Here is a 72,089-nt window from a genome sequence, read left to right on the forward strand (position 1 = left end):
TGATTGATTATTAATGTTGAGCTATCATTACATCCTTGAAATAAACTCCACTTGGTCATGGTATTTAATTATCCTATATATTTTGCTGAATTCTATTTACTAATTTGTTTTGTTTTGTTTTGGTACCGGTGACTAAACTCAGGACCTTGCGCTTGAGAGGCAGGCAGCAGCACCACTGAGCTAAATCCCTGGCCCTATTTACTAATATTTTTAAAGGATCTTTGTATCTCTATTAGTGGAGAATATTGGTCTGCAAGTTTCTATTTGTGTATAGGTGTACCTTTACTGTACTTTATTGCACTGCTCACATTGCATTTTTTAAAAATTGAATCTTTGTGGGAACCCTATGTTACAGTCTTTGAATGCCATTTTTCCTACAGATCTGGTGATTGTTAGAGATTTTAGCAATAATGTAATTTTTTTTCAATACTGGGGATTAAACCCAGGGCCTTTGTATGCTTTATACCCAGTCATTTTTTCTTTTTTTATTTTGAGACCAGGTCTTGCTAAGTTGCCCAAGCTGGAATTGAACTTGCAATCCTCCTTCCTCAGCCTCCCAGAATGCTGGGATTATAGGTGTGCATCATCTTGCCCAGCAATAATATGTTTTAAAGTAAATACATTAATTTTTTCAGACATAATGCTGTTGCTCACTTAATAGGAAACAGTATAATATAAATGTAATTTTCATATGTACTGAGAAACCAAAAAAAATGTGTAACTCATTTTATTCTGATATATTCACTTTATTTCAGAGGTTTGAAACCAAACATGCTATATCCCTGAGATATGCCTATATGGTCTTTTTTCTAGCTGTAGTTTCAGACTAATAAAGTCATTATAAAATGAGTTTGAAAGTCTTCTACAGAATTAGTGAATTAGTATTAATTTTACTTTAAACTTTTGGAGGAATTCTCTAGTGAGACCATCTGGGGTCTAGATAATTTTTTCAGTTTTCTTTTATTTGTTTTTATTGTGGTAAGATACCTGTAACATAAGACTTATTAGGTAACATTTAGCTTCAATAAAATTAATTTTTGCTTCAAAAGAAACTATCAAGAAAGTAAAAATGTAATCCATAGGACTGCTTCAGTAAAATGGGAGAAAATATTTGCAACTCATATAAGTAATGTGCCTATTATCCAGAATATTATGCAAAGAACTCTTATTACTCAATGAAAAGACAAACAACTCAAATGAAAATGAGCCAAGGATTCAGACATTTCTCCAAACAATGTATACCAATGGCCAATAAGAACATGAAAAGATATTTAACATCATTAGTTATTAGAGAATGAAAATCAAAAACATTATGAAAAATATTTCACACTCACCTGTATATTTCTCCTACTTTTGTTGGTTTTAGGATTGTCTTAGCTCTTCTGGATATCTTGCATTTTAATATTTTAATGCCAGCTTGTTGATTACTGTAAAGAAGTCAGGTGATAATTTAATATGTATTCTATTGAATTTGTTTATCAATTTTAGAATTATTGCCATTTTAACAATATTGTCTTAAAATATAGGAACATATATATATATATATATATATATATATATATATATATATATATATATATATATTTGTACCAGGGATTGAACTCACAACCTTGCACTTAAGAGGTAGGCACAGCACCACTGAGCTAAGTCCCCGGCCCTATGGGAACATTTCTTTAGATTTTCTTTAATTTCTTTCAACAATGTTTTGAGATTTTCAGTATATAAGTCTTGCTTTTATTGTTACCATTATTGCTAGGTATTTTATTCTTTTTGACAATTTTGTAAATGAAAATATTTTCTTAACTTCACTTTTGGATTGTTCACTAGAGTATATAGAAGTATAGCTGAATTTTCAAATACTGATATTATTTGCTACAACTTTGCTAAACTTGTTTTTTTAAAATAGTTTTTTAATGGATTCCTTAGGGTTTTCTTATCATCTGCAAATAGAGGTAGTTTTTATGTCTTCTTTTCCAAGATTTTTGACTTTTATATTGTTTTATTTCTCAATTGCCTGGAAAGAATGTCCATTAGAATGTTGAATAGAAGTAGCAAGGACAAACATACCTTTCTTGTTCCTAGTTTTAGGGTAGAGCTTTCAACATTTTACATTTAAGTATGGGTGTTTTGTGTTGATTTCAGATAACTTTGATTAGGTTGAGGAAGCTCCCTTCATTCTTAGTGTTTTGAGAATTGTACAAGCACTTCAGATAACAGTTTGACATTATTTGATGAAGTTGATAAAGTTGAACTTGATCATACCTAATCACCCAGCAACTTCATTCTTAGTTATACTATGGAGGAAGCTCTAGCATCTGTGTACTAGAAGTGCACAGACTGTTTGTATTAGGATTATTCATAATAGCAGTTGGGCTAGAAAGAACTCAAATACAGTACCAAGGTGGAACAGATAAATAAACTGTGACATATTCATTCACCAGAATTCTATATAATAGCTATCCTCAAAGTCTAGCATGTATAAGTATTACCTTGAATACCTGTTAAAACACAGTTTGCTTATTAAACTACTAAACAGACACTAAAAAGTATATTGAAATGGAAACTTTTCATAATGCAAGTTATGTTAGTCAACTCCTTATTACTGTAACAAATGCATGAGATAAATCAACTTAAGAAGAGTAGAGATTTGACCCACAGGTATAGAAGTTTCAATCTATGGTCAGTTGACCAGTTGATTTTGGGCCTGTTGCAGCGTAGTACATCATATTGGGAGCATGTGGTAGAGGAGGCTTATTCACCTTATGGTAGGGGGCACAGAGATGAGAGAGAGAGAGAGAGAGAGAGAGAGAGAGAGAGAGAGAGAGAGAGAGAGAGAGAGAGAGAGAGATTAGGGTACCAATATCTCCTTCAAGGTTATATCCCCATTGATGCAACTTCCTGCAACTAGGCTCCACTTCCAAAGGTTCCACCATTTCCCAATAGCACTATAGGCTGAAGCCTTTAACATATGGAGCTTTGGGGGAACATTTCAGATCCAAACACTAACATTCTGTAAACTGTGTATCTTTTTTTGAAACAAGTTTTCAATATGTAGTACAGGTTGACCTTAAATTCACCATGTAGCCTGGGCTGGCTTTGAACTCATAGTGATGCCCCTACCTCAGCCGCCCGAGTGTTGGGATTACAGGTGTGTGCCACTATGCCCAGTTCTATCTATGCTTTATTTACTTGGGTATGTGTATTATATGATATGCTTAACATTTTAAAAATTGTTATATTATCTTTGGCAGTTACAAGAAACCAGTGTACTAATATTTAGGCCCAGGATAGGCTGTGCTTCAAGAGCAGCAGTATATTATGTTGGAAAGATTATGATCTTTAGACTCAAATAAATCTGAATTCAAATTTCAGCTCTATATTTACCAACTGTGTGATCATGGGTAATTACTTAGGTCTATGTGAGTCTCAAGGTACTCATCACAATACTACCTTGTATATTTGCTGTACCCGAGGCCTGTTTCTCAATAACTGCTGGTAAAAAGAAAACAAAAAGCAAGCAAAAATCTAGGGAAGAATGAGAAACATCAGTGAGAAAAGTGCCAGAGAAGATAAACATGTGATGTTAGGGAGAAAGTTTATGGATTTAATAGGCAATCATTCATGACTTCTGAAGGTATAGTTTCAGAAGGCAGAAAAATGAGCAACAGTGCAAATGTTTACAGAAGCAAAAACATGATAATATGATGGAAGCAAAGTGTTCATTCCTTGGAGTTGTTGAGTGGTGAAATCTAAGAGAAAAATAGGAAAATTTCTGAGAGTATGTTAGATGCTGCCAAAATCTGGAAAATCCACACATCTCTGAAGGTATATGGGAGTTGAACCCTATATATATTCAATGTGACTATAGGAAAGTTGGTTAATATGGTTTGCTGAGTGTCCTCAAAAGGTCCATGTGTAAAGACTTTGTTCCCAGCCCAAGACACTATTGATCGATGGTAGGATCTTTAGAATATGGGATTTAGTGGGAGTTTTAGGGTCATTGGGGATCTGCCTTTAGATGGGATTGTGGGACCCTCATCTCTTCTTCCCTCTCTCTCTTGTGTCCTGGCCACGAAGTGAACTGGTTTTCTCTGTCATGTGCTCCCTCCATGATGTACTGCCTTGTCACAGGCCCCAAAGCAGCAGGGTCAGGAAACTATGAAACTAAACCTTCAAAATTGTGAGCAAAACAAACCTTTCTTCTCATTAAGTTGATTATCTCAGGTATTTAGTTATAGTAACAGAAAGGTGACCAACACAATGGTAATGCAATAGTTAAAATTGGTAACCTTAGTTCATTCTTTGTATTGATGTCATTTATATTGGCAGCCTTTTAAATGCTAGTGATTATTTCCCTAACTTTCCATTTTTAAGTCATCTCACACATGAATAACTATAATTATTTGCAGAATATGGACCCAATGAATATAGTGTTTATGTAGAGGCTAACTGACATTGTAGAGAAAAGAGTTCTGTTCTGTGGGCCTAGGCTGCACTTTTGATCTTAACTAATTGTTTTTATGTTTTTTTGTTTTTGTTGTTGTTGTTCTTTTATTGGTACATTTTAGGTATACAATTCATTTACATTTATCATTGAGTGTTTGTATCTGTACATGATATATCTTGGTTCTTATTTTTTCCCCCATTACCTGTGCACCCTTTACCCCCTCAGCCCTTCCCTATTTACATAGATTTCATTTCCAATTTTTTTCTTTTTTCATAGTTTTTCCTTTCCCTCTTTTCCTTTCCACTTCCCCTCCCTTCACTCCTTCGTCTTTGGACCGTTTTTTCCTATTTCAAATTATCAATTATTCATTTTAAGCATTTTAACCCTTGTTTACACTATCAGTTTCTCACACTAGAGAAACTATTTGGTATTAACAGGTATGTCTTATTTATTTCACTTAAGAGCATGGCCTTGATATGTATCCATTTAGCTATAAATGACTCTAGTTTTTCATTCTTTATGGCTGAGTAGTACTCCATTTTATAAAAAAAACTCACATTTTCTTTATCCAGTTTCCAGTTGATGGGCACTTGGGCTGCTTCCAAGCTTTAGCTATTACAAACTATGCTGCTATGAACATGGGTGCACCTATATCACTGTGGTATGATTCTTTTAATTCTTTTGGGAAGATACCCAGCAGCAGAATAGCTGGGTCAAATGGGACCTCTAGTCCTAGTTCTTTGAGGCATCTCCATACTGACTTCCACAGTGGTTGCACCAGCCTGCACTCCCACCAGCAATGGAGAAGGGTTCCTTTCTCCCCACAACCCTGCCAGCATTTGTTATTTGTTGATTTCTTGATAGCAGCCATTATTGCTGGGGTGAGGTGGAATCTCAGGGTTGTTTTCAACTGCATCTCTCGAATGACCAGTGATATTGAACATTTTTTCATATATTTGTTTGCTGCTTTTACTTCTTTGTCTGAGAAATGTCTGTTCATTTCAGATGCCCATTTTTGAATTGGGTCTTTGAATTTGGGGGGTCTGATTTGTTTCAGTTCTTTATATATTCTAGATAGTGGTCCTTTGTCTGAGGTACAGCTGCTAAAATTTTTTTCCCATATTGTAGGTTGTCTGTTAGCTCTGTTGGTGGTTTCTTTTGCAGTGCAGAAGCTTTTTAATAAGATAAAATCCCAGTTGTTGATTTTTTCTGCTAGGTCCCATGCTGCTGAGGTTTTGTTCATGAAGTCTTTTCCTATGCCAATGTCTTCAAGAGTTCCACCTAACTTATCTTGCAGCAAGTTTAGTGTTTCTGTCTTAATATTTATATCTTTAATCCACTTCAATCTTAGTTTAGTGCATGGTGATAGGTATGGGTCTAGTTTTAATCTTTGGCAGGTTGAAATCCAGTTTTTCCAACACCATTTATTAAATAGGCTATCTTTCCTCCAATGATGGTGGTTGGCTCCTTTGTCAAAGAAGAGGTGGCTGAGCATGTCTGGAGTTGTTTCTGCATCTTCTAATGTATTCCACTGATCATCAGGTCTGTTCCTTTGCCAGTACCATGCTGATTTTATCACAGCAGCTTTGTAGAATAGTTTCAAGTTGCGGATTGTGATACCCCCAGCCATGTCTCTGTTGCCTAGAATTGCTTTAGCTATTCTAGGTCTCTTCTGGTTCCAAATGAATTTTTGGATTGTTTTCTCTAGTTCTGTGAAGTATATTGTTGGAATTTCAATCGGCATTGCATTGAATCTATATAGTAGTTTTGGAAGTATGGCTATTTTCAGTCTATTGGTTCTTCCTACCCAGGAGCAAGGGATGAATTTCCATTTTCTTGTATCCTCTTTGATCTCTTTTTTCAGAGTGCTGTAGTTTTCAGTGTAGAGGTCTTTTGCTTCCTTTGTTAGATTGATTCCTAGATATTTCATTTTTTGGGGTGCTATTGTAAAAGGAATTGTTTCCCTAATTTCTCTCCCAGTGAGTCTGTTATTTGTGTACAAGAAGGCTATTGTTTTTTGAGTGTTGACCTTGTATCCACCTACTCTACTGAATCTGTCAATTAAATCTAGAAGTCTTCTTGCAGAGCTTTTTGGGTCTTCTATGTAAAGTATCATATCATCAGCAAATAAAGACAGTTTAAGTTCTTTTCCTATCTTTATTCCTTTTATTTCTTTCCCTTTTCTAATTACTGTGGCTAATGTTTCCAGCACTATATTGAACAGGAGTGATGATAGTGGGCATCCTCATCTTGTTCCTGATTTTAGCATGAAAGTTTTCAGTTTTTGACCATTTAGTATGATGTTGGCTGTTGGTTTTTCATAGATAGCCTTAATCAGGTTAAGATAAAGACCTTGTATTCCAATTTTCTGTAGTGTTTTTATCATGAATGGGTGGTGGATTTTGTCAAGTGCTTTTTCTGCATCTATTGAGATAATCATATGGTTTTTGTCCTTGACTCTGTTAATATAGTGTATTACATTTATTGATTTATGAATGTTGAACCATCATTGCATCCCTGGGATAAATCCACCTTGTTCAGGGTGTATGACCTTCTTGATGACCCTATGTATTTTGTTTGCCAGTATCTTATTGATGATTTTTGGGTCTATGTTCATTAGAGAGATTGGCCAGTAGTTCTCTTTTTTGGTTGGGTCTTTCCCTGGTTTTGGAATTAAAGTAACACTTGCTTCCAGGAATGAATTTGGAAGCCTTGCTTCCCTTTCAATTTCCTTGATGAGTTTAAAGAGTAATGGCATTAGTTCTTCTTTAAATGTCTTGTAAAATTCAGCATTGAAGCCATCCAAACCTGGGCTTTTCTTTGTTAGTAAATATTTTGTTACATTTTCAATTTCACTCATTGTAATTGGGGTTTTTAGAATTTTTATATCTTCTTCATTTAACTTTGGCAATTTATATGTATCTAGGAATCTGTCCATTTCTTCTGTGTTTTCCATTTTATTGGAGTAGAGTTTCTCAAAATAGGTATTGATGATCCTCTGGATTTCTGTTGGATCTTTTGTGTGTGTGTGTGTGTGTGTGTGTGTGTGTGTGTGTTTGGTACTGGGGATCAAACTCGGGTCCCTACACTTGCACAGCAGGTGGCGAAACCACTGAGCTAAATCCCTGGCCCAAAATGTTGATTAAGTACTTATATTTACTCAATGTTTACTTAATCTTTTTTTTTTTTTGTACTGAGGATTGCACTCAGGACCTTATGCTTGTGAGGCAGGTGTAGGCGCCACTGAGCCAAATCTCCAGCTCTGTTGGATCTGTTGTGACTTCACCTTTTTCATTCTTAATTGCATGGATTTGCACCTTTTATTTCCTTTTTTTGATAAGGTTGGCAAATTTATCGATTTTATTTATTCTTTCAAAAAACCAACTCTTTGATTCATTGATTTTTTGCATTGTTCTCTTAGTCTCCATTGCATTGATTTCTGCCCTGATCTGTATAATTTTCTCTCTTGTACGAGCTTTAGATTTATTATGCTCTTCTTTTTCTAGGAGCTTGAGGTTTTGCATTAGGTTATTTATCTGAGTTTTCTCTGTGTTCCTAATATGGGCATTCACTGCTATGAATTTCCCAGTTAGAACTGCTTTCATTGTGTCCCATAGATTCCTGTATGTTGTACTGGCATTTTCATTTACTTGTAGGAACTGTTTAATTTCTTCTTTAATTACTTCTGTGACTCTTTGGTTGTTCAAGAGGGTGTTATTCAGTTTCCATGTGTTTGTGGGGGTTTTGTGGTTTCTTATGTTATTGATCTCCAATTTTATTGCACTATGGTCTGATAATATATAGGAGGTAACTTCTATTCTTTTACATTTACTTAGACATGCCCTATGAGCTAACATATGGTCTATTCTGGAGAATGACCCGTGTGCAGCCGAAAAGAAAGTGTATTCTGATTTTGTGGGGTGGAACACTCTGTAAACAGCTATTAAGTCCATTTGTTCAATAGCTTGGTTCAGTTCTAGAATTTTGATGTTAACTTTTTGTCTAGATGATCTGTCTATTTGTGATAGTGGGCTATTGATGTCCCCCACTACAATTGTGTTAATGTTTATTTTGTTTTTCATGTCTATTAACATTTGTTTTGTATAGTTGGTGGCATTCGTATTTGGTGCATATGTATTTAGGATTGTCATCTCTTCCTCTTGGATTGTTCCCTTCACAAGGAGGTAGTGACTAACTTTGTCTCTCTTAATTATTTTTGATTTGAAATCTACTTTGTCTGAAAATAAGATTGCTACCCCTGCTTTCTTCTGGGTTCTTGTGGCCTGGAGAACTGTTTTCCATCCTTTTACTTTCAGTCTATGAGTTTCTTTTTGAGTTAGGTGTGTTTCTTGTATACAGCATATTGTTGCGTTTTCCTTTTTAATCCATTCTGCCAGTCTATTTCTTTTGATTGGTGAATCGAGGCCATTAACATTGAGGGTTATAATTAATAGATATTGATTTATCCTTGTCATGATGTTTTACTTTTGTTGGCTCCCTTATTTCTTATTTTTGCCCCTTTCCCTTTAGTGTCTTACCTTGCCTGGTGGCTTCCCTCTGTTGGGCCTCATGAAGTTGTGACCTTCATTGCTTTTTTCTAGGATATTGTTTAGAACTGCTTGTAATGCTGGTTTGGTGTTCATGAAATTTCTCAGGTGTTCTTTGTCGTGGAAGTATCTAATTTCCCCATCAATTTTGAAAGATAATTTTGCAGGATCCAACAGTCTAGGTTGGAAGTTATTTTCTTTTAGGGCTTGAAATACTTCACTCCAGGCTCTGCTTGATTTGAGGGTTTGTGTTGAGAAGTCTGCTGTGATTCTGATTGGCTTTCCTTTGTCGGTGATTTGTTTCTTTTCTCTAACTGCTAGTAGGATTTTGTTTTTCTGTTGTGTTTCTGGGATCTTGACTATTATATGTCTAGAAGTTGATTTTTTTTTATCATGGCTAGTTGGAATTCTATATGCCTCACTTATCTGTATGTCCAATTCTCTACCTCTGTCTGGGAAATTTTCCACTATTACTTCTGTGAACAGTTTTTTTTACATCAGTTGTGCTTTCTCCTGTTTTTTCATGGACTCCTATCAGTCTTATGTTATTCTTCTTTGCATCGTCTAGCAGTTGTTGGATTGATTTCTCATGGTCCTTTACTATTTTTAAGAAATCTCTATTTTCATGGTCTCTAGCCACAATCCTATCTTCTATATCTGATATTCTATCTTCAGATTCCCTTAATCTGCTGTGGATACTTTCAATGGAGTTTTTGATCTCCTGAATATCTGTTTGAATCTGTTTCATGGCTTCCATTTCTTTCTTATGCTGGGTATTCATGACTTCCATCATGTTTCTGAGCTCATCTATTTTTTATCTGTTTCTGTTCTAGATCCTCTAATCATGTCTTTCACTCTGCTCACCATCTCTGTAGATATCTGGGAGATTATTTCTGCTTTGAATTTTTCTAGAGCCTCATTCGTCTGTTTTATTACTTCCTGTGCTATCAGTTCAGGGTATCCAGGTGGTTGGTTATGGGACTTTTCCATCTCATTTCCCCCAGGATTTACCCTTGGTGGGGTTAAAGTCTGAGTTTGTGCCTTGCTTAAATGTCTTCTCATTTTTTGTTTTTGCTACTGTCCTTGGTTTAACTCCTGGGTTGATAGTTTGAAATTGCTTATTGTAGGTATGTTTGTTGCTTGTAATTAGAACCTTTATGGAATGATTGCTTCTCAGTGGTGTCTTCCAGATATAGCTGGTCTTTAAGTTTTGAGTCTCTAATGACTCTAAGTCTATCTCATTTTCCTTAAACTAGGAAGGTTCATTGACTAGATAAATAACAACACCTTAGCCCAAGTGATACAGTCAGCAACACCATTGCATCAAGTACATCTTTGAAAATGACATTTTGTGGTAGTTATTAATCTATCACCTTTAGCTGTGTGAATTAAATCAAGATTGAGGACCAACCCAACATATAGTGAATGAACTCTTCAATATAACAACTTTGCCATTTGGGATGGGGAGTTAGAGGGGGTTGGGGAGGGAGGGACCGATGGGAAGAAGGATAGGGGAAGGTTAGCAGTGTGGCTAGAGGACACAGGTGAGAAGGAAAAAGAGAATAATAGGAAAATAAAGAAGAACTCCAAATGAGGACCAAAACAGGGACAAAAAGGGAAGATGAACAATGTGGGAGAGCACAAGAGTGAGTGTAAGAGAGAGAGAAAGGAAAGAGAAAAAAAAGAAGAAAAGAAAAAAAACGAGAGAAAAACAAATATTTGCAAAGAGAAGAGGAAAAAATTCAAGATAAGAGGAGCAAAAGATAAGAAAAGAGAAAAAAACCAAAATAATTAAACTAATTTTGGGAATAAAAAATAACCATGAAGATGAAGGGGCTCTTTCAGGGTATGTCTCTGCTGTCACAACAGACAACATGGGTAGCAGTGTGCAGATATAAGTCAATGAGTCTCAGCAAGCTAGTGGCAGACACATGAGATTCAGGCAGATTTCTGACTGCAAGTCCCAAGTTGAGCTCCCTGTCCCCCTGTAGGGTTGAACTCTGCAGAGTTGTATTACAGGTTCCAGCTGCCCTTCCCCTGAAGATAGTCCCGGTCCTGATGGGAGGTGAAGATGACTCCAACTTACCCAGTACAGTGGTCTGGTGGTCCAGCGTCCTCTGCTTCTTTGTAGTATGGAACCAGGTGGCTGTACAGAGAAGAGGCCAGAGGAGTGTGGGGGGGTGTCCAGTGGATTGCTGCCGGGGTGCGGGCTGATTCGGTGTGTTCTGCGTGACTCACGACCTTGGTATGGGGTCCACCAACCTGCCTGTCTGCGGCAGGCTGATTTGGTGTGTTTAACTACTTGTTTAAGTGTACTCTGTAAGACAAAAGTGGAGCCAGGTAAGAAAACACTGATGACTTAGGGTCAGCTGGCAATGATTTGGGAACATCATTCTGAGAATATTATTAATGGTAGACATGACAGGCGAATCCTACTATTTCATTTAACTGTTGCTTTCAAAGACACTTATTTATTAAAATATCAAAAGAAATAATCCTAACTGAATATTGAGGTTTCACTTACCAACAATATGGCCCAAGAATTACACAATTTAAGTACTGATCTTGCCATTAAATGTTTGTCATGCCATAGAAATGTTTACATGTCCTTTTCCTCATATTATTTTATTTAGATGGAATAAATATGGGAAAATATCCTCAGGGGTAGACCAGCTGTTATGTGATTTTTTTATAATTTTGATTTCCTTTGATACAGAGTCAGCATGCAGTGGTTGAATAAAGCACACAATTATTTGAAAATTGTCTTTTAAATCCCACAGTTATAATATAATTGTGACTTCTTTGTTTGAAATAGGAACATTTAAATCCAGCTGGGCTTTTCTTAAAGATGAGTATCCTCTTGAAAGGCAGAACGACTAATGAAGAACTTCTTGAAGGTATCATCTCTCTGTGTGAAGTGGTATTTGAAACATCACCACCAATTTGTTGAAGATAAGATCTTTTGTAGTACACTAACAGCAAGTATAATTTGGTGGTGGCTGAGAAAGAAACTGATCACATAGGAAAGAGATTATCAACCAGAAAGAAAGAAAAGAAGGAATAGCAACAAATTTAAAAGGTGGTTAAAGACAAGGAGCTGAATAAAAGCAATCAGTTTTCTTTAGTCCAGAAGAGAATTACAGCTGCCCAACCCTTCTGAATTTATTTACCACCACAAAGAAAGATTATCTGGTTGTTTTTTTTTTTTGAGGGAGTCAAGCTATTTTATTGACTGGCTTGGAGGTGGAGGGTGAGAAAGGCTGAGGAGAACATTGGTATCTATGTCCCCAGACTTGCAGTTGCTGAAAGAGAAGAATTATTTATTGATGAAGAAAGCCTTTCTAATGTTGTGGTTTTTATAATTACATGAATAAGCATTGCTCTTTGTTTTTTATAATTCTCTGGGGACTAAAATGTGCATAGCACAAAATAAACATACTGGTAATATAAGCTGTGTATAATTTGGCTAGTCACTCACTTAACTTTCTTATATTTCAGTTTCATCATCTTTATTTTTTTTGCTTAAATTCTTTTATTGGTACATTTTAGGTATACAATATGTTTACATTTATCATTGGGTGCTTGTACGTGTACATGATGTATCTTGGTTCTTATATTTTCCCCATTACCTGTGCGTCCTTCACCCCTCCACACTTCACTATTTACATAGACTTCATTTCCATTTTTTTTCTTTTCTCATATTTTTCCTTTCCACTCTTTCCTTTCTCCATCTCCTGCCACCACCCCTACCCCTTTGGACCTTTTCCTATTTCAAAGTACCAATTATTAGTTATTAATCGTTTTAACCTATATGTACACTCTCAGTTTCTCACACTAGAGAAACTATTCGGTATTTACACATGTGTGTCCTATTTATTTAACTTAAGAGTATGGTCTCAATTTGCATCCATTTACCTATAAATGACTCTAGTTTCTCGTTCTTCATGGCTGAGTAGTACTCCATTTTATAAAAAAATCACATCTTCTTTATCCAGTTTCAGCTTGATGGGCACTTGGACTGTTTCCAAGCTTTAGCTATTACAAACTGTGCCACTGTAAACATGGGTGCATATATATCTCTGTGGTATGATTCTTTCAGTTCTTTTGGGATGATACCCAGCAGGGGAATAGCTGGGTCAAATGGGACCTCCAGCCCTAGTCTTTTGAGGTATCACCACACTGATTTCCATAGTAGTTGCACCAGTCTGCACTCCCACCAACAGTGGAGAAGGGTTCCTTTCTCCACACCCCCACCAGCATTTGTTATTGGTTGATTTCTTGATAACAGCCATTCTTTGTGGGGTGAGGTGGAATCTCAGTGTTGTTTTCATCTGCATCTCTCGATGGCCAGTGATGTTGAACATTTTTTCATATGTTTATTTCCTGCTTTTACTTCTTTGTCTGAGAAATATCTGTTCATTTCAGATGCCCATTTTTGAATTGGGTCTTTGAATTTGGGGGATCTGGTTTTTTTCAATTCTTTATATACTCTAGATAGTAGCCCTTTGTCTGAGTTACAGCTGCTAAAAATTTTTTCCCACATTGTAGGTTGTCTGTTAGCTCTGTTGGTGGTTGCTCTTGCAGTGCAGAAGCTTTTTAATAAGATGAAATTCTAGTTGTTGATTCTTTGTGTTAGGCCTGTGCTATTGAGGCTTTTTTCATAAAGTCTTTTCCTATGCCAATGTCATTGAGAGTTCTACCTAACTTATCTTCCAGCAAGTTTAGTGTTTCTGTCTTAATATTTAGATCTTTAATCCACTTAGATCTTACTTTAGTGCATGGTGATAGATATGGGTCTAGTTTTAATCTCTGGTAGGTTGAAATTCAGTTTTTCTAACACCATTTATTAAATAGGCTATCTTTCCACCAATGAGGGTGGTTGGCTCCTTTGTCAAAGATGAGGTGGCCGAGCATGCCTGAAGTTGTTTCTGCATCTTCTAATCTCTTCCACTGATCCGCGGGTCCACTTCTTTGCCCATACCATGCTGTTTTTATCACAGTAGCTTTGTAGTATAGCTTCAAGTTGGATATTGTGATACCCCCAGCCATGTCTCTGTTGCCTAGAATTGCTTTTGCTATTCTAGGTCTATTCTGGTTCCAAATGAATTTTTGGATTATTTTTTTTTTAGCTCTGTGAAGTATATTGTTGGAATTTCAATTGGCATTCCATTAAATCTATATAGTAGTTTTGGAAGTATGGCCATTTTCACTATATTGGTTCATCTTATCCAGGAAGAATGGAAGTCTTTCCATTTTCGCATGTCCTCCTCAATCTCCTTTTTGAGGGTGTTGTAGTTTTCAGTGTAGAGGTCTTTTACTTCCTTTTACTTCCTAGATTGATTCCTAGATATTTCATTTTTTTGGATGCTATTGTAAAAGGAATTGTTTCCCTAATTTCTCTCTTAGTGAGTCTGCTATTTATGTATGAGAAGGCTATTGTTTTTTGAGTGTTGACCTTATATCCAGATACTTTACTGAATTTTCCAATTAAATCTAGAATTCTTTTGGTAGAGTTTTTTGGGTCTTCTATGTAAAGTATCATATCATCAGCAAATAATGACAGTTTAACTTCTTCCTTTCCTATCTTTATTCCTTTTATTTCTTTCTCTTTTCTAATTGCTGTGGCTAATGTTTCCAGAAATATATTTAACAGGAGTGGTGATTGTGGGAATCCTTGTCTTGTTCCTGAATTTAGCATGAAAGTTTTCAGTTTTTGACCATTTAGTATGATGTTGGCTGTTGGTTTTTCATAGATAGCCTTAATCAGGTTAAGATAAAGACCTTGTATTCCAATTTTCTGTAAGGTTTTTATCATGAATGGGTGTTGGATATTCTCAAGTTCCTTTTCTGCATCTATTGAGATGATCATATGGTTTTTCTCCTTGACTTTGTCAATATAATGTATGAGATTTATTGATTGGCGAATGTTGAACCATGCTTGCATCCCTGGGATAAATCTGACTTAGTTATGGTGTATGATCTTCTTGATGACCCTCTGTGTTCTGTTTTGCCAGTATCTTGTTGAGGATTTTTGCGTCTATGTTCATTAGGGAGATTGGCCTGTAGTTAGTTCTCTATTTGGGTTGGGTCTTTCCCTGGTTTTGGAATCAAAGTAACACTTGCTTCCAGAAATGAATTTGGATGCCTTGCTTCCCCTTCAATTTCCTTGATGAGTTTAAAGAGTAAAGGCGATAGTTCTTCTTTAAATGTCTTGCAAAATTCAGCAGTGAAGCCATCAGGACCTGGGCTTTTGTTTGTTGGTAATTTTTTTATTACATTTTCAATTTCACTCATTGTAATTGGGGTTTTTAGAATTTTGATATCTTCTTCATTTAACTTTGGCAATTCACATGTGTCTAGGAATCTGTCCATTTCTTCTGTGTTTTCCATTTTATTAGAGTACAGGTTCTCGAAGTAGGTATTGATGATCCTCTGGATTTCTGCTGGGTCTGTTGTGACTCCCCTTTTTCATTCTTAATTGCATGGATTGGAGCCTTTTCTTTCCTTTTTTGATAAGGTTGGCTAAATGTTTATTGATTTTATTTATTCTTTCAAATATCCAACTCTTTGATTCATTAATTTTTGTATCATTCTCTTAGTCTCCATTGCATTGATTTCTGCTCTGATATTTATAATTTCCTCTCTTGTGCAAGCTTTGGTTTTGTTATTCTCTTCTTTTTCTGAGAGCTTGAGCTTCTACATTAGGTTGTTTATTTGAGATCTCTCTGTTTTCCTAATATGGGTATTCACTGCTATAAATTTTCAGCGTAGAACCACTTTCATTGTGTCCCATAGATTCCTGTATGTTGTACTGGCATTTTCATTTACTTGTGGACACTGTCTAATTTCTTCTTTAATTTCCTCTGTGACCCATTGGTTGTTCAGGAGGGTTTTATTCAATTTCCAGGTGTTTGTGGGTGTTTTGCCATTTCTTATGTTACTGATCTCCAATTTTATTGCACTATGGTCTGATAATATATAGGGGGTAATTTCAGTTCTTTTACATTGACTTAGACATGTCCTATGAGCTAGCATGTGGTCTATTTTGGGGAATGACCCGTGTGCAGCTGAAAAGAATGTGTATTCTGATTTTGTGGGGTGGAACACTCTGTAAATATCTATTAAGTCCATTTGTTCAATAGCTTGGTTCAGTTCTAGAATTTCATTGTTAATTTTTTGTCTAGATGATCTGTCCATTTGTGATAGTGGGGTATTGAAGTTCCCCACTACAATTGTATTAGTGCTCATTTGGTTTTTCATGTCTAGTAATATTTGTTTTGTATAGTTGGGGGGATTCGTATTTGGTGCATATATATTTAGGATTGTCATCTCTTCCTCTTTGATTGTTCCCTTCACAAGGATGTAGTGACCATCTTTGTCTCTCTTAATTAGTTTTGGTTTGAAATCTACTTTGTCTGCAAATAAGGTTGCTACTCCTGCTTTTTTCTGGTGTCCTGTCACATGGAGAGCCGTTTTCTATTCCTTTACTTTCAGTCTATGAATTTCTTTTTTGAGTTAGGTGTGTTTTTTGTATACAGCATATTGCTGGATTTTGCTTTTTAATCCATTCTGTCAGTCTATTTCTTTTGATTGGTGAATTGAGGCCATTAACATTGATAGTTATAATTGATAGGTATTGACATCCTTTTCATGATGTTTTACAGCTGTTGGCTCTTATTTCATTTTCCCCCTTTCCCTTTAGGTTCCTGCCTTGCTTGGTGGCTTCCCTCTGTTGAGCCTCATGGAGTTGTGACCTTCGTTGCCTTTTTCTAGGATATTGTTTAGAATTGTTTGGAGTGCTGGTTTAGTGTTCATGAAATTTATCAGGTGCTCTTTGTCGTGGAAGTATCTAATTTCCCCATTGATTTTGAGAGATAATTTTGCAGGATACAAAAATATAGTTTGAAAGTTATTTTCTATTAGGGCTCAAAATAGTTGACTCCAGGCCCTCCTTGAGTTGAGGGTTTGTGTTGAGAAGTCTTCCATGATTCTGATGGGCTTTCCTTTGTAGGTGATTTGTTTCTTTTCTCTAACTGCTAGTAGGATTTTGTTCTTTTGTTGGGTTTCTGAGATCTTGACTATTATATGTCTAGGTGTAGATTTTTTTTGATTGTGGCTGGGTGGAGTTCTATATGTCTCACTTATCTATATGTTGAATTCTTCACCTCTGTCTGGGAAGTTTTCCACTATTCCTTCTGTGAACAGTTTTTTATACCAATTGTACTTTCTCCTGTTTTTTCATGGACTCCTTTCATTCTTATGTTATTCTTCTTCACATCATCTAGCAGTTGCTGAATTGATTTCTCATGGTCCCTTACTATTTTTAAGAAATCTCTGTTTTCATGGTCCTTCGCCACAATCCTGTCTTCTATATCTGATATTCTATCTTCACATTCCCTTAATCTGATCTGCATGTTTTCAATGGAGCTTTTAATCTCCTGAATATCCATTTGAATCTGTTTCATGGATTCTATTTCTTTCTTATATTGGGCGATCATGGTTTCCATTTCTTTCTTATGCTGGGCATTCATGGCTTCCAGCATGTCTCTGAGCTCATCTATTTTTTTTTTATCAGTTTCTGTTCTAGAGCCTCTAATCATGTCTTTCACTCCACTCACCATCTCTGTTGTTATCTGGGAGATTATTTCTGCTTTGAATTTTTCTAAAGCCTAATTCATCTGTTTTGTTACTTCCTGTGCTATCAGTTTAGGGTGTCCAGGTTGTTGATTATCAGACTTTTCCACCTCATTTCCCCCAGTATTTGCCTTTTGTGGGGTGGAAGTCTGAGTGTGTACCTTGTTTAAATGTCTTCTCATTTTTGTGTTTGGTACTGTCCTTGTTTTATTTCCTGGGTTGATATTTTGAAGTTGCTTATTGTAAGTATCTTTGTTGATGTATTTAGAACCCTTATGGAATGATTGCTTCTCAGAGGTGTCTTCCAGATATAGCTGGTGTTTAGGTTTTGAGTCTCTAATGGCTCTGAGGCTATCTCATTTTCATTATACCAGGAAGGACAACTGATTAGATCATTCACAACTCCTTAGCCCAAGTGATATAATCAGCAACACCATAGCGTCAAATACATCTTGGAGAATGGCAATTTGTGGTAGTTATTAATCTATCACCTTCAAAAATGAAGGGCCTCCTTCAGGGTATGTCTCTGCTGTCACAATAAACAAGGTGGGCAGCAGTGTGCAGTTATAAGTCGGTGAGTCTCAGTAAGCTAGTCCCAGACCCACGAGATTCAGGCAGATTTCTGGCTGCAAGTCCCAATTTGAGCTCCCTGTCTTCCTGCAGGGTTGCACTCTGTAAGGTTCTAGTGCAGATTTCAGCCACCTTTCCCCTGAAGAAAGTCCATGTTCCAGTGGGAGCTGATGATCCCTCCAACTTAGCAAGCATGGTGGTCTGGTGTGCCTTTATTACAGAGATTCTCTTCACTTTTCCAGTGGGCTTGTTTTCATCAGGGAGCTTGAGAGAGGCCCTTTCTCTGTTGTTCACTTCTGTAGCTTAGGACAATGGCTTTTATGTCCCCCTGTGCCTCTGCAGTGTGTAATCAAGTAGCTGCACAGCCAAAAGGCCAGAGCCCGGGGGTTGGGTCAGCCTGTTGTTGGAGGTGTCTGGGCGGTCAAAATGGTGGTTGGTGGGCATGCCTGGGGGGTCCTCCTCACCCTGTCTTGGTTGCAAGCTGGTGGAGCAAGCCAGAGGAAGCAGGTCCCAGTCCTCATCATCTTTAAAAGAGATATCATGCCAGGAGTGGTGATGCATGCCTCCAATCTCAGCTACTCAGGAGAGTGAGGCAGCAGGATCACAAGCTCAAGACTAGCCTGGGCAACTTAGTGGGATCTTGTCTGAAAATTTAAAACTGGGCTGGAGATGTAGCTTAATGGCAGAATGATTTTCTACTATGCACAAAGCCCTGGGTTCACTTCCCAGTACTGCAAAAACTAAACTAAAAAGAGATATAGTAATAACAATATCTAGCTAATTATGTTGTTTTGAGAAACTTATGAGAAAATGTGTGTAAAGAATTTAGTATATGCCTTGTGTATGGTGTGCAATACATGTTTCCTATTATTATAGCTGTTATTATTACTGTTATGTAGATACAGTAAATAAGGCAAAATCTAGGTCCACTGGCCTATAGCAGTATTTCAATGTTGTTTAGTTATTTTTAAAATGACTGTAAATTCATTTAATGTGTAAATGCTTGCGTATGTCAGTAATCTTTAAGAGCTGCATTACCTGTAATATATGAAATTATGTTATTATAATTACTGATTACCCAATAAATAATCACAATTTGTAATAATTAGAACAATAATCAAATTTGTCAGTAGCCCTAAATCTAGTGCTAATTTAGTATTGCTAAATCATTTTGTGACCTCTAGAATTTTAGCCAATCACTTAAGGGACCTCAGAACCTCAAATGCATAGAGGATTTTGTATCTAAAGATTATGAGTATAACCTTAGCATACACAGGTTGAAAAGTTAATAACCAGGGAGACAATGCCACTTTTTTGCATTAGGAGAATAAACAAACCAACTAACCTATTAAAGGAATAGACTTACTCAAACTAATACAAGGTAGAAAAACCAGACATGTTATCTGAGTCACCAAGTTTTAAGCTAATTAATTTTAGACTAGTGTTCCTCATTACAGTGTTTATAATGTGTGTAACAAACAGAATTTAGAGTGAAATTATTCTCTTTTTTTTCCATTAAGTTTATTGGTACATTTTAGGCATACAATGTAGTTACATTCATCATTGGGAAATTTTACTCTTACATGATGTATCTCAGTTCTTATTTTTTCCCCATTGACATGCCCTCCATTCAACCCCTCCATCCCTCCCTATTTACAAAGACTTTATTTCCATATTTTCCTTTTCTCACATTTTTTCTTTTCCCTTCTTTCCTTTTCCCTACCCGTCTCACTTACCCTACACCTTTAGACCTTTTATTCCTGTTTTTGTTTTTTGTTTGTTCGTTTGTTTGGTTTTTTGAGACAGGGTCTCACTATGTAGTTCAGGCTGGCCTTGAACTCACTATGTAGCCTAGGCTGGCCTCAAACTCCTGGTGATCCTCCTGCCTCAGCCTCCAGACTGTTGAGATTACAGGCATATGCCAACATGTCTGGCTGCAATTATTATTTATTCCTAGGTTGCTTTTACTTTACTCAAACTAGAGACTCTTGCTATTCAGAATAACAAAGTTTAATTACAAATTAGGAGATGTGCCTGAAATGTGATTTTTTTTGTATTTTACAACAGTGAAATTAATTTTTATTTTTTTGAGAGAATGTGTAAAATTTCATTTTTGTAGTCTTTTTCTTTTTTGAGATGCTAGGATAGAACCCAGAGCCTTGCACATGCTAGATAAGTACTCTATCTCTAAGCTACATTCATCCCAAGTCTGTGCATTTATTTACTAGCAAAAGAATTTTTCTCTTTGAATGGTTAACCTAGTTACTGGCATTCGAATTTTATTGGTTTTTAATAATAGAAGAAGTGAAAATTTTTAAATATTGAATTTTTTATTGTGAAAGGATATTATGTACTCATCAAAAAATATTTGGAAGGTACTAAAAATACCCCTACTTCCTCTATACACTAAAATGCAAGCTCCTTGATATCAGGGTTGTTTTTCTTTTCTTTTCTTTCTTTTTCTATACCAAGTATTTTTTCCCCATTAAGTTTTTTGGTACATTTTAGGTATAAAATACATTTACACTCATCATTGGGATCTTGTACCATTACATGAGTATCTTGGTTCTTATTTTTTGTTCCCCTTCCCCTGCCCTCCCTTGACCCCCTCCACCCTTCCCTATTTGCAAAGATTGTGTTTCCATTTTTTTCCTTTTCTCATATTTTTTCTTTTCCCTTCTTTCCTTTCCCCTACCCCTCCCACTTCCCCTGCTCCTTTAGATCTTTACTTACTATTACACAATATCAATTATACATTTTAAAAATTAAAATATCAAGACCTAGGAGACATTACCACAGATTTTACAGAATTTAAAATGATATAGAAAGCATATTATAAAAATCTGTTTTGAAATATATTTGACAACTTCTAAGAAGTAGCTTGGAAGACAAATTAATGAAACTAACTCTGGAGGAAATATAAAATTTGAATAGCTCCTATTAAAGAAAGTATATTCCTAGCCTGCAAACCTACCTATATGACAACAACAGGCTCATATACATTTTAACTGATAAATTATATCAAACATTTAAAGAAGAAAAAAAAGGAACACTTCTCCCCTCATTTTAGGGACTCAACATTGTGCTAATCCTAAAACTGGATAAAGATAATAGAAGAAAAAGTATGAACATGCATAAAAATTTATTTAACAAAACAAACTATTAGAAGTCAGATCTGGCAGGATGTAGAAAGTGGTTTTATTATAGGGATGGCAGTGTTGGTTCAGCATTGGAAGATCCACCCCCAAAAGTCATCATTTTAACAGAGGAAAGGAAAAAGCCATATGATCCTGTCACTAGTTGGAGAAAAAGTATTGGCGTAAATTCCACAGCTGTTCATGGTAAAACCTATCAGGAGACTAGAAGTAGAACAGAACCTTCTCAACAGATTAAAGGCATGTACTCCATACTTCCAGCAAGAATGCCTTATATGAATGGAGAAGATACAATGCTTTCTCCTTAAGGTGGGGAACAAGGACAGATATGCTTACTCTTCGTCTGTCCATTAAACTTTGAAACCTAGGCCCAACCAAAATAGTCTGGCAATCAAATGACACAATTAGGATAGGATTGGCATGGCAGAAGCAAAATCTTTATATGTAGATGAAATGATCATCTACAGAGAAAATACTAAGAAATCTCTAGGAGCCCCTAGAACTTGTATTTGAATTTAGCAGGATTCAAAAACATGAGGTATATATGAAAATTCAGGTCTGTGTATACTTGCTATAAATGAAGAATTGGATATTGAAATTTAAAAGTTATGTAGGGGTACAAAGGACCTAGAAAAGTTAAAAAAAAAAACAAAACAGTGTTGGAAGACGTTTAGTACCTAATTTTAAGACTTCTTCTAAAGCTACAGTAATCAAGACATTGTTGTTGTAAGGAAAGACTTATAGATCATTGGAATAAAACAGAGAATCTAGAAATTGAACCACACATATATGGTCCACTGAGTTATGAAAGATTATATAACATTAACATTTTATAGAATATAAACTCAATTCAAGAGCAGAGGAAAAGATAGTGTTTTCAGCAAATGGCACTAGAACTCCTGGTATCCATATATAAAAAAATTAACCTCAACCCTTTATTTCCAAACATAAAAATACCTTGAAGGGATCTATGAACCTAAATATGAAAGCCTAAAAGTATAAAACTTTAAGAAGATATTATAAAGGAAAATGTTTATGAATTTAGGGTAGGCAGGAACTACCCAGGGTACAAAAGACATGATGCATAAAAGAAAAAAATTATAAATGAGATTCTATCAAAATTTAGAACTTTGAATGACATCATTAAAATGAAAAGTAGTCCTTAAACAGACCATATTTCCAATGCATATAACCTATGACCAGAATATATAAAGAACTCTTACAGCTTATTAATAGACAACCCAATTAAAAAGTAGACACAAGAAGATGATAAATAGCCAGTACAGCACAAGGAGAGGTGGGCAACAGTAGGATCAGAAAAATACTAATCAGTACAATAATAAGATTGAATTATACACTCGTTAGGGAGATGAAGTTAAAAGTTTTAAAAGCCTTGTCATGACTTTTTCTTTTTGTTGGATTCTCCTCCTTTGTGTTTTATTTGTCATGCCCAACAGATTCATTCTGCTGGGCTTCCTGGGGTTGTGATCCTCATTGTCTTTTCCTAGGATATTGTCTAATGCTGGTTTGGTATTCATGAAGTTCCTAAGGTGCTCTTTATCATGAAAGTATCTTATTTCTCCATTGATTTTGAAACAGAGTTTTGCAGGCTACATCAATCTGGTTTGGAGGCTGTTTTACTTTAGGGCTTGAAATACATCACTCCAAGCTCTTCTTGCCTCGAGGGTTTGCATTGAGAAGTCTGCTGTGATTCTGATGGGCTTTCCTTTGTATGTGATTTGTTTCTTTTCTCTCACTGCTTGTAGAATTTTGTTCTGTTGGGTTTCTGGAATCCTATTATATGCCTATATGTAGATTTTTTTGATCAAGGCAAGCTGGAGTCCTATATGCCTCACTTATCTGTATGTCAAGTTCTTTTCCCCTGCTTGGGAAGTTTTCTGCCATCACTTCTGTGAACAGTTTTTTTATGTCATCTGCAGTCTCCCCTCTTTCTTCATTAACTCCAATCAGTCTTATGTTATTCTTCTTTGCATCATCTAGCAGCTGCTGGATTGATTTCTCATGTTCCTTTACAATTTTAAAGCAAGTTTTCTTTTCCTGGTCACTAATTGCAATCTTATCTTCTATATCTGAAATCCTATCCTCACATTGGCTCATTCTGCTGTACAGACTTTCGATGGAGTTTTTAATCTCCTGGAAATCTGTTTGCATCTGTTTTATGAATTCCATTTGTTTCCTATGTTGGGATTCCCTCATGTTCCTCAGCTCCCATATTTTTTTAATCTGTGTCCTCTCTAGATTTATTAATCATGTCTTACACTATGGGCACAATCTTTGCTGTTATCTGAGAAATTATTTCTGATTTCATTTTTCTCAGACCTTCTTTTGTTGCCAGTTCAGAGAGTCAAGGTGGTTGAGTATCAGATTGTTCCATCTCGTTTCGATTTGTGGTTGCTGTAGGTGATCTGGAAGTCTGTTTTTGAAGCTTGTTTAAGTGTCTTCTTATGTCCATGGCGGGGGTGGGGGGGGTGCTTCTGGCACCAGCTTGGCTCACCTTCTCTGCCCTAGGAGCATGGAACAGTGGTGGGGAAGCCTCCTTCTGGGTGCTGGGACTGGCTCACCTTCTCTGCCCTAGGAGCATGGAACAGTGGCTGTGGAGCCTCCTTCAGGGTGCTGGGACTGGTTCACCTTCTCTGCCCTAGGAACCTATACCAAGTATTGAATCCAAAGCCTTTGCAATGATCTACAACTCTGGCCTTTTTGTTTGTGTGTTTGTTTGTTTGGTGTTTTTTATATATTTTTTTGTTTTGTTTTGAGATGGAGTCTCATTAAGTTACATAGTTGTCCAGGCTGACCTCGAACTTGTGATCCTCCTGCCTTAGCTTGCAGAATACTTGGGATCACAGGCATGCTTCACCATTCTCAGCAATATCATGGATTTTTGTATGTTTTGTTGACTTCTGGGTTTCCAGGACCAAGACAGTACCTGACAAAGAGAATATACTCATTAAATATTTGCTGAATAAATCATTAAATCTAGACACAATCATTTAGCAATTTCAATTTTCAGTATTTTTTCTTAGTTTGTTTTGTATATTTTACAGGATTGTAACCATATAATGCATATAATCTTATTAAATTTTTCCTTAGCAGTCCTAGAAACATTTTCATATTTGTGTACATTCATTTTTCCATGATATTTTATGCTCATCAATTTTAATGGTTGCATAACAGTTTGAGGCTACTCCACAGTGTAATTCAGAGTATGTTTTTCTTTCTCTTGTCATAATGTACTCTGCTTTTAATCTATTTGTTCATAAATTTTTTACCATATTTATTTCAGATGGGTTTTCAGAAATGTAATTTTTGAGGTAAAGAAAATAAGTATAACAGCATCTACCATTTGTTGAATGTTTTCTAAGTGCAAGTTGCATTGCTATATAATTTCCATAGGTAAAATTATCTTATGTAATCCTATCAACAATAATAAGGGATTGGTGGTGTATTCCCAATCTTGCAGGTGGCAAAACTAAGGTACAGAAAAACTGAGTAACTTACCTAGGGCCATACAGGTAGCAAGGCAAGTAATTTCAAATTTAGGTCTGCCTGACTTTGGATCCCAAGCTCTTAACCACAGTATTCTTAGCATACACTATTGCCAAGTTGTTTCTCAGTATTGCCTGATTGTACCATCCATTTAAAAGTGCCTGTATCACTAATCTCTAGCACCAATTATTAATATTTAACTTTTTCTATAAATTTTTAGTTAAAATATATGGCAGATATTTAATAAATAGATTTTTAGTAGAGGAAAAAATTGAAAAGTAGCTAAACTTTCTAAAAGCTGATATAATTATTTCATTCTTTTAACTTTGTTAGCTGTCATGGAAATAATTCATCTTGGTACGTCTCTAGACTTCTGTCTGAACATTGCTAAACTGCTAATGGATCATGAAAGGTACAGAATTGGTTTTCCTTTTCTCTAAAGACTAATATTTTTCCATGGTTTTGTTAACAAATAACTATATATGTGAGCACATGCAGTCTTATTTCAAGAGAATAGTATTTGCCATTGTGATAATCAATTTAGAAGATGGTACTGTTTGTTTGGGTATATATACAATAGTACAATTAATTTAAAAAGTTATATTAATTTTTAAAGGACATAGTTAAAAGGGAATAAGATACAGCTTTATGAAACAGGAGTTAGGCTAGGTCAACCTGCAGGCCAGAGTTATATAGAACAGGAAGGAATGAGTGGGTACAATTTTGCAAATTATGTGTCTCCCTGGCTCTATCTTTACAGGATCATTAATGTCCAAAATGAATCTTGAAGTTTTTACAGACATTTTACTGGTTCAAACTTCAGTGTCGTCAGAATCACTGTGAAATAAACACAGAAAAGATGCTCAATATTGTCGGCTATTAGGAAAATGCAAATCAAAACACAATGAGCAACCACTTCACGTCCACTAAAATGGAAGTAATGAAAAGGACAGATAGTAGCCAACACGCATGATTGTGGAGAAATTTTAACCTTCATATATTCCTTATGGGAATGCCAAATGGTACAGCTTCTCTGGAAAACAGTGTGTTAGTTCCTAAATAAGTTAAATGTGGATTTATTATATGACCCAGTGTATTAGTCATTTTATTGTTATTATAACAAAATACTTGTGGTACATTACTTGTTAAGAAAATGAGTTTAGCTCTCAGTTTTAAAAGTTCAAGGTCATGGCACTGATATCACCTCAATTCTGGTGAGGGGCTTCTTGGCTGTATCACATCATGAGGGACAGAAATGGTGGGAGCTGGTGGGGGAGCAAGGGATCATATCCAAATACAGGAAGCCATAAGAAGACTGAGGGATCAGGCTCAGGCTTTTATAACAATTCACTGTCATGAAAACTCCCTCCAGGAAACTAGTATTCTCCTAAGAAGGCAGCACCCCCAAAGACCTAAAGACCTCCCACTAGGCTCCAACTCTTAAAGGTGCCATACCACCTCAACAGTACAGTGCTGGCGACCAGTCCTACAACACATGGAACACTGAGGGACAAACCACATCCAAACTAAAGAACTCAGCAATTCTATTCCTAAGTATACACCCAAGAGAGTTCTAAGCATATATCCATACAAAAACTTGTTCATAGCAGCATCATTCTTAATAGTCAAAATGTGGAGATATATATATATATATATATATATATATATATACACCAACTGATAAATGGATAGACAAAGTGTGGTATACTCATACCATGGAATGTTATTTGTCAATAAAAAGAAACAGTACAGACATATGCTACAGCATGGAGAAACCTTAAAAATATGCTAAGTGAAAGAAGCCAGTCACAAAATACCCCATATATTGTAGGATTTTTATCTATATGATATGTTCATCATAGACAAATTTATAGATAAAATGTAGTGTTGTAGAAATGGGGGAGAAAAGAAGAACAACTGCTAATGTGTATGGAATTTCTTTTTTGGCATTGTGAGGTTGTTTACAATTGAATGATGGCTACATAGCTCTGAAAATATATTTTAAAGCACTGTACACTTTAAATGGATAAATTGTATGGTGTGTGAATTATACTTCAATAAACCTATTATAAATTAAGCAGAGCTGAGGGTGTAGCTCAATGATAGAATTCTTACCTACCATTCCTTGAGGCCCTAGGTTCAATCTCTAGTGCTGGGAAATATGATGATAATGATGATGATGATGATGGTGGTAATCAGTGGGGAACCAGATAAAAATTCAGCATGCCTATGTCTCTGTATCATTTATTAGTTCTGCAGGTGTTTCTGAGAACCACTATTGTAGGTCAGAAGTGAGCAAACATTCTCTGTAAAGGCCAGGTAGTAAATATTTAGGCTTTGCAAGCTGTAAAGTGTCTATTACAACTACTGAGCTCTGCTGCGGTTGTAGTATAAGAGTAGCTAGACATAATATATAAATGAATGAGTATGGTTGTGTTCCAATAAAATTTTGTTTTCAAAAACAGGTGGCTGGTTGGATTTGACTTGCAGGTTATAATTTGCCAGCCTGGAACATGAAGTATCCATGACTTCTTAGGTGAGAAGTGATTCTACCTCTTCTGGAATACCTATGGAAAAGGGGAACCCACATCATTTTTATAAAGCTGGAACATAAAATTTTTCTCCATATAGAATTGATACATATTTTTCAATAATTTCTAAGCCTGTTCCATCTGCCACATGGTAACATCTAAATCTTTAACTTGATGGCTCTTCCCTTATTTACTCTAACATTGTTCATGATATAGCTACTGCTTGGGTAAGTGTGATAGGAGGCATTGAACACAATACAGCAGCCTGAATTTCACATTTTTTACTTTTATAGTTGGTTAACTAACCACACTTTATAAACCATAAAATTTCAGCCTGATTATATGGTGTACTTTTTTTAGTTGCTCTGATTTTTGCAAATTTCAACTATACCATAAAACGTATTAACTATTCTTTCCCATTTGTGTCATCTTCAGATTTGGTAGGCATGCTACTTGTCTTTATCTAATTCGGGGCTCTGCAAATATCTTCTTCTGTCTTTTCTTTTTCTTTTATTTTTTGTGGTAGTACTGAGGATTTAATCCAGGGCATCTTGCATGCCAGAGAAGTATTCTACCACTGAGCTTCACTTCCTGCTTTTAGGTTTTAGGCTTGTAGGCTATACAATCTCTGTCACAAATAGTCAACTCTGCCATTGTAATGCAAAAGCAACCATAGATGAAACATGAGTGGCTATGTTCCAATACATGTTTTTGAGATGGGGGGGTCTTGCTTTGTTGCCCAGGCTGTTCTTGAACTTTTGGACTCAAGCAATCCTCCCACCTAAGCCTCTACAGTGCTAGGACTACAGGCATGTGTCCATTCCTCCGATAAAATGTTATTTGCAAAAATAAGAAACTGAATGTCAGGCCATAGCTCACTGACTCCTGATCTAATTTGATAAATAGCTCAAAATTGAGGCCAGAATGCTCATAACAGGGGCCCTGCCCCTGCGTGCGTGGAGACGTGTGGACGCTGACAACGTCATGGCCTGAGGTGGCAGCGGGCGTGGCCACCATGGAGCTCCCAGCGATGTCGGAGGTGATGGCACTCTCCCTGCTGTTCGGGCTGTTTGCCCTGATGGCTACGGTGGCGATCGCGCGGGGGTGGCTGCGTGCCAAGGAGGAGGAAGAGGAGAAGAAGAAGGGCAACCAGCGTGTCTATACGTTCGGCCGCGGTGGGCAGGAGCGCCATGGTCAGGCTGTGCTGAATGCCACGGAGGCCAGGGCTGTCGGGCCTCAGTTCCTTTTGTCTGAAAGGAGATTCGGCTCCAGAGCCCAAAATACAAATGGACCCAAGAAACCAGGATCCAAAATGCAGAAACAGCAGCAGCGGATTCGCAAGGAGAAGCCTCAGCAACACAACTTCACCCACCGCCTTCTGGCTGCAGCACTAAAGAGCCATAGTGCGAACATATTGTGCATGGACTTCAGCAGCAATGGTAAGTATCTGGCCACCTGTGCAGGCGATCGCACCGTTCGCATCTGGAGCACCAAGGACTTCCTGCAGCTGGAACATCATAGCATACGAGCCAACGTGGAGCTGGACCACGCCACCTTGGTGCGCTTCAGCCCTGACTGCACAGCCTTCATTGTCTTGCTGGCCAGTGGGGACACCCTCCGGGTCTTCAAGATGACCATGCTAGAAGATGGAGGCTTTACCTTCACAGCCACCCCAGAGGACTCCCCTAGAAAGCACAAGGCACCTGTCATCAACATTGGCATTGCTGACACAGGAAATTTCATCATGACAGCCTTCAGTGACACAACTGTCCTCATCTGGAATCTGAAAAGTCAGGGTTTGTCTACCATTAACACCAACCAGATGAACACCTATGCTGCCATATCCCCTTGCAGCAGGTTTGCGGCCTCGTGTGACTTCACTCCAGATGTGAAGGTCTGGGAAGTCTGCTTCGGGAAGAAGGAGGAATTCCAGGAGGTCATGCGAGCCTTTGAACTGAAGGGCCACTTGGCAGCTGTCCACTGCTTCGCCTTCTCCAGTGACTCCGGGTGGATGGCCTCTGTGTCCAAGGATGGCACATGGAAAATGTGGGACACCGACATGGAATACAGGAAGCAGCAGGACCCCTGTTTGTTGAGGACAGGCCACTTTGAAGAGGCAAGCACCATGCTGTGCCACCTGGCACTCTCCCCTGACACCCATGTCTTGGCCTTGGGCAGTGACACCAGCATTCATCTCTACATCATGCAGCACGGCGAGGAGGAGAGCTTTGAGCAGGTCCACGGGGAGTGTATTGATGACTTGGCCTTCAACATCACCAGCTGCTTGATGGCCTCCTGTAGGGACTGGGCCATGCGGCTCTTCCACAACACCCCAGGTCACTGGGCAGTGGAGGAGATGCAGACCCTGCTGAAGTGTGCTTCCAGTGACTGCACTGCCAGAGGCTGCAGCAGCAGCTGGCCCAGGCCCAGTAGGCTCTCAAGAGCCTGGGTACCCTGAAGAAGTGACTGGCTCAGGCAGGGTCCTGCCGCCTGTGCCCACTGCCACCACTTTCTTCTCCGGTACTCTCGGGTGGAAACCCTCTGGAAACAGTCCCCTGATTTTCTCACTGGTCTCTGTCCCATTGAACATATTCTTGGCTACTAGAGCTCACTCTCCCCTCACTGGTTCTGACTCCTCCTGGACCAAGGAGCAAGGTGCTTCTCTCCTGGGTGCAAGAGGTGGCGTCTGTCCTCATCCAGCACTGAGGAGAGTGGTAGAGGAGCTAGGGAACTTGACCTTTTGACAATGTACCCTGACACCCAGAGAAGTTCATAAATATAGAGGTGAAGCCTAGGAACACCCTGGAACAAGGCAGCAGCTTTGCAGGGTGAGATGTTGGGAACCTTCTGGTTATAGAGCAGGGCAGTGAGGTCAGGGAAAGCTGAGTCTTCACAGGGATCAGGATCCTAACTCCAGCAAAAAGGAAATGGAATGGATTTCATTCTGGGCCTCCATTTTCTTCTTTGCAAAATGGAGAACAGTGCTGTGGCTCCTTCCACAGAAGTTGTGAAGGGAGTAGAAAGTCCCCACACTTCAGAGGATGAGGAAAAGATGGTCAGTGTCATTAATAACCAGGTACAAGTAGGGGTCAAACTGTGGGTGAAACCAAACTCGAAACACAGAAACGCATTCCTTAGTAAGGCGCCCTTGGCTAGGACTACACATTTTGTACCTGGGTCAGTTTCACATTTTGTGAAGGAATAGTGTTATCTCGATGTGGGGCTCCTGCATTTCCGAAGGTTACATCCACTTGAGGAGCCCTCTTCAGCTTATCACTTAATCACTTATCACACAGTGCTGGGCAGGGATGATAAATGTGAAGTGGTCTCTGCCATAAAGATGGCTGGAGGGAGGAAATAAAGACATTTTTCATTTATTCATAGCTACAGTGGACTGTGGTAAAGATCAAGAGAGGATTGCAATCAGGATGGAGGCATTGGGTAGGAAGTGGAAGGGATACTTTTGATAAGGGATTAGGTCTTCAGAAGTCTGAATTTTGGGCCAGGCATGGTGGTGTACACCTGTAATCCCAGCACTCAAGAGGCTGAGGCAGGAAGATTGCCCCACATTCGAGGCCAGCCTGGGCTACATAGCAAGACCCTGTCTCAAAACAAAAAGTTTGAATTTTGGGATTTTGGGACTGTTTGTTTCAGGAAAGGCCAGGAGATGAGGACTCTGGAGGATTTGGGATGAGGCAAAATATATTAAAAAAAAAGAATGCTCATGACAACATAGACTAATCTTCAGGTTTATACTGACTGATTGATTAATCAATGCTTTCATTGAATATGATATAAATCCACCTAATTATATAGACAGTCTAACTTTCTCCATCTTGTTCACAAAAAGAGTTCATGAGACTTAAATTTTATTTTTTAAAGTTTTGGATGTTTATAAACTGTCTCCAGAATAAATTTGAATAATAAAGCTTTTAAGGCCAGAGATTTAGCTCAGTGGTGCTGCCACCTGCCTGACAAGCGCAAGATCTTGAGTTAGGTCCCCTCTACCAAAAAAAAAAAAAGTTCTTATGTAAAGAGGGGAAACAAACATGTTGAACACATGACTAATATAGTTACTGTGAATAATCATTAAGTTTAATGTAAAAATTAGGTTTTCTAGTTTCTCAAAAAAAAAAAATTCTGGAAATACAAAACAACAATTGATGGAACTAAGAAGTACTTGCCACCTTTAGACATGGGGCATGTGCTTTCCAGTTTGTCATAGTCTCCACAATTATTTTATCCCACATCCTGAGTGTCATGTTGTCATATATTTGTGTGTGTGGTTGTTATTCTTATAATAAATATGAGAAAATAAGATATTTATGGCACTCACATCTTTACTCAAAGTAGAGAATGGAAGCTAGACTTGTAGAGATGTTTCAAGAAAATGGAAAAGGATAGGTTTTGTGAGAGAAGTAGAAAAGATTTGTGTATGTTCAGTATGCAAACAAAGTGTGTTTATGTCAAATAAGGATAACTTAAAAGCCCATTATAAAATAAATAATAATAAAAACCGTGACCACTACAGAGAAAAGGTGTGTGATGAAAAACTTAAACAAAATGAATGAACTTTTGACTGCATTCATTTTGAAAATTGAATAAAATAAGCAATCCTATTGTAAAATGCAGTTATATACTTATATATTAAGGGAAAAGATTATTCAGGCATTAACTCTTTTTTTAGATGTGCTGTAGTTCAGTTACTCTTTTTTGGTTTTTATTCTTCATGTTTATAGTTCATAATGATTACATTTCTACTGAGATGTTTGTACAAATACATAACATATCTTAATTATTTTTTCATCCCTTTCCCCTCCCTTCTCACTCCATCTCTTGATTCCTTTCCCATTTGTGAAAGATCTATCTCTCTATCTCCTATTGTCTATCCTTCATTCTTCTCTTTACTTATATTTTTATACTTTATGTATATGTAATATTTCAGCTTATGTGTGATTTATTTCACTTAACATTATGGTCTCAAGGTGCCCAATTTTCATACAAATGATTCAAGATTACCCATCTTTCTGGCAGAATAGTACTCAATTTGTGTAAATATCACATTTTCTCTATTCAACTGTTGCTGGACACATAGGCTACTTGCAAGATTCAGCAATTATGAATTATGCTGCTATAATCATGGATGTACATGTATAACTGTATTATGATGTCTGTAACTCTTCCTGGAAGATATGTAGGTAAGAGCGGGGTTGATGCAAGAATTTCATAAACACATGGAAACTGCACAAAACACTTGAATAACCCATGCATCAGGGAGGAAATTAAAGAAGAAATCAGACAGTTCCTACAATTAAACGACAATTGCAATACAACATATTGGAATTGATGGGACACAATGAAAGCAGTCTTATGAGGGAAATTCACAGCAGTGAATATTCACATTAGGAAAACAGAGTGAGCTCAATTATACAACCTGATGCTGAACCTCAACCCTCTAGAAAAAGAAGAGCAGGACAAACTCAAAGCTTATACAAGGGAGGAAATTATAAAAATCAGGGCAGAAATCAATGCAATGGACACTAAGAGAACAATACAAAAAATCAGTGAAGCCAAGAGTTGGTTCTTCAAAGAATCAACAAAATTGACAAAACCTTAGCCAATCTTATCAGAAAAAGGAAAGAAAAGGCCCAAATCCATACAATTAGGAATGAAAAAGATGAAAGTAAAATGGACCCAGCAGAAATCCAGAGAATCATGAATACCTACTTCCAGAACCTATATGCCAATAAGATGGAAAATGCAGAAGAAATGGACAGATTCCTAGATACGTGTGAATTACCAAAGTTGAATGAAGAAGACCTAAAAATTCTAAACAACTCCATATCAATCAATGAAATTGAAAACGTAATTAAAAACTTACCAACTAAGAAAAACCCGGGTCCTGATGGCTTCATTGCTGAATTCTATAAGACATTGAGAGAGGAACTACTGGCACTACTGTATGAACTCTTCAATGACATTGAAAGGGAAGCAATACTCTCAAATTCATTCCTGGAAGCAAGCATCACCTTGAGCCCCAAAGCAGAGAAAGACCCAACCGAAAAGGAGAACTATAGGCCAATCTCGCTAATGAACATAGATGCAAAAATCCTTAACAAGATAATGGCAAACAGAATGCAGAAGATCATCAAGAAGATCATATACTCTGACCAAGTGGGATTCATACCAGGGATGCAGGGATGGTTCAACATATGCAAATCAGTCAATGCAATACACTATATCAATAAAGCAAAGGACAAAAACCATATGATCAACTCAAGAGATGCAGAAAAAGCATTTGACAAAATCCAACATGCATTTATTATAAAAACCCTGCAAAAAATTGGAATAGACAGTCTCTACCTCAATCTGTTAAAAGTCATCTATGAAAAATCAACAGCCAATATCATGCTAAATGGTCAAAAACTGAAATCCTTCACACTAAAATCAGGAACAAGACAAGGATGTTCACTATCACCACTCCTGTTCAATATAGGGTTAGAAACCTTAGCCACAGCAATTAGACAAGAGAAAAAAATAAAAGGAATACAGATAGGAAATGAAGAAGTCAAGTGGGCTGGGGATTTAGCTCAGTGGTTTCACCGCCTGCTGTGCAAGTGCAAGGACCTGAGTTCAATCCCCAGTACCAAAAAAAAAAAAAGTTTGGAAATGAAGAAATCATATTGTCATTATTTGAAGATGACATGATACTCTATATAGAAGACCCCAAGAACTGCACCAAAAGTCTTGCAGACATAATAACAAAATTCAGTAAAGTACCTGGATACAAGGTCAACACACAAAAATCAATAGCTTTTCTATACCCAAAAAGAGACTCATTGAGAGAGAAATGGGACAATCAATTCCTTTCACAATAGTATCCAAAAAATTGAAATTTCTAGGAATCAACCTAACAAAAGAAATCAAAGGCCTCTACTCTGAAAACTGTAGCACTCTGAAAAAAGAGATTGAAGATGATATCAGAAAATGGAAAGACATCCCTTGCTCCAGGGTAGGAAGAATCAACATAGTGAAAATGGCCATACTTCCAAAACTGCTATATAAATTCAATGCAATCCCAATTGAAATCCCAGCAGCATACTTCACAGACCTGGAGAAAACAATCCAAAAATTCACTTGGAACAAGAAGAGACCTAGAATAGCAAAAGCAATTCTAGGTAATAAAGACAAGGTAAGGGGTATCACAATCCCCAACTTGAAACTATACTACAAAGCTGCTGTGATAAAACAGCATGGTACTGGCAAAGTAACAGACCTGAGGACCAGTGGAACAGATTAGAAGATGCAGAAACAACTCCAGACACACTCAGCCACTGCATCTTTGGCAAAGGAGCCAAACACCCTCACTGGAGGAAAGATAGCATCTTTATAAATGGTGCTGGAAAAATTGGGCTTCAACTTGCCAAAGATTAAAACTAGAACTCTGTCTCTCACCATACACTAAACTGAAATCTAAATGGATTAAATACATAATATATTAAAACAGAAATGCTGAATCAGTTGGAACAGAGGTTAGGTAGAACTCTTGAAGACATTGGTGTAGGAAAAAATTTTATGAACAAATTCTCGGTTGCCTGTGAACTAGCACAATCAACAAGTTGGGAACTCTTCTTATTATAAAGCTTCTGCACAGCAAGAGAAACCACCAACAGTGTGAAGAAACAACCCACAGTGCATCAAAAAATTTTCACCAGCTGTCCTTCAGACAAAGGTCTACTATCTAGAATCTATAAAGAACTTAAAAAAATCAGAGCTCCCAAATGCTTTCCCATTAATTTATTGGTACATTTTAGCTATAAAATACAGTTCCATTCATCACTGGGAATTTGTACCATTACATGAGTACCTTGGTTCTTATTTTCTTCCCCTTCCCCTGCCCTCCCTTCACCCCCTCCACCCTTCCCTATTTGCAAAGACTTTATTTCCATTTTTTTCCTTTTCTCATATTTTTCTTTTCCCTTCTTTCCTTTCCCCTACCCCTCCCACTTCCCCTGCTCCTTTAGATCTTTTCTTCCTATTACACAATATCAATCATACATTTTTTTTTACACTGAGAAGGAGAAAGACCTTTATTTGCTTTGCACAACAATAAAAATTACATATTACAGGGCCAGAGGTTTAGCTCAGTGTCACTGGAGCCTGCCTGGCAAGCACAAGGTCCTGAGTTCAATCCCCAGTTCCGCAAAAAATATATATATAATTATAAACTTCCAGGACGAGTAATTTTGTTTTGGGTGGGCAGCACTGTTACTTAACAAAGGTCCAAATTGAGCTACTATCCCTAGCCCTTTGTAATTTATTTTTGGACACGAGTTCTCCCTAAGTCATGAAGTTGCCCAGGCTGGACTCAAACTTTCAATCCTCTTATCTCAGCCTTCCAGAATGCTGAGATTACAGATGTACACGACCACCTCAAAGCTCATGATATATAATTAATTTCATCTGTCAAAAATAATTTTATCAGTTAAAAACAAAAAACCCACCTAAAAGTGGTTTCTTTAAAAGCTATACATTTTCTCCAGAAGAAAAAATTCCTTGCTTTTACTCAGAAAAAAAAAAATTTAGATACAATACTTGAAAATGACAATTCTGTCTAAAAAGAGTTCTTTGGAGGAGGGGAACTGTAGGGTTCACTGTGTTATATTTTCTTCTTTTTTCCCTTCTTCTTCTCCAACATTTCCACCACTTTCCTTTTCTTGTTTGACCCCAGGCTGCGGCCTCTGGCTGGCTTCTCACTGTCAGTGCCTAAGCCACGTGTCTGTGGGTCAGGTCTTGATGCTGCTTCTGCCTGCACCATGGCAGCAGATTCCTTTTTGCTGATCCGGGCCTGTTCTTCACTTACAGGAGAAGGCTCTGCAGTGGAGGAATGCTCTTCTTTGTGTTTGCCCCTCTATCCAACCACGCTCCTAGACACGTCAGCCTGGCCTGAGTGTTTACTCCACACAGTAAAGATGGCAGAACATCCTTATCCTGCTTAAGCTTCCACACTTTGATGAAACCATTGCTGGATGCTGTAACAAGAACACGATGCTCCAGAATTTCAACACTGATCATGTCTTTTACCCTGTGTTCATGGGCTTTAAATTCACAGAGGCACATCAGGGACTCGCAGTCAAAAAACCTCACTACCTCTTCATCTCCAGCCACTGCAAGGACGGAGTCTGAGAGAAAGGTAACAGAAGAAACCCGCTTCCCATTGGTGATGGTGCCACTAACAGACACAGTGTGAAGCTGGTAGACATCTATCTTATTCAAGATGACAACTACGTGTTTCTCCCCACTCGGGGACCATTCCACTATGTGAGCATTTTGTTTTATATTTTTTATGAAAGCTGATCTTCCCTCCATAAGATTCCACATTCTTAATGTCTTATCTGTGCCACAGACAGGGCCAACTTGCCAGATGGGTGAATGGAAAGGAAGGTCACATGTCCTTTGTGTGCTTTAACTGACTTTAAGCATTCCCACTTCTTCGCATCGCAGACACAGATGAGTCCGTCTTTGCCCCCACTGATTAAGTGCCTGTTGCCGTAGAACTTCAGGCAAGTTATTGTGCCTTGGAAGTTTTGTGCTCCCACATCTTCCGCTCGCTCTGTCCCTGACTCCATCTGCTCCCCTTGTGATGTACTAGAGCCCCGTGGTCTATCTTCTTTTTCATGTCATATATGTGAATTGTTTCATCTTTGCTCCCAGGGACTACAAAACGACTGTTCACAGCTACTGCTGACAAGGAAGCAGTGTGGGCGTGGTGAGTGAAGTCGGCCACTGAAGTCCATTTCTCGTGGCCACCATTCACCTCGGGGTCCGGGTGTACAGTGAACCCAAAAAGGACCTGCTCGTAGCTACCAGCCAGCAGCTCCATGCGGCAGTACACGTGCCTCTCCCGGGAATTCCGCAGCACCCCGGTGGTGACGGAGCCGGAAGCAAAAGGCTCAATCATACATTTTTAAAATTATAATATCAAGATCTAGGAGACATTACCACAGATGTTACAGAATTTAAAAGGATATAGAAAGCATATTACAAGAATTCCTTTTGAAATAAATTTGACAACTTCTAAGAAGTACCTTGGAAGACAAATTAATGAAACTAATTCTGGAGGAAATATAAAATTTGAATAGCACCTATTAAAGAAAGTATATTCCTAGCTTGAAATCCTACCCATATGACAAAAACAGGCTCATATACATTTTAACTCATAAATTATATCAAACATTTAAAGCAGAAAAAAAGGAACACTTCTCCTCTCATTTTAGGAAATTAATATTTTGCTGATCCTAAAACTGGATAAAAATAATAGAAGACAAAAGTATGAACATAGATAGAAATTTGCTTAACAAAACAAACTCTTAGAAGTCAGATCTGGCAGTATGTAGAAAGTGGTTTTGTTATAGGGATGGCAGTGTTGGTTCAGCATTGGAAGATCCACCCCCAAAAGTCGTCATTTAGACAGAGGAAAGGAAAAAGCCATATGATCGTGTCAGTAGTTGGGGAAAAAGTATCGGACTAAATTCTACAGCTGTTCATGGTAAAAGCTATCAGGAGACTAGAAGTAGAACAGAACCTTCTCAACAGATCAAAGACATGTACTCCATACTTCCAGCAAAAATGACTTACGTGAATGGAGAAGATACAATGCTTTCTCCCTAAGATGGGGAACAAGAGCATATATGCCTACTTCTCTTCTGTCCATTAAACTTTGAAACATAGGCCTAAACCAAAATAATGTGGCAATAAAATGACACAATTAAGATAGGATTGGCAAGGTAGAAGAAAAATCTTTATATGCAGATGAAATGATCATCTACAGAGAAAATATTAAGAAATCTCTAGGAGCCCCTAGAATTTGTATTTGAATTTAGCAGGATTTGAAAACACAAGGTATATATGAAAATTCAGGTCTATATATACTTCCTATAAATGAAGAATTGGATATTGAGATTTAAAAGTTATGTAGGAGTACAAAGTACCTAGAAAAGAAAAAACAAATGGAAAAAAGAAAACAGTGTTGCAAGATGTTTAGTACCCAATTTTAATACTTCCTCTAAAGCTACAGTAATCAAGGCAGTGTTGGTGTAAGGAAAGACATATATATATCATTGGAATAAAACAGTGAATCTAGAAATAGAACCACTCATATATGGTCCACTGAGTATTGAAAGATTATTTAACATTAACATTTTGTAAAATATAAACTCAATTGAAGAGCAGAGGAAAAGATAGTGTTTTCAGCAAATGACTCTAGAACACCTGGTATCTGTATATAAAAAATTAACATCAACCCTTTATTTCCATACATAAAAATAACTTGAAAGGATCTATGAACCTAAATATGAAAGACTAAAACTATAAAACTTCAAGAAGAAATTATAATGGAAAATGTTCATGAATTTAGGGTAGGCAATAACTTCCTAGGATACAAAAAACATGATGTATAAAAGAAAAAAATGATAACTGAGATTCCATCAAAATTTAGAACTTCAAATGACATCATTAAAATGAAAAGTAGTCCTTAAACAGACTGTATTTCCAATGCATATAACCTATGACCAGGATATATAAAGAATTCTTACAGCTCATTAATAGACAATCCAGTTAAAAAGTAGACACAAGAAGATGATAAATAGCCAGTACAGCACAAGGAACGGTGGGCAACAGTAGAATCAGAAAAATACTAATCAGTACAATAATAAGATTGAATTATACACTCATTAGGGAGATGAAGTTAAAAGTTTTGAAAGCCTTGTCATGACTTTTTCTTTTTGTTGGATTCTCCCCCTTTGTGTTTAATTTGTCATGCCCAACAGATTCATTCTGCTGGGCTTCCTGGGGTTGTGATCCTTGTTGCTTTTTCCTAGGATATTGTCTAAAATTTTTTGGAGTGCTAAGTTGGTATTCATGAAGTTTCTAATGTGCTCTTTGTCATGAAAGTGTCTTATTTCTCCATCAATTTTGAAAGATAGTTTTGCAGAGTACATCAATCTGGGTTGGAGGCTGTTTTCCTTTAGGGCTTGAAATACGTCACTCCAAGCTCTTCTTGTCTTGAGGGTTTGCATTGAGAAGTCTGCTGTGATTCTGATGGGCTTTCCTTTGTATGTGATTTGTTTCTTTTCTCTAACTGCTTGTAGAAATTTTTTCTTCTGTTGGGTTTCTGGAATTCTAACTATTTTATGCCTATATGTAGATTTTTTTTGATCAAGGCTAGCTGGAGTCCTGTATGCCTCACTTATCTCTATGGCAAGTTCTTTTCACCTTCATGGGAAGTTTTCTGCTATCACTTCTGTGAACAGTTTTCTTAATGTCATGTGCACTGTCTCCTGTTTCTCCATTTACTCCGATCAGTCTTTTGTTATTCTTCTTTGCATTGTCTAGCAGCTACTGGGTTGATTTCTCATGTTCCCTTATAATTTTAAAGCAATTTTTCTTTTCCTGGTCACTAATTGCAATCTTATCTTCTATATCTGAAATTCTGTCCTCACATTGGTTTACTTTGCTGCATAGACTTTCAGTGGAGCTTTTAATGTCCTGGAAATCTGTTTGTTTCTGTTTTATGGATTCCATTTGTTTCCTATGTTGGGATTCCAGCATATTCCTCACCTCTTCTATTTTTTTGTCTGTGTCCTCTCTACATTTATTAATCATGTCTTGCACTATGGGCACAATCTCTGCTGTTATCTGAGAAATTATTTCTGATTTCATTTTTTCCAGATCCTCTTTTGTTGCCAGTTTATGTAGTCCAGGTTGTTGAGCATTAGATTGTTCCATCTCATTTCCCTTTGTGGTTGCTGTTGGTGATCTGGAAGTCTGTTTTTGAGGCATGTTTTTGTGTCTTCTCATTTCGACGGTGGGGTGGGGGGTGCTGCTGGCACCCATGCGGCTCACCTCCTTTGCCTGGGGAGCAGTGGAATGACAGCCCAGGAACCTCCTTCTGGGTGTTGGGATTGACTCACCTCCTTTGCCCTTGGAGTGGTGGAATGGCAGCCCTGGAGCCTCCTTCTGGTCACTGGGATTTGCTCACCTTCTCTGCCCTGGGAGCAGTGGAATGGCAGCCAGGGAGCCTCCTCCTGCACACTGTGATTGGCTCACCTCCTTTGCCCTGGGAGTGGTGGAATGGCAGCTGGGGAGCCTCCTCCTGGGCACTGGGATTTGTTCCCCTCCTCTGCCCTTAGAGTGGTGGAATGGAATCTGGGGAGCCTCCTCCTGCACACTGGGATTGGCTCATCTCCTCTCACACCTCCCAAATTTAAAGACCCAATCCAAAAATGGGCATCTGAAATGAACAGACATTTCTCAGACAAATAAATAGAAATAGCAAATAAACATATGAAAAATGTTCAACATCACTGGTCATTCAAGAGATACAAATGAAAACCATACTGAGATTCCACCTCACCCCAGAAAGAATGGCTGCTATCATGAAATCAACCAATAACAAATGCTGGCGGGGCTGTGGGGAAAGAGGAACCCTTCTCCACTGCTGGTGGGAGTGTAGGCTGGTGCAACCACTGTGGAAATCAGTATGCAGATACCTCAAAGAACTAGGACTGGAAGTCCCATTTGACCCCGCTATTCCACTGCTGCCTATCTTCCCCAAAGAATTAAAGACTCATACCACAGTGATATATGTGCACCCATGTTCATAGCATCGCAATTTGTGATAGGTAAAACTTGGAAGCAGCCCAAATGCCCATCAACTGGTGACTGGATAAAGAAAATTTGGGATTTTTTTTAAAAACAAAATGGAGTATTACTCAGCCATAAAGAACAAGAAACTAGAGATATTTATAGCTAAATGGATGCACATTGAGGCCATACTTTTAATGTAATAAATAGGACACACGTGTAAATACTGAATAGTTTCTGTAGTGTGAGAAACTGAAAGTGTAAATAAGGACTAAAAGGTATAATAGATAATGTGAAATAAGAAGAAAAGGTGCCACAGGGAAGGGCAAGTAGGAGGGGTGGGGGAAATGAAAGAAGGGAATGGAATTAATATGAGAAAAAAAAAGATGGAAACAAAGTCTTTGTAGATAGGGAGGGATGGAGGCACTGAAGGAAGGCAGGGGAATGGGGAAAAAATAAGAACCAAGATGGATCATGTAAAGGTGCAAATTTCCAATGATGAGTGTCATTATATTGTATACCTTAAATGTACCAATAAAATTAATTTAAAAAAGGAATAGCTGGGTTGAATGGAATTTCTAGTTTTAGTTTTTTGAGGAATCTCCATGCTAATTTCCATAGTGCTTGTAATAATTTACATTCCTATTAACAATGTAGCCACACCATCATTATTTGATAGACTAGAATAGAGGATTCAGAAAAATCCTCAGGAACATTCACCTATCTGATCTTTGACAAAGAGGCTAAAAACATACTCTGAAGAAAAAAACAGCTCTTTAATAAATGGTGCTGGGGAAACAGGTTATTCACATGCAGAAGATTAAAGCTAGATCCATGTCTCTCCCTATACACTAAAGTAAAATAAAAATAGATGAAGGATCTAAATGTTAAGAGAGAAACAATCTGCTAAAAGATTTTTATAAAGTAAAACTCTTGAAGCCATAGTTATAGGTGAGGACTTTCTGAACAGAACTCTGGTTGCACAGGAAATAATACCAAGAATCAACAAATGGTATCCTATCAAATTAATGAGTTTCTGCACAGCAAAAGTAACAACCAACAGAGCGAAGAGACAACCTACAGAATCAGAAACATTTTTGCCAGCTATTCCTCAGACAGAGAACTGATATATAGAATATATAAAGAACTCAAAAATTAGAATCACCAAAATAAAAGACCCTATCAAAAATGGACAAATGAAATAAATAGACACATTGCAGAAGTACAAATGGCTAGTAAATACATGAAAAAATGTTCAACACTCCTAGCTATTAGAGAAGGCACTACGTCTTTTACTAAAACAAGTTTACAAAAGACTGTTGAGTAAGACACACAGTGTATTCACAAGTTTCAAGCACAAATTAATCAGAAGTGCTATTGTTTAGTACATAAAAGATATCACTGAGAATTCACTGGGCAAATTACTGGAAGAGAGTAATTTATTTGTGATACTTTCTATTGCACACACATAAATAATATGGCCCAGTGAGATATTTATTTGTGGTATCATTGAGAATTTTCATATAATAGAACTTTTGAATGTAGTGCCTGAGTCTTAAATTTAAAGTAGACTGGTGAAAAGAGTTTAAGTGTGACTACAGAAGATATTTATGCAATGATTAATGTTAATATAAGACTTGATTTGAAACTTAAATCCAAAGTGGTAGTGTTTCTTTTTTTCTTTTTCCAATTTTCTTTTTTTCTTGTATCATGATTTTTTATATATTACATTATCTAACATCATTCCTCATCATTGTACGAATTTTATCATACATTTGCATCATTCTCTTTGGCTTTTTCATCTTTGTCTTCAGTTTTTGTATTATCTTTCTTGAGAACACTGTGGATTTCATCCATTACTGTATATAGGTCTCTGACTGTCTTATTCAGTTGGTTTTCAAACTGCAAATTCATGTTTTTGGAAACCTTTAAGTTTTCTTGTAACTGACTAAGGTCCTTTTCAATTTCCCTGAGTTCACAGAGAGGTTTTTGTTGGAAATTTCCAAATTTAATATTGTTTTCTGATCTACATCTGCTTTTTCTTCTAGTAATTGTAGCTTCTGTTCTTACTTTTTCAGCTCTTACTTTATCACTCTTTTCCAGTTTTTGCAAGAGACTTCCTACATCTATCATTGCACCATTATACACAATGATTCTTACATTTTCTTCTATGTCCTTTAATTCCTGTTTTACTGTTGGTGTTGGAAGTAACAACCTGTTGCCTATCATTTCTTCCTGAAATGATTCAGACTCTTCATGATTTTCTTCATCTTTTGAAGTGTCTGTTAATTTCTGATAAAAGCAAGATTCATGAAGTACTACTTTATTAAGAAGTTTCTTTACCTGAGCTCGAGAAAGATGCAGTCCAAGAGTATAGAGTATTTCTTCCAAATCTTTTTCAAGAAGGTAACTACAATGGCTTTGATCAAAATAAACAAAGGACATTAAGAGATCCCTGTTTATTGTGATCGTCTGAATCTTTTTTTTTTTCTTTATCTTTAGATGGCTTCTCCTTGCAATATCTGTTGATATATCTTTTGTAATCTCATTTGTTCATTTCTTCCTCATTGTGATCATTCTCATCATCCTCAGCTTCTTCTGCTTCCACTGGGTCATACTCATCTTGATTATTATCTTCTTTAGTTTCATCATCATCTTTAGAATCATCTTTTCTTTTATCTTCTTTCTTCCTTTCATCTTTATCTTCTTTTTTATCTTTATCATCTCCTGATTTTCTCCTTTTGGGCTTTGGCTCATCACTTTCATCATCTCTTCTTCCTTATCTTTTCTCTCACCTTTTTTGCTTTTCTTGTCTTTTTCTTTTTTGTCCTCTTTCTCAGGAGGAGACAGTAATGATTTGTATATTCTCACACCAAAATCTCTCTGGAGCATTTCATTGAAAAGTTCTTCAAACAATGAAACCTCAAATGAACATTCTTTATTATCCTCTAATCTGTAATCCAAAAGAACACTCAAAGACATGATGCTACAATCAAACTTGCCACTTTTTGCAGCCCAATTCGGATGTACAATGATGGCTAGTTCATCAGGCAGAATGTATCTTCTCTCCCAATGCTGGTGCTCCATTTCCTCTTGGCATTTCCTCTCTTCTTCCTCTTTATCATCTTCAGATTTCCTATCATCTTCTTCTTCCTCTTCTTCCTCAGATTTCTCTAATTCCTTTTGTTCTTCTACTTTAAGCTGTTTTGTCAAATGAGCTATTAACTGGGATTTTAATCCTTTGGAATTAAGAGCTCAACTTTCTAATTATTTTTGGAGATCATTTACCTTCATTGTCTTTGGAACCAGTTTAGACCAATGTGTAGGCATAGAAATCTCTTTAGCTTCACCATTATCCTTTTCTTCATTCATTGTATGCATATATTTAGATCAATGCCTCTCAGAGCCTTACAACAATGAATAGCAGTCTTAACACAGAGGGGTCTTTTTCTGGGTCTGGTCCATCCAACAAAGGAGACCAGTGGCTTCCAATGGCCATGGCTTCATCCTTACTCTTTCATGCCCACTAAAAACTTAATAAGTCTAGCAGGATGTTGAAATCCATCCCAAGGTTCTTGTGGGTCTTCAGCAAGAGCACATGACTTATGATACAAATCTTCCATGCTAGGGCTAGCCATCAGCATTACCTCTGCACTATATAAGTGGTCAGCATCTGGAGGATCAAGAACAGCCATGTTTTTTTCTAAGGACTCTATTTCTCTGTGCATTACATAGAAATTGCAGTAATTTCCCAGCTGAAATGGTCTTGACAAAGGGAAAGCATCCACCCACGTAAACTCAGCTTCAAAAAAGTCACTAGGTATGTATAAATTCTGATAATGGCGCCTTAGCTCCATCATGTCACAACTATGGCAATCTAAAGAAAACTTGGAAAACTGCATGGTGTAACATGGAACAACACGTCAAACTCTCCAAGGTGACCATTCTCTCTCTCTTGGTGCGGGGGGAGATCTCTCCCGGGATTGCTTCCTCTGAGGTGATCTTTCTCTGGATCTAAGTCTTTTTCTCTCTCTTTCACATCTTTGGTCATCTTTTCTATTAGGCACTTGATCCCCTCTGTAATTATGTCCCAAAAATCTCGATGGTGGATCTAACCTTCTTGCTGGCTGTGGCTGTGAAACTATACAAACAGGAGGCTGCAATAAACCAGCTTTTTGCTGCGGCTGCTGGAGTAAGGGCTGTGGCTGCATCTGCAGCAGTGGTGTAAGAGAAGCAGCTGAAATCTTTGCCTGCAGCAGGGACTGAGCCTGGGGCTTAGCCTGAACAAATGTTGTCTGTGGTGCGATTGGCTGAAGTACAGCAGGAAGAGTCTTCAGTAAAGGTTGGGTTTGGGGTTGATTCTGATTTGGTAGTGTTTGAATTCTGAACATTCCATTTAAAAGGCAAATTGGGATTTTAAGTAGCTTCAACCAATACTCGATCACCCACTTGGGGGTTTTTCCCTTTGACAGCACTAAGCTGAAAGAATACATCTTCATCCACAAATTCAAAGGTATCATGTAGCTTTGTAACAACTCCTGTGAAAACATGTTGCTGCTGAGGTGGGGTCTGTTGTTGACTGGATCTTGGCGTTGGATAAGATACATTTATCTGTGCTGCAGGCTGAGGACAGGCTAAGGCTTATAGGGAGTGCAACTGCTGGCTGGCTGTGATACTGCAGTGGCTGTAAACTGAGTAGCCCATGGTGGATTCTTCTGTCCTCCAAACTGAGCCATGATGCAAAAGGGAAAACACCTTCACTTGTTTGTCTCCTACAGCGGTGATCTCTTCAAATAAGCAACGACCAGACCTTCACCTGAATCGTCCTGGCTAACACCGAAGCCATTTCAAACCCATCAGCCTTCTGCGCATGCGCCAACCTCCCTGTCTTCCTCCACGCTGCTAGCCCCGACCCCTATTTCTAATTTTCTATATCCTCATATTTTACATTTATCTTTTAAAAGCACTATTTAGTTGACTTTTGCTTTTATCACTTTTTTTTTACTTTATTTGTACATGTGTGTACTAGATAATGTTTACACTCCTTGTGCGGAGGTGGTACATGTACATAATGTTAGGTATTCTAAAGCCCCCAGTGAACAAGCTCCCTCCCCCTTCTCCCTATCCTCCTCCCCAATGGTGAACAGGGACTTTCTACCTCCTGGAGCTGGTCACTTCATCCCACCAGATGTCCCCGCAAGACAGGGACTTCTTGGAGCTTGTCACTTCATCCTACCAGATACTCCCATGAGATAGGGACTTCCTGAAGCCTGTTTTCTCCATCCCCCAAACAGAATTTGTTGCTATATGTCCTAACTGCAGTCACCCACCCCCATCAAAGGACTACGTGCTCTCCCATATGCAAAGACCCCATATAAGCCTCCAGCTCAGCTCATGCGACGGCTGGTCTCCATTTTGTGTCAGCCCCGGCAGGCTGCAGACTACCACCCCAATAAAGCTGGCTTGAACATATGTGTGCCCCTTCCTTTCGGCGACCCTTTCACATAACACGTACTAATTCCTTTTTCCCCCAGTAATATTTTTTAAGTCTATAAAACTTAAGGGTATGAATTGTATAGCTCACCAGGAAATACTTTGTCCTACAAGGCTAAAATTGAAACTTATGGATGGAGCAATTATATATGTATACTGGATAGTCTTTTGTGGCTTAAACAGAGACTATTGCTTTGTTCGAATATAAAGGGTGATGAAAATACATATGTGGAATGTATAAAAATTTCTGGAAGCCCTCTTTTGTGAGTGTCTTTATGAGATGTGATTAAAAATACAGTGAATGCTGCTGCTGCTTACTGCAATCCAATGGAAAGGCAGGCTGGTAAAACATTATGGTGTGTCCTCATCCAGCTTTTTTTTTTAAGAGTAGGAAAAATTTATTGAGAGAAAGAAAGCTTCTGTCTAAGAGAGACAGAAGGGGGACCAGAAAGTGGGTTGCCCGCCCACCCCACTTTTCTTTTTTCTTTTCCCTCATTAAGTTTATTGGTACATTTTAGGTATAAAATACAGTTACATTCATCATTGCCCACCCCACTTTCCAAAGATGTTTTAAACAGCAAAGCCATGTGGTGAGGTGGGTACATGGTGGGACAAAACTATAAGACTCAATGGAAATTTACAAAGTGGGCATAAGGTGGGACAAAACTACAACCAAGCAATAAGATTACAAGTACAGTCACCCAGGTAATATTGATTAAATTGGGATCAAATGGGGGAGCAAGTCACGTAGCAAGCATACAAGGATTTTCAGTAAGGGTGGGATATTCAGTAAGGGATATTTCCTGGAGAGGCTGAGTTAAGACCTTGGCCCCCCCCACCCAGGTGATCGATATCTGATATCTGTTTAGAATATCAATCACTGCTATTCATCCTGTGTGTGGTAGTTTCTCTCCTTTTACAATGCTGACCTTCAGTAAATGTGTCTTCAAGTCCTCCATGATGACTCCTTGACTGTTCTCCATGTTGGCTCCTCCTGGGCTGGCCCTGTCTAACTGCCTACAAGATATCTAATTAACTTACCTATCTACAATATTCCCCCCTCTGAAGAAGTACCCCTAACTGCTCTGAAGGGGCAAAGGGTGAAGACAGGCCTGGCTACTTCCAGCTGCAGAGGGTCGTAGTTGTGATCAGCAGTTAGAGTTACTCTACAGAGCGTCTCTCTAAAGGCCTTCAATGGGCACCAGGCATTGTCATCTTGGTAGCTGTATAGCTTTGAGTCTGGAGGAGACAAAACCAAAGAAACAGTTAAGAATACATGGGCCAAATTTTAAGGTCAGCAGGATTGCTATGAATATAGCCAACAAGTGTTTCCACTGGGAGGAACTAGTAATAGCCTCCCACAAAGAGAATAAGAGGTCCAGGGGACTTCAGAATCCAACATAGAAGTCACATTGTATAGTTTAGCAGTTATGAGTTGTTTAGGTCTATTTGGTGAATCTTGGTAAAAGCATTCTAGCACATTTGTCATTGGTTACATTTGTAGGACTGCTTGGAGTTTGGTAGCCTCTAGGCAAGAATAAGCAAAACTTTTAAGAAATTAGAGCATGTATAATCTAAGCATGAGCACATTAGAATGGAAGGGCAGGTTGGGAAGAAAGTCACACTTAGAAATTGAAATAGTGAGTGATTGTAACCTGTTACCTCTTAGACTTTTATTGATGAAGTTTATAAGTCTGATACTTTGTCATAAATCTCTCTAGTTTTAGCAATAAGATGAGACAATTTGAAGAACAAATCTCACTAAGAAATTTAAAACTCTAGCTGAGCTCTTATAGAATCTACCATAGGTTTTCATAATGATCCATAACTGTGGTCAGCTACAGGTGTAGCTAGAAACTGCCAGAGGGGTCAGTGACAGAAGCCCCTTTTTATATCTAGCTTTTTGGTTATTCTTTTCTGCTGGGTATTTAAGACCAAGTTAAAGTGAGACCTGTGTCAATCAGTATGAACATCTTGCTATCTATCAAGATCAGTTAAGTCTCCCCGGGCATTACTTTGGAACCATGCATAGAGCCTCTCTGCTCCTCTGTCAGTGTCAGCCATCAGGATGGGTCACAGCCTTGCTTGACCGTGTTGCTTTCAGTGAAAGCATGGGAGATTTTTCCCTCTTTGTGACCCTTCTTTGGCACATGGTACATTTGTCCTCTGGTGCCCAGCAATCTCCCTGCTCAGGAGGTTGAATGACTTACCAAAGAAGTAGTATTCTATAGAAAAGGTTCCCTCATGTCCTGGATTCTTTGCTGAACTTGAGGGGCCAGGGCCAAAGTATTGGCTGTCCTTGTAGCCCAGTTACATTTCTAGTTTTGGTCTCCAAACTTTAGTTGTTGAACATCCAGAAGAGAAGATCAGTGACATAAGTATTTTAGTAAGAGCAGTGAACTTAACTATTATAATAGTTAAAACATTGAGCAGTTTTGAAGTATAAAGCACAGTTAGAGGGCTGTTATTTCTTACCAACCATGGTTGTTTTAGTAGTTGAATCCCTGTGAATGTTAACAGACAACAGTTATATATTATAGAGAAACTTAACATGAAGAGCTACACATAGTATTTTAGTATGACAATCATGTTGCCATTTTCTTTGTAACACTTATATGTCCATCTAAGTATGGAATAGTCTTTCAGTCAAACACCTCCATCTAATCACAAGACATTAAGTGACACAAAAAAAACTCTTATTTTTTATCCTTTAGTAGGATGCCATTTAAAGAGAACATACATATTGGCCTATAAATGTACCTTAGGAGTTCATAATGTCTAGCCTCTAATTCTACTGTGGCATTGTTTCAACTGTTTGGTGACTGAACATCCCTAAGTGTGGTGACACATAATATATCTATCATGTAAGTTCTTAAAAGGATTATTATTTGATTGGTTATCTCATGTTGGCTTGTTATGTATCTGTTATCACAAGTAGCTGGAGCACAAGAGAAAGGCAGATACCTGAGTCAAAAAAGATCATTACCATAAACAATATCTTAAAAAATCTGTACACCTGGAAGGCATGAATGATATTTAGTATACCATGAAATAACAATGAATATCAGTTACATGAAACACCTTGTCTTTTAATTTTGTTTTGTACCAAGAACATTTTAAATAAAACTTTACTGTTTTCCCACAGAAAAGTTAGACCATGACCAATGTATGCATATTACAATGGTATATTTAGCAATGTATTTCCCATGAGGCTATGGAAATTATTGAGGTCCCCTTTGTGAACAAAGGCTGGAATAAATTTTTCCAGGCAGTCTGTCCTTTATTTACCAAGGGGAGTCCTGTCCAGTAGTTTTTTTTAAGCCCAAAAGTCTTTATTTAATTATCTCAACAAATTTTTAACCTATTAGAGCCAGATCATAACAATTAACACATTATTTTTGACCAATGAAAGATTCACAAGATATTATATATAGACAAGAATATGTACTGTATTTGTAAAACCAGTTGACATTATTTGGAATCAAAAGGAATAAAAATCTTCTACACCTGTGAAAGCAAAAACAGTTTTAAGATGGGCCCTAAGCTGACAGTTTATCTGACTGGAATACCCAGCCACACAGGCTTCTCATGGTTGCTTTGGTAACCATAGTTGTTTGATAGCTACATGTAATTGTTCCCTCTAAAGGGACAGACCATTAAAGGTAATTTTAACTATCTCCAGTGGGGGTCCACTCAGGCCAGGTTTGCATGTAGAAGAAACTAGGTGACACTCTTTGGAGCTAAGTATGAATTCCATGCAGTGAGGGAAGAAGGTCTGCCAAGGCTCCAACCTGCTGTGCTGCAGGTGTCTACCTATGATAGTTTTTCCCATTTTTAAAAAAATCAAAGGAAAAGAATGTATCCTTGTCTATCCCTCTTGTTCTGTGCCCAATCTAAGGTGCCCCTTAGTCTTTATCTAATCCAGGGCCAGTAGTGGTAGATTAGAGGTGCAAGGAAGTGGTCAGAGCCAGGTTAGCTCATCTTACCATTCTCTAAGTTTTCCTGAGGGCTGAAAGACAGATAAATCTGGACTAAAGCTTTTACATTTATTTTTTGAGAGTTTTAGAGTTAAACCTAGACCAGTTTTCTATATGGCCCAGAGATAAATGAAGGTCAGGTTTACTCTTTAAGGATTCTAAGGAGGGGAAACTCATCATTCTGGAAGCTTTGTCTTGAAATCCAGCAGCCACAGAAGAGGGAAGTGCCTTGAATCAAGCTGCATTATTTCTCAGGAGCAGAGCAGTGGAGAAGGGACAAAAGAGTGCCTTTAAGTATGGCACAAGAACTAAATCTTAACCATCTCAGGTGTAGAAGGACAATTAAGATCAGAAGTTTTTCGAGAGTGGATCTGCAATCCTTAGCAAAACATGTTTCCAGAGACAAAAGCTATGATTGCCTCCCACTGCATTGCCAAGCAGAAAAATCAAACCAATAATCAAAGAACCCGAATGGCTACTTTTTTCCCCTTGAAAGAGAATAAAAGTGTTCTAACTATGTTATTTAGGGCTTTTCTTTTTAAATAAATTATTTTGAATCTGTAATATCCAATTTATGACTTAAATACCCTACAGGCTATTTAGCAGCTCCTTGATCTTGCAGAAACACTCCCAAAGCCATGTCTCACCTTTTATTGAGGTGCAAACTGAAGTGGTGTCCTGTAGGTAGGCACTTAGAAGTGCTTGTTTGAGCTTCTGGAGTGTGGTCTGGTAATGAGGTTCCCAGGTTAAAATATGGATATTTGTCTTTTGGGTTTCTCTATAAGCTGATAGATGGCTCACACAATCTCATTATATCCTGCTATCTAAAGGTAACAAAAGCCTGTAATTTCTAGGAATGTCCTTAGCTGTTTTAGAGTCTTGGGCTGTGGAAAGGAAAGAATTTCTTTAATTCTTTTTTACCCCAGTCTTTGAGTTCCCTTAGATACAATAAGGACTAAATATTTTACCTCAAAGCTGCAAAGTTGTTCCTTAGATCTAGAAACATTATAACCCCTGTCTGTTAGAAAATTCAGCAGAGCAGATGTCTTGGCTAGAAAGCTCTTCTGAGGGGGCACATAACAGCATACCATCTAAATATCGCAAGACTGACTTGGAAAAAACTATAGTATTTCCTTCTATCAAATCAGGATCCAGGACAGATTAGAAGATGTAGAAACAACGCCAGACACACTCAGCCATCTCATCTTCGATAAAGGAGCCAAACACCCTCACTGGAGGAAAGATAGCCTCTTTAATAAATGGTGCTGGAAAAATTGGGCTTCAATTTGCCAAAGATTAAAACTAGACCTGTATTTCTCACCATGCACTAAACTAAAATCAAAATGGATTAAAGATCTAAATATTAAAATAGAAACTCTGAACCAGTTGGAACAGAGGTTAGGTAGAACCCTTGAAGACATCAGTGTAGGAAAAGATTTTATGAACAAAACCTCAGTTGCCCGTGAACTAGCACAATCAATCAACAAGTGGGATCTCTTCTTATTAAAAGGCTTCTGCACAGCAAGAGAAACCACCATCAGCATGAAGAGACAATCCACAATGTGGGAAAATATCTTCACCTGCTTTTCCTGACAAAGGTCTACTATCTCGAATCCATAAAGAACTTAAAAATATCAGACCTCCCAAATTTAAGACCCAATTGAAAAATGGACATCTGAAATGAACAGACATTTTTCAAAGAAGTAGAAATAGCAAATAAATACATGAAAAAATGTTCAACATCACTGGTCATTCGAGAGATGCAAATGAAAACAATGCTGAGATTCCACTTCACTCCAGAAGAATGGCTGCTATCATGAAATCAACCAATAACAAATGCTGGTGGGGCTGTGGGGAAAGAGGAACCCTGCTCCACTGCTGGTGGGAGTGTAGCCACTGTGGAAATCAGTATGGAGATACCTCAAAGAACTAGGACTGGAAGTCCCATTTGACCCAGCTATTCCACTGCTGGGGATTTTCCCCAAAGAATTAAAAGAATCATACCACAGTGATATATGTGCACCCATGTTCATAGCAGTGCAGTTTGTAATAGCTAAAACTTGGAAACAGCCCAAATGCCCATCAACTGGAGACTGGATAAAGAAAATGCGGGTTTTTTAATAAAATGGAGTCCTACTCAGCCATAAAAAATGAGAAATTAGAGACATTTATAGCTAAGTGGATGCACATTGAGGTAATATTCTTAAGTGAAATAAATGGGACACACATGAATAAATACCGAATAGTTTCTCTGGTGTGAGAAACTGAAAGTGTAAATAAGGACTAAATGTATAATAGGTCATGTGAAATAGGAAGAAAAGGGGCAAAGGGGAAGGAAGTGGGAGGGCTAGGGGAAAGGATAGAAGGGAATGGGATTAATAAGAGAAAATGGAAAACTAGGAACAAAATCTTTGTAAATAGGGAGGAATGGAGGGGTTGAAGGGAGGGCTGGGCAAGGGTGAAAAATAAGAACCAAGAGAGATTATGTAAAGGTGCAAATTTCCAACCATGAATGTCATTATATTGTATACCTAAAATGTACCATTGATTAGAATGAATAATCGATAATGCAAAATAGGAAGAAAAGGTCCAAAGGGGTAGGGCTAGTGGGAGGGGCAGGGGAAAGGAAAGAAGGGAAAGGAAAAATGATGAGAAATGGAAAAAATGGAAATAAAGTGTTTGTAAATAGGGAAGGGTGGAGGGGGTGAAGGGAGGGCTAGGAATGGGGAAAAAATAAGAACCAAGATGCGTTATATAAAGGTACAATTCCCAATGAGAAATGTAATTGTGTTGTGTACCTACAATGTACCAATAAAAGAATTTAATAAAAAAAAATCAGGATCCAGGGATGTTCTCAGCTTTTTCCTGGTGAAATAGTTGACAATTTAAAATATCTGAAGGACTTAGTTCTTATCTTTTTTAGATCTTCAAAAATACATGCCTGAAAATGTCTTCTGTTTTAATCTCTTATCTGATTGTTAGCCCAGTGGGGGCCTAGTATAGGAACTGCTTGTGTTCCAGTAGGAGCCAGTTATTCCTCTGGCTGTCTTCTGAGCTTCCAAAATTAAGATAATAATTATCTCTATATGTAGTAGCAGCTTGTAATACTACTTGTCTCTTATCAGAAATCAATGTTTGATTTAAGAGCAACATTACATCTCTCTAAAGACCTCAATGTTCCTATCAGGGTCATCTGAAAACTTTCTTAGGTCTCATTTGACCTGTCTTAGATCACTGAGAGAAAAAGACCCATGAACACAGGTAGTCCCATATTTGCCATTTACTTCCTGCAAGGGATGTTGTTTTGAAGGAACTAAACAACTTAGCTAAGGATGGATATAGCCTCATGAACATTTTAATTATGTCTGGCCTAGAAACTTCCGCCTCAGCACTTGGTGGTTAGGCTTAAAGTTGTCTTGGAAACTTTGTTCTCAGGTTTTAAAGGGTGAGGAGTAGCCTCAGGCTTAGAGGTACTGAATGTCATTTTAAATTTTTTTTTGGTACCGGGGATCAAACTAGGGTCCTTGTGCTTGTGCAGCAGGCAGTGAAATCACTGAACTAAATCCCAGGCGCTGCTACTGAATGTCTTAAGGGTGAGGTGTCTCTCATTTTTCTATGGCCCACATTTACATTTGAACACAAGCAAGAATCACTTCTTAATGTAAAGAAAATCCCAACCTAAGATGATTTTGACCATTTTCTCTCTTTTACAGTATAATTCTAATTGTGAGATAGCATCATAATACTTTCCTTTGTGTACTTGGCTTTAGGAGGTAGGTACACCACGTATGGGTGTAGAGAAATACTAAATTGTTCCTTAATATATTCCAAAGGAGTAAGAGGTTCAGATATAGAGCTCCTAATCTGAAACAAGAGAAACAAATATGGCATCCCATAAGTCTCTGTTTGATTCCTGTGCCCCCTAGGGTATCCCCCAAGATTTATACCACTCCAGGGTAGGTAGCTACCATCTGGAGAGAGAACCAGAAAATAAAACTGTACTGGACTATCTACCCTTTACCAGCATGCAATCTTATCTTCCTCAGGTAACTCATATACTTACTCCAGTAGGTACTCTCAAAGTGCAAGTTACAGTTGGCTTCAGCCATAACAATCATGTTTAGAGAAGAAAGTATTGCTAGCAAACCAAGAGATTTAAACCACTGCTATCTAGTTCCTTGAAAGAAAGTGAGGAAAATAAGTCAACAGTCAAATTAGGGTACTTTTTCTTCAAAAGAGATCGCCTCCAGAGATACTAAATCAGAGATTCTGCCCTGGACCCTAGGGCAGAGAAAGCGTTGAGACATTTCTGTTGTCTATCCAGTCATCTAGGCAATTTTTATTAGCAGCAATACAAGACTACTCCTTTAAGGTCCATTTTAAATTCACTAAGTATTTGAAATGCATAGATCCTCCTAGCAGCCACAATCAACATAGTAAAGGCACTCTTATTGACTTCCTACACATGCATGAATGAAGAGAAAAGGCTGGCTAAAACAGTCCCATATTCTAGTTAGTGTGTAAAAACACAAATGCAAGTTACTGATTGCTTTTTTTCCTTAGTGTAAGACAAAACAGTTGTTGTGAGGTGCCTTAGTCTGACCTCCTGGAAGGAGGAGCAGTCTGTTTATAAGGGATTCTGAAATGAACTCCCAACAAGTTGGAGAAAAGTTTAAGGGGAGTTTTTAACTCACTAACAGAGAGAAAAAGTACAAATAAAGCTCAACCTGGTTAAATATCCAAAAAATCACCATATAGCATTTTATAAGTCCACAGTAAATGTTCCAAAGTCCATAACATATCGGAAAAGGCATTTTTCTCCCTTACACACATAAGTGATGAAGACCATGCCTAGGAGAGGGAGAGAAGGTTCAGGTAGTTTTTACTCTATCAAAGATTTGCTTTTTTAATGTCTGACATAGTATCCTATCTTACTAGTACAGAAGGCAGTCCAAACCTGTAGCTCAACTCTTTTTTTCCCATTAAGTTTATTGGTACATTTTTGGTATAAAATACAGTTACATTCATCATTGGGATCTTCTACCATTACATGAGTATCTTGGTTATTTTTTCCACTTCCCCTGCCCTCCCTTCACTCCCTCCACCATTCCCTATTTGCAAAGACCTTGTTTCCATTTTTTCCTTTTCTCATATTTTTTTCTTTCCCTTCCCCAACCCCTCCCACTTCCCCTGCTCCTTTAGACCTTTTCTTCCTATTACACAATATCAATTATACATTTTTAAAATTATAATGTCAAGATCTAGGAGACATTACCACAGATTTTACAGAATTTAAAATGATATAGAAAGCATATTACAAGAATTCCTTTTGAAATAAATTTGACAACTTCTAAGAAGTACCTTGGAAGACAAATTAATGAAACTGACTCTGGAGGAAATATAAAATTTGAACAGCTCCTATTAAAGAAAGTATATTCCTAGCTTGAAAACCTACCTACATGACAACAACAGGCTCATATACATTTTAGCTGATAAATTATATCAAACATTTAAAGCAGGCAAAAGAAGTAACACTTCTCCCCTCATTTTAGGAAATCAACATTGTGATAATCCTAAAACTGGATAAAGATAGTAGAGGAAAAAAGTATGAACATAGATAGAAATTTGTTTAATAAAACAAAGTGTTAGAAGTCAGATCTGGCAGGATGTAGAAAGTGGTTTTATTATAGGGATGGCAGTGTTGGTTCAGCATTGGAAGATCCACCTGTAGATCAACTCAATGGAGGTTTAAGAAAGGGCCCTGATGCCATCATTTCAGATGACTCTGAGACAGAGGATATCTTATGATCACTGACAGAGTTCCCCTTTCACCTCACTGAGGAGTCCAGATAGGGATAAGATGTGGAGATTTTTTGCTGATTACCTGGAGTGGCTGTCAGGAGCTAGTTTCTTCTGAGGGACCTTTGGATATCTGCTAGAGAGTAGCCCTGGCCATGACCCCTCAGTTGTCACCTCAGTTTCTGCTAGTTCCATACAGTAAGAGATCTGTCTCCAAAAGGAATCCAATTGCCTATCTGGTCAATGTTCCACCCACCATTGATGTCAATGTGAATGCGATTCACCAGAGGGAAACTAGAGAAACCTGTCCTCTGCTTTGAGAGTAGCAGCTGCCTGAACGGCAATTACTAGCTGGCAGAGTGACCACTGTTTGGTATTCTATAAGGGACAGATAAAAGCCTGAGCTGTCTTTATCTGAGACGATTTCATAAGTGACCCATTTTACAACATTTTTAAGCAACTAAGTCTAAATATACACATACAAAATGAGAATAAAATGTAATTTTAACAAAAGACAATGCATAAGAAGAACAAGAAATTTGCAAACATTTAAAACACACAACTTAAAATTAAGACACTTTTGAAACAAAAGTCAAAACAAAGACCAGAATGTATGTGAAACAAAAACCAGAATCTATGAAAAAAATGTCCAGAGCCTATGAAACAAAAGTTACAATCTATGAAGCAAAACGACCAAAGTTAGAATCTACAGAACAAAAGCAAACTCTTATCTCTGACCAGTAATCTCAGTGGGACCTCCAAAACGATATGGGGGAAGAGATGTAATTTCCAAACCTACTAGATATCTGAAATGCTAGTTTGTGTTCTCTAAAATTGAAGAATGAATTTCAGGAAAAACAGAGGTTAAGAGTAGGAAAAATTTATTGAGAGAAAGAAAGCTTCTGCCTCAGAGAGAAAGAAGGGGGACCAGAAAGTGGGTTGCCCTGTCCTCATCTGCCTTATTAACCAGATCTGGCATGGTGCAACTGTGTGTCCTCATCCACCTTATTTACAAGATCTCTGGCATGGTGCAATTTCTGGCTCTTCCTCAAAGTCAAAATGACCTTTAAAGGTAAATGTTTTATGAAAAAAACTCATGAAGAAATTTTATAGCTAATCCACACTCTTGAACATATGGACTTAAGAGAAGTTTACAGAGTATTCCACCCCTCTACAGCAGAGTATACATTGTTTTCAGCAGGACATGGTTCTTTTCCCAAAATAGATCACATACTCATCCACAAAGCAGCTTAAGTAAATATTAAAAAATGAAATCATTCCATACATACTATCTGACCATTGTGCAATAAAAATAGACAACAATGACAGAAGAAATTTTGGAAAAGGTAAAACTCCTGGAAAATTAACAACAAACATACTGCTAAGCAGGCAATGGGTTACAGAAAAAAATCCAAGAATTAAAAATTTCTGGAAATTAATGACAATGACTGTACAACTTAACAAAATCTCTGGGACACCAAGAAAGCAGTTATAAGAGGAAAATTAATTGCAATCAATGTTCACATTAAGGAAACAGAGCAAGCCCAAATAAATAAGCTTATGAGAAATTTCAAGATACCTGATAAACAACAACAAACCTGCTGCAAACCAAAATTAAGAAGAGAAATTATAAAAATCAGAGTGGAAATCAATGAAATTGAGACTAGAAAAACTAGTTTAAAAATGAAGGAAAGAACTAAAAAATAAAAAAATAAAAAATAAAATAAAAATGAAGGAATTGAAGTTAGTTCTTTGAAAAAAATAAATAAAATAGATAAGCAAGACTCACCAAGCAAAAGAGAAATTAGAAATAAAACAGGTGAAATCACAACAGACAGTCAGAACCCAGGAGATAGTAACTACTTCACAAAATTATATTCCAATAGATTAGCAAATTTTGAAGAAATGGACAGATTCCTAGAATATACAAACTACCAAAACTAACCCAATAAGACATATTCTTAACAATCTAATAACAAGCAATGAAATTGACTCAGTAATAAAGAATCTACAAATTAATAAAAGCTCAGGAACCAAAGGATTCACTGCTCAATTCTACAAAACTTTTAAGGATGTTATATCACCAATACTCCTCAAGCTCTTCAAAAATATTGAAATGGATGGAGTGATCCCAAACTCATGTATGGAAGCCAGTGTCAGGAAGCCCTGATCCTCAAACCAGATAAGGACCCAACTGAAAAAGAGAACTATAGACCAATCTCCTTAATGAGCATAGATGCAAAAATCCTTAACAAGATATTAGCAAATAGAATGTAGCACATCCACAAAAAGGTCATGCATCATGATCAAGTAAGTTTCATCCCAGAGATGCAAGAATGGTTCAACATACATAAGACAGTAAATGTAATACATCACATAAACAGAAGCACAGTCAAAAGTTGTATGATCATATGCAGAAAAGGCTTTCTACAAAATCCAATTAATGATATAAACTCTCAAGGAAACAGGACCATACCTGAATATGATAAAGGCTATTTATGACAAAACATACTAGATGGGGAAAAACTAAGAACATTCTCCCCCAAATTAGGAACAAGACAAGAATGTCCACTATCACCTCTTCTATTCAACATAGTACTTGAAATATTAGCCAGAGCAGTCAAGCAAGAGAAAGAAATAACAGGATACATATAGGAAAGGAAGAAATCACATTATCATTATTTGCAAATGACATGATACTCTACATAGGAGACCCAAAGAACACCACCAAAAACTCTTAGAATTAATAATGAACTTCAGCAAAGTAACAGGATGCAAGATTAACACACAAAAACACCACTCACAGTCATTTAAAAAATGAAAAATCTAGAAATTAACCTAACCAAGGAAATGAAAGGCCTCTATAAAGAAAACTACAGTACTCTGAAGGAGATTGAAGAGGATATCAGAAAATAGAAAGGCGTCCCTTGCTTCTGGATAGGCAGAACCAATATTGTCAAAACAACCACACTTCCAAAACTGTTACACAGATTCAATGCAGTCACAATCAAAATAGCAATAGCATACTTTACAGATCTAGAAAAAACAGTCCTCAAATTTATATGGAACTAGAAGAGACCCAGAATAGCAAAAGCAATTTTGGACAACAAGAGCAAAGCAGGAAGCATAGCGATATCTGACTTCAAGCTATAGTACAAGGAAATAGTGATAAAAATGAATTGGCACTGGAACAAAAACAGATACATGGATCAATGGAACAGAACTATGGATACAGAAACCTCTGTGGACATATTCAACTATTTGATCTTTAACAAAGAGTCCAAAAGCATATTTTGGAAGAAAAATAATATATTTATCAAGTGGTGCTGGGAAAACTGGTTATCTGTTTGTAGAAGAATGAAACTGGATCCTTATCTTTCACCATATACTAAATTAAAATAACAGAGTCAAAGATCTAAACATTAAAACAGAATAATTAAACCTACTGGAAGATAAAATAGGTTAAACACTTGAAGATATAGGTCGAGGAAAGGATTATCTAAACAGAACCTCAATTGCACAAGAAATAGCAGCAAGAATCAACAAATGGGATTATAGCAGACTAAAAAGCTTCTGCACAGAAGAAGAATCACTCAGTAGAGTGATGAGACAAGATACAGAATGGGAAAAAATTTTGCCAGTTACTCTTCAGACAGGGGACTAATATCTCAAATATACAAAGAACTACAAAACAAAACCCTAAAGCACCTAAAATTAAAGACCCAGTCAACAAATGGGCAAGAGAAATGAACAGATACTTCACCTAGGAAGAAATACAAATGGTCAACAAATATATAAAAAATGTTCAACATCTCTGGCCAGTGAGAAATGCAAATTAAAACAATGCTAAGATTCCATTTACTCTGGAAAAAAAGGCAATAATTAAGAAATCAAGCAATAACAAATGCTGGTGTGGCTGTGATGAAAAAGGAACCTTCTTGCATTGTTGGTGGGAATGCTACTAGTACAACCATTATGGAAATCAGTATGGAGATTTCTCAAAGAACTGAAATTAGACATTCCATATGACCCAGTGATCCCCCTGCTAGGTACCTTCCCAAAAGATCTTAAGACATATTACAGTGATAGATGCATATCAATGTTTATAGCAGCACAATTCATAATAGCTAAATCCTGGAAACAGCCTGTATACCCATCAGCAGATTATTGGATAAAGAAAATGTGGTATTTATATATAATGGAATACCACTCAGGTATAAAAAATGACATATTTGTGACATTTATAGGAAAATGAATGCGCCTGGAAAATATAATGTTGAGTGAAATAAACTGGACACACAAGCCATATGTGATCTCTCATTTGATCACCATATGATATCTCTCATTTGAGTGAGGCAAAGTATGAATAAAGAAAATGGTAAAGGATAGATAGAAAGGTATTAGGAGATGGATCTCTTGCAATAGGGAAGTCATCCAAGGGACCAAGGGCAAGGGGCAAAAAGGAGAGGAAGGAGAAATGAGAGGAATAAAGATGTTCCATGTACAGAAACATAATAACTCCAATTAATGTAAACACTACATGCCATAACATGAGCTAAGACAAGTAATATCAAGAATTATGAAAAAGTGGATAGGGGAACCTGAAGAGGAGGGGGAAGGGAGAAAAGGGGAAGAGGATTAAAAAATCAAACTAATATGTACATGTAACCACTCCCCAAGATCACTGTAAACTCCTTGAATTGAAAATATGTGTTAATAAAATAAAAAATTAAAAGGTAAATGTTTTAAATCAATTGGGGACTTTGAGGTTGCCATTACAGCAGAACTAAAAACATGAAAGAGGACTTTCAGAACTGCTTCAGAAACTAGCAGCACTGATTGGATGAATGTGTTCAAATCAAGGGATAGTATTTGAGGAGGATTAATGACAATGTGTCTTTTACTGTAATATATGTTTTAAAATGTATACACTCACTGTGTTTTTTGATCACACCTCACAAGTGTATTGCAATGCAGTCATTCCCACTACTTCTTCTAGGTTACAGGACTTAGTTGGATGTTATATGTCACAGGTTAGGTTGCTCTGGAAGCAGATTTTGAGATAGAGGTTAATGTGTAGGTAGTTTATTAAAGGCATGCTCTAACCCAGTGCCATGGCATATGATTGTATTCCCAGCTACTCGGGAGCCTGCAGAAGGAGGATCACAAGTTCAATCCTAGCAGGCAACTTGATGACTTAGCAATACCCTGTCTCAAAGTAAAATGAAAAATTCAAAAGGTTAAGTATGTAGCTCAGTGTGAAGGCTCTGAGTTCAATTCCCAGTGCCACAAAAAAGTCGCAAAAACAACAACAGTAAAGCCTCCCCCCCAAAAAAACCCTCTCAGGACAAATATCCATGAGGGGAAATAAAGGGAGGCAGGAATAACCTAAGGGAGAAGTTGGGCTTAAGTACAATTACAAGGCCTCAACCTTATCCATGAGGAACTCAGAAGCTGGGATGGTCTCTTAGAATTGTCCTCAGTTGGGGTAATAGTGTTGAGCCTTATAGCTCAGGGTTAACCAGTCATTGGATGCTGGCTGTTCTGAGAAGAGAGCATTACCTTGGGCATGGCAGCTGTTTTCAGCCTAACAATTTTTCAAAGAGAAACTGGAGAATAAATAGAGGAGATCAGAGCAATGTAACATAGCATTTATGACAGGTGCAGAAGAGAGCTTTTGAACTGTTGAATGAATTCAACTTGTTGATGTCATCCAAGGGAAGATCACTGCCTCAGCTCAATGTCTTGACTTTTCTGATGAATATGACAACCCATATAAACCCTCTGAATCCGTTTCTGCAAAAGTGCTCACAAGTAATAATACAGATGTAAAATTTAAATCACATGTTCTTAGTGAAGAAACTTTTTGGGAAACTCATTTGGCAAGGAATAGTCTGGTTCACCTTTCTGTGCTGAAACTGGTTTTCAGAGATGGAAGTGATTACCTAAGTTTTTAAATTTTTCTTACATCTACTTCCCTCATTTGTGATACATATTTGGTACATATTTGTACCATAATGGTGCACTCATTGTGGTACATATTTCTAGGTAGTACAGAAAATTGTTTTATATAATGGACAATTTTTGTAATAATTTTATAGTAAAAACATAAGTATATTTTATAGCAACAAAAGCTGAGTATGCAGAATAGTAACTGTTAGAAAGAATACATTTCTGCAATGGACAATAAGGTTATGTAGTCTAGGTTTAGTTTCCTGATGTTATGTTTTGATGCAAGGATAAAATTTTGAACACATAGATATTGGATTCATAAGATTTGCAATGTGTAGAATGGATGGATATACCATGTCTCTTAAGTGACCTTTTTAAATTTTCACCTTTTGCAGTCAAGCTTCACCTTTTATAGAGCAGACAAATCCATGTAATACACTTAAGAAATCGTAGTAATATATTGGGCTATACGAGGGACGTGCTTATGGTTTGGATTCAAGAAAAGCAGGTGGATGTCTTGACATTCTGTTATTGTGAGTCTTCTGTTTCTGAAATTGTCTGGTTATCTGTATTTACTCTTTGACTTTATCACTTTTATAAACTTGCAAATGATAGAATAAAGTGAGTCTGTCATGTCTTTTTGTCTTTTTCATTTGTTAGTCACATCATTTTTATCATTTGTTAGTCACATCTGCAAATTTCCTTAGTTACTTATAATGCAAATTTGTGTGATGCTGGGGTCCTGAACTCTTTTACAGCAATTAAGTTACTGTTGCTCTCTCCTTATCTTGGGCTTCAATTGTTTTTTAAAACTTCATATCTATTTTTTAATTTTATCAACATAATTATTATAAAACTTTTTTTAAAAAGGTCCCATCTAATCTTATTATCCTAAGAAATAATCTGTTTTTAGCCTTTTATCTTCCCTTCAACTCTTCGTTGATAGATTGATACATAATTTTTTCTAGTTGTGATCTTAGTATATAACATTTTATATTGTTATTGGCAAAAGAGCTAATGGCCTTTCTTTGATTACTGATTAAGTTTAATCAGTTATGTTCATTACAGTGACAATAATATCAAATCAAATAATCAAAGTGATTTTGAATTGAAATGAAGCTACCAGGTTAGTATAAAAAAATCTAGAGAGGATCTAGGAAAATCACTGCACCAAATAAAAAACCACAGAACAAGAATGTAGGAGATCAGATTGACATTGCTACACTAAAAGCAAGAAAGAATATAGGAGAGCAGCAACTGGCTTCAAGGTCAGAAATCTGTGATCAGAACCTGTGGAAGTCAGAATTTGGAGATAGAGGAGAAGCAATTTGTTTCAGTTCATCAAATTATATAAGTCTTCTAGCTTGACCACTTTGTTCCCAGCCTTCTGTTGCATAAGGCCTGATATTTTATTAATATAACAGTTTTTGAATACATGAATGTCATAATAAAATATTTCTGAGCTTTTCCAATTCTGTGCATTAAATGAATTCCTGAAAAGTTCTTTTAAGGGAAAATTTGTTATGCTAAATATTTTTCTATAGAGTAACATTATAAAAATAGAAATGATTTGTCTCTTAAAAATGTTTGGCTCTAAAATATAGTTAAATCATAATTAGAATGCAGAAAAATTTTAAAATCATACATTTAAATGAAATACATTCTAATAGAACTTGAGGGGCCTGGGATTTAGCTCAGTGGTTTCACTGCCTGCTGTGTAAGTGCAAGGACCCAAGTTTGATCCCTGGTACACACACAAAAAAATCTAATATAACTTGAAGTAAGGTGCAGAAATGGCATGCTAGCTGTATAGAAAATGAGATAGGTACAGTACTGAGGATCTTATCCTCTCAATAATAATTTAATTACAAAATAATTATAGAAAAACAATAATTAATATACTGTTAAAAAATTGCCAAAATGTTACTCAGAGTACAAGTTATAGACAAAATGACTACTCATAGAAAAAAGAAACAAATAATAGCACAAAACTATCTTTTCAGTGAACTAAGAGACACTAACAGTATAAATGAAAAAAATTAGCATGTATATTGAAATGGAATAGAGAATTTGGGGAATTATTTAAACTACTCCCTACTTCTTATTTTTCTATTTTCCATTTTACTCTTTATTTATATGTGTACATATTTTGAGTTTCTTATTAAGGGAAACCATGTAATATTTAAGCTTGTGTGACATTTCACTTAACATGTTCTCAAGCATTTTGGTTTTTTCTCGTGGAAATAAGAAGAGTGTTTTTAAATATTTTCTTTATTAATATCTATATGTATTATATTAAAATATAAACATTTAAAAAATAATTCTTCAAAAAATTTCTTTCTGTGGTACACCTAAAAGATTATCATTGGCTACTAAGAAATAAAGCAACTATCCACTGGGCCCTGAGATTTTAGCTAATGATGTTCATAGAGATATTCCCATGGACAGCCACTATCTAAGCGGATTGTTTCTAAGAGTTATCACACTGGGTCTTTCTTTCCTCTCCCATTTCAGGTCAAATATCCATAAAGTGTATTGGTAGGGTATCCAACATTTCTTTTTCAGATCATTTTTTATTCATACATGTTTGTAGTACTTAATGTTTACATTCCTTATGGGGAGTTGGTATATGCATAACACACTTTAATTCATTTCATATCCACTTTCCCTCTCTTCCCTCCTTCTTTCCTCCATCTCTTGATCCTTTTCCCTTTTGAGAAAGATCTCTCTTCCTACTTCCTATTATCTTTTATTTTGCCCTTTATTTGTACTTTGGGTTTCTCATATTAGAAAAATCATGTGATAATTAAGCTATATTTTAATTATTATTTATTTTAATTAATATTATGGTCTCAAAGTGCATCCATTTTCTTGCAAAGGACCCTTAGTACTTCATTTTATATAAATACCACATTTTCTTTATCCATTCATATGTTCATGGACATATAGGTTGCTTCCAAGATTTAGCTATTAAGAATTATGCTGTTATAAACACGTATATGCATATATCACTATAATATGATGCCTTAACTCTGTTGAGACTACCCCAGAAAGACAATAGCTGGGGCAAATGGAATTTCTATTTTTATTTTTTTGAGGAATCTCCATATTGATTTGCATAATGACCCTCTCTAGCATTTATTATTTGATTTCTTTTTTTCCACACATTAAGTTTATTGGTATATTTTAGGTAAAAAATACAGTTACATTCATCATTGGGATCTTGTATCATTGCATAAGTATCTTGATTCTTTTTTTTTTCCCCTTCCCCTGCCCTCACTTCACTCCCTCCACCCTTCCCTATTTGCAAAGACTTTGTTTCCATTTTTTTCCTTTTCTCATAATTTTTCTTTCCCTTCTTTCCTTTCCCCTACCCCTCCAACTTCCCCTATTCCTTTAGACCTTTTCTTCCTACTAGACAATACAAATTATACATTTTAAAAATTACAATATCAAGATCTAGGAGACATTACCACAGATTTTACAGAATTTAAAAGGATATAGAAAGCATACTACAAAAATCTTTTTTGAAATAAATTTGACAACTTCTAAGAAGTACCTTGGAAGACAAATTAATGAAACTAACTCTGGAGGAAATATAAAATTTGAATAGCACCTATTAAAGAAAGTATATTCCTAGCTTGAAAACCTACTCATATGACAACAGGCTCATACACATTTTAACTGATAAATTATATCAAACATTTAAAGCAGGAAAAAGAAGTAACACTTCTCCCCTCATTTTAGGAAATCAACATTGTGCTAATCCTAAAACTGGATAAAGATAATAGGAGAAAAATTTATGAACATAGATAGAAATTTGTTTAACAAAACAAACTATTAGAAGACAGATCTGGCAGTATGTAGAAAGTAGTTTTATTATAGGGATGACAGTGTTGGTTCAGCATTGGAAGATCCACCCCCAAAAGTCATCATTTTAACAGAGGAAAGGAAAAAGCCATATGATCCTGTCACTAGTTGGAGAAAAAGTATTGGACTAAATTCTACAGCTGTTCATGGTAAAAGCTATCAGGAAACTAGAAGTAGAACAGAACCTTCTCAACAGATTAAAGACATGCACTCCATACTTCCAGCAAAAACGCCCTATATGAATGGAGAAGTTACAATGCTTTCTCCCTAAGATGGGCAACAAGGGCAGATATGCTTACTCTTTATCTGTCCATTAAACTTTGAAACCTAGGCCCAAACCAAAATAGTCTGGCAATAAAATGACATAGTTAGGATAGGATTGGCAAGGTAGAAGCAAAATCTTTATATGTAGATGAAATGATCATCTACAGAGAAAACACTAAGAAATCTCTAGGAACCCCCAAAACTTGTATTTGAATTTAGCAGGATTCGAAAACACAAGGTGTATATATAAAAATTCAGGTCTATATATACTTGCTATAAATGAAGAATTGGATATTGAGATTTAAAAGTTATGTAGGAGTACAAAGGACCTAGAAAAGTAAAAAGAAAAAGAAAAAGAAAACAGTGTTGGAAGACGTTTAGTACCTAATTTTAAGACTTCCTCTAAAGCTACAGTAATTAAGGCATGGTTGGTGTAAGGAAAGACATAGATCACTGGAATAAACCAGAGAATCTAGAAATAGAACCACACATATATGGTCCACTGAGTTTTGAAAGATTATTTATCATTAACATTTTATAGAACATAAACTCAATTTAAGAGCAGAGGAAAAGATAGTGTTTTCAGCAAATGGCACTAGAACACCTGGTATCCATATATATAAAATTGACCTCAACCTTTCATTTCCATACATAAAAATAACTTGAAAGGATCTATGAACCTAAACATGAAAGACTAAAACTATAAAACTTTAAGAAGAAATTATAAGGGAAAGTATTTATGAATTTAGGGTAGGCAACAACTTCCTAGGATACAAAAAACATGATGTATAAAAGAAAAAAATTGATAAATGAGATTCCATCAAAATTTAGAACTTTAAATGACATCATTAAGAAAATGAAAAGTAGGGCCAGGGATTTAGCTCAGTGGGTCCAGCACCTGCCTTGAAAGCGCAAGGTTCCAAGTTTGATTCCCGGTACCAAAGAAAATGAATAGTAGTCCATAAACAGACCATATTTATAATTCATATAACCTATGACCAAAATATATGAAGAACTCTTTCAGCTCATTAATAGACAACCCAATTAAAAAGTAGTCACAAGAAGATGATAAATAGCCAGTATAGCACAAGGAAAGGTGTGCAACACTAGAATCAGAAAAATACTAATCAGTACCTTAACAAGATTGAGGTATATACTCACTGGGGAGATGAAGTTAAAAGTTTTAAAAGCCTTGTCATGACTTTTCCTTTTTGTTGGATTCTTCCCCTTTGCATTTAATTTGTCACACTCAGTGGATTCATTCTTCTGGGTTTCCTGGGGTTGTGATCCTCATTGTCTTTTCCTAGGGTATTGTCTAAAATTTTTTGGAGTGCTGGTTTGGTATTCATGAAGTTCCTGAGGTGCTCTTTATCATGAAAGTATCTTATTTCTCCATCAATTTTGAAAGATAGTTTTGCAGGGTACATCGATCTGGGTTGGAGGCTGTTTTCCTTTGGGCTTGAAATACATCACTCCAAGCTCTTCTTGCCTTGAGGGTTTGCACTGAGAAGTCTGCTGTGATTCTGATGGGCTTTCCTTTGTATGTGATTTGTTTGTTTTCTCTAACTGCTTGTAGAATTTTGTTCTTCTGTTGGGTTTCTGGAATCCTGACAATTATATGCTTATGTGCAGACTTTTTTGGATCAAGGTTAGTTGGAGTCCTATATGCCTCACTTATCTGTATGTCGGGTTGTTTTCCCCTCCTTGGGAAGTCTTCTGCCATCACTTCTGTGAACAGTTTTTGTTACGTCATTTCCACTTTCTCCTGTTTCTTCACTGACTCTGATCAGACTTATGGTATTTTCCTTTACATCATCTCGCAGCTGCTGGATTGATTTCTCATGGTCCTTTACAATTTTAAAGCAATTTTTCTTTTCCTGGTCACTAATTGCAATCTTATCTTCTCTATCTGAAATCCTGTCCTCATATTGGCTCATTCTGCTACATAAACTTTCAATGGAGTTCTTAATGTCCTGGAAATCTGTTTGCATCTGTTTTATGGATGCCATTTGTTTCCTATGTTAGGATTCCATCATGTTCCTCAGCTCCTCTATTTTTTTAATCTGTGTCCTCTCTAGATTTATTAATCATGTCTTGCACTATGGGTGCAATCTCTGCTGTTATCTGAGAAATTATTTCTAATTTCATTTTTTCCAGATCCTCTTGTTGCCAGTTCTGGGAGTCTAGGTGGTTGTGTATCAGGCTGTTCCATAGAAGTTTCCTTTTGATGTTGCTGTAAGTGATCTGAAAGTCTGTTTTTGAGGCTTGTTTACATGTCTTCTCATTTCTGGGGGGGGGCAGTGCTCCTGGTGCCCATGCGGTTCACCTCCTCTGCCCTGGGAGCAGTGGAATGGCGGCCCAGGAGCCTCCTCCTGGACACTGAGCTTGGCTTACCTCCTCTGCCCTGGGAGCAGTGGAATCTGTTATTATTTGATTTCTTGATGATGGCCATTCTTTCTGGGGTAAGATGGGATCTCAGCATTGTTTTAGTTTGCATTTCTGTAATTGTTAGTGATGCCGAGCATTTCTTTATGTATTTTTTAGTGTTAGGAACCAGTTTCCATATGTAGGAAATTAAAATGGCAAAGAAAACACATTCAGGTTTTGTATCTTTGATATGTTTTATTGAGATATTTGGTTTGTCTTTTTTTCCTAGAGTTACTTGTTTTTTAGCATGTTTGTAAAGAGGAGTTGGGATTATTTTAAAGGTTGATTGCTATGGAAACAGAGATCAATTTTCTTTAGCATATTTGGTACACAGAAGTTCTTTTTATCAACAAAAATTATGCTTACTACAACATGTTGTCTAGGTTCTGGTTGTAGATTTAAAAAATGAGAGACATTCTTCTAATGAATTTATAGTTTACTATATTAAATTAAATATATATATGTTTCCCAGTACCAAAATAAAGTATACAACTGTTAAATGGATATATGTTTGATTTTCAACTGATAATAAAATGTAGGATATGAGAAAGGTATAGTATAGGCAATAAATCCGTAAATTTAGAAAAGAGTGAAAGATCATTGTGACCTATTTTGATCATAGAATATTTTATAGAAGAGGTTGGAACTTAGAAGTGGCTCAGATTTGTATAAGTAAAAATTCGAGGCAGGATGATGAGTCTTCACAATGAAATACTGAGAGAAATTTACTTAAAGGAGAAAAGGTTTATTTTAGCTCAGTTTCAGAGGTTTTGGTCCACAGTCACTAGGCTCTATTCTTTCTAAGCCTGTCATACAGCAGAACTTCATGGCAGGGAGCACATGGTAGAGCATAGCTCCTTACCTCATGAAAGCCAGAAAGCAAAGAAACAGAGGAATGGACTGGGGACAAAACATACCCTTAGGCCTCACTTTGTAAAGTTTCCACCACTTCCCAATAGCCCATTAAGCTATGAATCCATTAATGGATTAACTCATTGATGAGGTTAGAGCCCTTTATGAATCAGGCAATTCCCAAAGGCACCATCTCTGAACACTGCTATTGTGGAGACCAAGCTTTCAACACATGAATGTTTGGGGACCATTTCATATCTGAACCATAATATTCTGGCCCTGGATTCCAAGGAATCACAGAATAAAACACATTTAGTCTGTCTCCAAAGTGATTGTCTAATCATCGCTCAAAAGTCCAACTCCAAAGGATGTGAGACTCAAAGCAAACTCTTACCTGTGAGCCCCTACACAATTAAAAAAACAAAACACACAGGGCATGGTGGTACACACTTGCAATCCAAGTTGCTCAGGATGCTGAGGCAAAAGGATTCCAAGTTCAAGGCCAGATTGGGCAACTTAGTGAGACTCTCTCTCAAAATTAGAAATTAGAAAAAGAGCTGGGGTTGTAGCTTAGTGCTTCCTGAGTTCAATCCCCAGTACCAATAAAGAAAAAAATATTTTAAAGGTCACATATTTCCAACATACAATGTCACAGGACAAACAAATGGAAACACCAGAAAGATTTCTTTAAAGATGAGACTTGGCTAAAACCGAAGAGCAGAGCTGCCAGGCACAGAGGTGAATCTTCCAGGCCACTGTACCATTGCCCCCAGTGCAGAGGAGCACAGATGCCCCCAGCACAAAGGAGGAAAATATTCCAGGCCACTGTATCACAACCCCCAGCACTGAGGAAGTGAGTCACATGGATGCCAGCAGCACACATCCTTCCCCCCACCATTGAAATGAGAAGACATGTAAACAAGTCTAAAAACCAGACTGCCAGATCACCTACAGCAACCCCAAAGGGAAATGAGATGGAACAGTCTGATACCCAACCACCTGGACTGCCTGAACTGGCAACAAAAGAGGATCTGGAAAAAATGAAATCAGAAATAATTTCTCACATATCAGGAGAGACTGTGCCCATAGTGCAAGACATGATTAATAAATCTAGAGAGGACACAGAGAAAAAAATAGAGGAGCTGAAGAACATGATGGAATCCCAACATACGAAGCAAATGGAATCTATAAAACAGATGCAAACAAATTTCCAGGAGATTAAAAACTCCACTGAAAGTTTATGCAGCAGAATGAGCCAATGTGAGGACAGAATTTCAGATAGAGAAGATAAGATTGCAATTAGTGACCAGGAAAAGAAAAATTGCTTTAAAATAGTAAGGGACCATGAGAAATCAATCCAGCACCTGCTAGACAATGCAAAGAAGAATGACATAAGACTGTTTGGAGTCAACGAAGAAACAGGAGAGAGTACAGATGACATAAAAAACTTTTCACAGAAGTGATGGCAGAAAACTTCCCAAAAAGGGGAAAACAACCCGACATACAGATAAGTGAGGCATATAGGACTCCAACTAGCCTTGATCAAAAAAAATCTACACATAGGGATATAATTGTTAAGTTTCCAGAAACCGAACAGAAGAACAAAATTCTATAAGCAGTGAGAGAAAAGAAACAAATCACATACAAAGGAAAGCCCATCAGAATCACAGCAGACTTCTCAATGCAAACCCTCAAGGCAAGAGGAGCTTAGAGTGATGTTTTCCAAGCCCTAAAGGAAAACAACCTCCAACCCAGATCGATGTACCCTGCAAAACTATCTTTCAAAACTGATGGAGAAATAAGAAACTTTCATGACAAAGAGCACCTTAGGAACTTCATGAATATCAAACCAGCACTCCAAAACATTCTAGGAAAAGACAAGGATCACAAACCCAGGAAGCCCAGCAGAATGAATCCATTGGGCACAACAAGAAATTAAATGCAAAGGGGGAGAATCCAACAAAAAGAAAAAGTCATGAAAATGGTACATCAATACATGACAGTTGTAACCATCAATGTTAATGGTCTAAATTCACCAATCAAAAGAAACAGACTGGCAGAATGAGACAAGAAGCAAGATCCAACAATATGCTGCATACAAGAAATACACTTAATTCAAAAAGAAGCTCATAGACTGAAAGTTAAAGGGTGGAAAATGATCCTCCATGTGACAGGAACCTGAAGAAAAGCAGGAGTAGCTATCCTCTTTGCAGATCAAGTGGAGTTCAAACCAACACATTATGAGAGACAAAGAAGGACACTATTTCCTTGTAAAGGGAACAATCCAACAGGAAGAGATGAAAATCATAAATATATATGCACCAAAAACTAGTGGGCCAACTAAATAAAACAAATGCTAAAGGACATGAGATATCATATAAGCACTAACACAGTAGTAGTAGGGGACCTCAATATCCCAC

At 37.1% G+C, this 72,089-nt stretch overlaps 3 pseudogenes; 1 reads left to right on the top strand and 2 right to left on the bottom strand.

Annotated features, from left to right (window-relative positions):
* Nucleotides 1-28,406: 28,406 nt before the first annotated feature.
* Nucleotides 28,407-29,857, top strand: LOC101710956 (transducin beta-like protein 2; annotated as a pseudogene).
* A 6,008-nt stretch (nt 29,858-35,865) lies between these two features.
* On the bottom strand, nt 35,866-37,275 carry LOC101710588 (p21-activated protein kinase-interacting protein 1-like; annotated as a pseudogene).
* Nucleotides 37,276-42,802: 5,527 nt separating this feature from the next.
* On the bottom strand, nt 42,803-47,511 carry LOC101702662 (cell division cycle and apoptosis regulator protein 1 pseudogene; annotated as a pseudogene).
* Nucleotides 47,512-72,089: the final 24,578 nt, after the last annotated feature.

This window comes from Heterocephalus glaber, unplaced genomic scaffold, assembly GCF_053883595.1.
Source record: "Heterocephalus glaber isolate CG9 unplaced genomic scaffold, H.glaber_assembly_v1.0 deba00001068, whole genome shotgun sequence".
Lineage (NCBI taxonomy): Eukaryota > Metazoa > Chordata > Mammalia > Rodentia > Bathyergidae > Heterocephalus > Heterocephalus glaber.